This window comes from Hakea prostrata, chromosome 3 (genome assembly GCF_041222555.1).
Source record: "Hakea prostrata isolate BN-2017 chromosome 3, UWA_Hpros_2, whole genome shotgun sequence".
In the NCBI taxonomy this organism is placed as follows: domain Eukaryota; kingdom Viridiplantae; phylum Streptophyta; class Magnoliopsida; order Proteales; family Proteaceae; genus Hakea; species Hakea prostrata.
The window spans coordinates 64,331,810-64,403,898 of NC_142602.1; the positions used below are offsets into that span (position 1 = coordinate 64,331,810).

The 72,089-nt window shown below is 39.8% G+C and overlaps 2 protein-coding genes and 1 non-coding gene across 3 annotated transcripts; 2 read left to right on the plus strand and 1 right to left on the minus strand.

Moving 5' to 3' along the window:
* Positions 1-6,916: 6,916 nt before the first annotated feature.
* On the minus strand, positions 6,917-7,898 carry LOC149022751 (uncharacterized). The gene is made up of 2 exons (XM_089147693.1): positions 7,628-7,898; positions 6,917-7,545 (listed from the first exon to the last, which is right to left on the minus strand). Exons 1-2 carry the CDS (start codon positions 7,896-7,898, stop codon positions 6,917-6,919), a joined length of 900 nt encoding a protein of 299 aa, XP_089003819.1.
* Positions 7,899-29,691: 21,793 nt separating this feature from the next.
* LOC149022752 (small nucleolar RNA R71) lies at positions 29,692-29,795 on the plus strand. The gene has a single exon (XR_016172652.1). It is a non-coding gene; the product is annotated as a small nucleolar RNA R71 (small nucleolar RNA).
* Positions 29,796-38,146: 8,351 nt separating this feature from the next.
* Positions 38,147-40,836, plus strand: LOC149022753 (MDIS1-interacting receptor like kinase 2-like). The gene is given in 3 exon segments (XM_089147695.1): positions 38,147-39,097; positions 39,100-39,994; positions 40,517-40,836. Coding segments are annotated over 3 exon segments (2,166 nt in total).
* The last annotated feature ends 31,253 nt before the right edge of the window (positions 40,837-72,089 follow it).

The following is a 72,089-nucleotide window of genomic DNA, read 5'->3' on the forward strand; positions in this document are numbered from 1 at the left end:
GAAATTATATGGTTGAATGGCTTATTGTGTGAATTGGGTTTTTTTTTTTTTTAAAGATTAAGCCTGTTGTCTTTGTTGATAATCAAATTGCTATATTCTTGTGTAAAAAACCCTGTTTATCATGATAGGACCAAGCATATAGACATTAAATACTTCTTTCTCAGGGATAAGATAACTGATGGTTCACTTTTGATTGAAAAGGTAAGTATTGAGCATAATCCTCAGACTGTGGTACTAAATCATTGCCTCTTTCTAAATTTCTACATTGTCTTGATTTGTTGGGAATTGGTGATATTGTCTCTTAGTATATATGTTTATGTAGTTTTGAGTTGTATATTACTTGTTTTAGATTGTGGTGTGTGTCTTGTTGTTGTCTTGTCTGTTTATCAGGTTTGCATATGTTGCAGTTTTAGGGGAGATGCTGCCCAAATTTTTATGACTCTTGTTCTGTTTGTCTCTGTTATGAGATATATGCCTGGTGTGTGCATGTGTGCTCTTCATGATTATATGAGTGAGTTGTGAATCATGAGTTATTGATTAGGGTTTCTCTACCTGGTGCAGTTTGTTGCATGGTGTATCTGCATGGAGTCCTTAGTGTTGCATAGTTAGTGCATGTCTAGGTACTTTGCATATTTGTTATTTGCTTTGTACTGTGGTCTCTTTGTTTTATGTGTGCAGGTACACTTGGATGATGATGGTCGTAATCCAGTTCACTATAGTCATTTTGGATGTACGGATTAAGGGGGAGATTGTTGGGGGTTAATCTAGACTTTTCGCTGTTTAAGTGAAATTGAACCGGTTGGTTCAATTGATGGTTCATTGCTATGTATAGCTTTATCCTTGGTTCACTCTCATTCTGATATATGCAAATACGATTTGGGGATTTTTCCTCTGTTCTGCGATTTTGAGGTTTCTGGAGCTTTCATGGCTGCGTTCATCTTCAAGCTCCTGCGGTAATGGCTTCTTGGTGGTTCTTGATGGTTCTTTGTTGGGGCTTTTGATCATTGAGGCTAGGAGAGCACTCAATGGAAGTATTGGCTTCATTGATGAACAGTATCAGGTGTTATCTGTAAACTCTCTCTTTCTTCTCCTTCTCTGTAATTTCCAGATTATAGTGGATTTGGATTCGAACTTGAATCCTGGAGACGTAGGGAGTCATTGCCGAACTCCGTCATCATCTCTCTCTCTCATTTGATAATACCCTTGCATGATTCGGTCCATAGTAGTTAGGGCATGAGTTAATTTGATCAAAGTTTGCCAATGATATCATAGCTCCATTTTGTCTTCACTAAATCCATGAAACTTGAAGTAAATCCCATCAAATCCAATCTTCCTGAGAGCCCAGAACCTTGAAATGCTAGATACCACTTCATAAATTTGCCATTGTTGTCAAATATAATATTATTCTTTGCACAATAATCTATTTTCATAAGACTATATGAGAAATCTAAATTTGGGTTTGTCCCTTTGATTCTCCTTTTTCTGGATGCGACAGAAAAGTATGATCTTTACAGCTTTAGGATATTAGCTATAGAGACAATTATAAGAAAATGTCAATGGAGGGTTAGTAGAATGGTTAAGAACCTGACTCTTCGATGGAGTGGTCGTGGGTTCAACCGTTCCCCACATAACAACTCTACAAATGTCATGTTGAGAAGAATGAGTCTTGTCACTTAATTTTTTTTTTGGTTTCAATGGATTGGTTGGCTCCCGTTTCATTTTGATTTCTTCACTTTAATTGTCCAATTTAAGGAAATCGAATCCAAACCATAATAAAGGATTATTATTATGGATTATTCTGTTTTAGTGTCCATTTTAAATGTTTACTCGGTTTGGATTTGGTTCCAGTTGGATTGATTGGGTTTTAGTTTGGTTTCGGCTGGTGTGTATTAGTTTTTAATGGTTTGGGTTCAATTTCTTATTTCTTATTTCTTATTTGATTTTGGTTTGTGATTGTATTCTCTAATTGTACATTTCTTATTGTAGAGTAAAATCACAGTAAAATAACCCTTGAAACCATAGTAGCAAATCTAGTTTGCATGGATCAGTTTTAATTTTTTTTTCTTCACAAATTAAAGATTCCATTAATCAAAAGCACTTTAAAGAGCATTTCCTCAACTGAAAAAGAAAGGCGAGGATCAACAATAAAATGCTGTGATTTGATCCACCAAGTCCGGCTAATCTGGAATGCAATGTTTATAGCGTTAGAGTGACGTAGAGGTAATTACAGGAAGACATTCACGACTGCAAAAGTAATATACTAAAATTACTGGATGTTTCACTCCTTGCTTCTTTGTTACTATTTTTTATCCTCTTTAACTTCCTATAGATTCATGGAGCTCAAGATCTAACTTTCTAAATAATGCTCAAAATTTTATGTTTGTAAACAAATCCAAATTCTCATCCATACATATCTTTATAATTAGAAAGTATTGTGGATGTTGTAACTATTCCACAAAAAATTCCTTGTGGCAATTAGGGATTTCAAAATAAAATTAAATTCATATAGTTTTGTGGAAAATCATAGATTGACAAATTTTCACAAAATATCGTACTTGGTGCACGTGACTCCTACTGTTTAATATGATACAATAATTTCACATTGTATTTTAATTATTATCAAGTCCTTTCTTAAATCGAACGCGCTTTTTTTTTCTTTTTTTTTTTTTGTTCCAACTTTGAAACCTTAAGTACATTGCTTTTTGAATTTATTAATACCAAAAATTTTTTTAAAAAAAATAGAGCTTATTGTTATAAAATAAAGAAAATATATCAAAGATAAAAAAGAAAACTAGAACAAGATCAATCAGAAATGATTCATTCAGTTGAGTGCATTACATATTTATAGTAGAAGGAGCATCTACTCTGATATGGAAATACAATATATGATTCTTGCACACAATAAGATATTCTTGATATGGAAAGATAGATTGCCGTCCAAGATAGAAGATGCATAGAATGGAAATATTGACTGCCAATATTGCGTGTTGAGATCATTGTAATCTTCAATTAAGATGGAAATGTGAATCACCAAGATTATATGCTGAGGTGGTTGACATCTTCAATTAGAAGTATTGTCTATTGGGGGTGATGGATATCCACAATCAATATTATTTATAACACTCCCCCTTGGATGTCCATCAATAGATAATGTACCTCGTTAAGACCTTACTAAGAAAAAACCCAGTGAAAAAAAATCTTAGTGAAGGAAAAATAGTATACATATCTAAAAAATATATATCACTAGCTGCCTCATTAAAAACCTTACCAGGAAAACCTAGTGGGATAAAACCTTGATAAAGGGAAAAAGAGTGCAGCACGTATTTTACTCCCCCTGATGATAAGATCATTGAATATCTTTGAGTCTACGCATCCCAATTTTATGTACCAGTTTTTCAAAACTTGAAGTAGGCAATGCCTTAGTAAATAAATCTGCCAAATTATCACTTGAACGAATTTGTTGAACATCGATTTCACAATTTCTTTGAAGATCATAAGTGAAGAAGAATTTTGGTGAAATATGTTTCGTTCTATCTCCTTTGATGTATTCGCCCTTCAGTTGAACTACACATGCAATATTATCTTAATATAATAATGTTGAAATTCCTTTATCCAATGGAAGATCACATGTTTCCTGGATGTGTTGAGTCATAGATCTTAACCAAACACATTCTCGGCTTGCTTCATGAATCGCTATTATCTTTGCATAATTTGAAGAAGTGGCAGCTATAGTTTGTTTTGTTGAACGCCAAGAAATAGCTGTACTTTCACTAGTGAATAAATAACCTGTTTGAGATCTAGCTTTGTGTGGATCAAATAAATATCCTGCATCTGCATAATCAATAAGCTGATGTCCACATTCATTTGAACAAAATAATCACAAATCAATAGTTCTTCGAAGGTACCGAAATATATGTTTAATACCATTCCAGTGTCTTCGTGTTGGAGAAAACTAAATCTTGCTAATAAACTTACAGAAAATGATATATCCAGTCTTGTACTATTAGCAAGATACATTAATGCCCCAATTGCACTGAGATATGGTACTTCAGGACCAAAAAGTTCTTCATTATTTTCATGGAGTCGAAATGGATCTTTCTTTATGTCAAGCGATCTTACAACCATTGGGGTTCTCAATGGATGTGCTTTATCCATATAAAATCGCTTTAAAATCTTCAATGTATAAGTTGATTGATGAACAAATATTTCATTTGTCAAATGCTCAATTTGTAAGCCAAGACAATATTTTGTTTCTCCAAGATCTTTCATTTCAAATTCTTTCTTCAAATAGTCAACTGCTTTTGAAAGCTGTTCAGGAGTTCTAATGATATTTAAGTCATCAACATATACATTTATTATAACAAAGTTAGATCCATATCTTTTAATAAAAACACAAGGGCAGATTGGGTCATTTTTGTACCCTTCTTTTAATAAATATTCACTAAGGCGATTATATCACATACGCCCTAATTGCTTTAATCCATATAATGATCTTTGAAATCTTATTGAACAAATTTCCAGGGAATTTTTATATGTTTCAGGCATTTTGAATCCTTCAGGAATTCTTATATAAATTTCACTATCGAGTGAGCCATATAAATAGGCTGTAACAACATCCATTAGACGCATGTCAAGTTTCTTATGCACTGCCAAACTAATAAGATATCTGAAGAGTGATTGCATCCACCACAGGAGAATACGTTTTCATATAATCAATGCCAGGCCTTTGAGAAGATTCTTGTGCCACAAGTCGTGCTTTATATCTTACGACTTCATTTTTTTGGTTTATCTTTCGCACAAAAACTCATTTGTACCCCACTGGCTTTACACCTTCAAGTGTTTGGACTACATATCCAAAAACTTTACGTTTTTCAAGTGAATTCAATTCCGCTTCAATTGTGTCTTTCCATTTTGGCCAATTATTTCTTCGTTTATATTCATCTATGGATTTAGGTTCAAGATCTTCATCTTGTTTCATTATTTCAACCGAAGCATTATACGCAAAAATGTTGTCGACAACTATATCTTTTCGGTTCCATCTTTTTCCTGTAGTGACATAACTAATTAAGATCTCTTCATTATTTTCAGGTACCTAAACCTCTTCTAAGGTTTTATGAAAAGTTATGCCTTCAGAATTTTCATGATCAATTGTCTCCATATCATTTGCTCCCTTTCTTTTTATAGGAAATTTATCCTTGGAACCGATTGGTCTTTCACGTTTTAAACGTGGTTTAGTCTCATTTGCACTAATAGATTGTCCTGCAGAGACATCAATTCGAATTGGAGCATTCATAGCTGAAATATGAGATTTAGTAATTCTTGACAAGTTAGTAAAAGCATCTGGCAGCTGATTTGCAATATTTTTTGAATGAATTATCTTTTGAACTTCAAGTTCACATTGCTTAGTACGAGGATCTAAATGAGATAAAGATAATGCATTCCAATCAATCTTTTTTTCCAACTATTTATCTCTCTCCCTAATGTTGGAAAAATTGATTCATCAAAATGACAATCAGCAAATCTTGCTTTAAATGAATCTCCAGTCATTGGTTCTAGATATTGAATTTTAGAGGGAGATTTATATCCAACATATATTCCCAACTTTCTTTGGGGACCCATCTTTGTGCGTTGTGGTGGAGCAATTGGAACATAAATAGCACAACCAAATATTCTAAGATGGGAAATATTTGGCTCCTGACCATAAGCCAATTATAATGGAGAGAATTTCTTATAATTTGTTGGCCTGATGCGTACAAGTGATGCTGCATGTAAAATAGCATATCCCCATGCCGACATAGGGAGCTTTTTCTCATAAACAATGGTCTAGCTATTAATTGGAGATGTTTAATAAATGATTCTGGTAGACCATTTTGGGTATGAACATGAGCAACAGGCTGTTCAACTGCGATTCCAATTGATATACAATAATCATTAAAAGCCTGAAATGTAAACTCACCAGCATTATCAAGACGAATTGTCTTTATTGTATAATCTGGAAATTGTACTCTTAATCGAATTATGTGAGCAAGCAATCTTGCAAATGCCAAATTGCGACTTGATAATAAGCATACATGTGACCATCTTGTAGATGCATCAAATAAAACCATATAATATCTAAATGGTCCACATGATGGTTGGATGGGTCCACGTATATCACCCTGTATACGTTCCAAAAATGCAATACAAGAAAATTTATCGAATTGAAGAATCTTTTGGTTCTTCAATGGTATGACCATGTGAATTTTCAATAATTTTTCGCATCATATTCGACCCGGGATGGCCCAACCAGTCATGCCAAATAATAAAACTATTGGAATCAAAATTCTTTTGATTCACCAAAGCATGTATTTCAACCATGCGAATATTTGTGTAGTACAAACCGAAAGAAAAAGCAGGTAAGTTTTCCAAAATATATTTTCTACCTGTCACTTTTGTAGTAATACAAAGATATTCGGTTTTACCATCATATGTAGTCTCAATATGATAGCCATTTTGACGGATGTCTTTGAAACTTGATAAGTTTCTTTGAAATTTACTAACAAATAATGCATTATTGATTACCAACTTGGTTCCTTTAGTTAATAATAAATTAGCTCTTTCAGAGCCTTCAATTAATTTTGTACTACCACATATTGTATGAACTTTGACTTCCTCCATCTTCAAATAAGAGAAATATTTTCTATCTCTTAGTAGAGTATGCGTCGTAGCACTATCTGCGAGGCATATATCTTCTTCACAAATCTTGGATCCAATTAAAAATTGAGGGACATCCATATTCTTCATTAAAATGAAAAAGGAATACATAAAAAAATGTAGAAAATCATGAAGAAATGAATAAAATAAAATGATTGAAAACATAACATAAATTTTATTCGAACTCAAAAAAAAAAAAAAAAAAAAAAAAAAAAAAACCAAATCATCTAATATTGTCTTCAAAGAAGTCTGCAGCATCTAGATGTGTAATGTCTGTGAGACCACCAAAATTTGCTTCCATATCATTATTTTGGAAAGTCAAATTCGTCTCCACATTATTTTCCTTCTGTTTTATTGAAGCTTGATAAAGCTTGACAAAATATTCTGGAGTACGACAAACACGCGACCAATGGCCTTTCATTCTACATCGGTGACAAACATTATCTTTACTCTTTGAAGAGTTACTTTGAGAATCATTGCATTTCTCTTGCTTATTTCCATCATAAGGACGATAATTATTCTGTCTTTTTCCTCGTCCATGTCCACGTTCACGGCCACGGCCACGATTATAATTTTGTCTTCTTTCATGCTTATCATGAATTGCTGCATTCACTTTAGGGAATGGAGCAGAACCAGTAGGACGAGCTTCATGATTTTTCATTAATAATTCATCATTCTGCTCAGCCACAAGGAGGCATGAGATCAATTCAGAATACTTCTTAAAACCCTTTTCACGATATTGCTGTTGTAACAACACATTTGAAGCATGAAAAGTTGAAAAGGTATTTTCTAATAAGTCTTCATCAGTAATAATTTCTCCACATAATTTCAACTGAGAACTAATTTTAAAAACTGTACAATTGTACTCGCTTACAGTTTTAAAATCTTGCAACCTCAAGTGCATCCATTCATAGCAAGCTTAAGGTAGGATTACCGTCTTTTGGATTGTACATTTCTTTTAAATTGATCCACAATTCTAGTGGATCTTTCACAGTCAGATATTTTGCTTTCAATCCTTCATGGAGATGATGGCGAAGAAAAATCATGGCCTTCGCCTTATCTTGATTGGATGCATCATTTTCTTTCATAATTGCATTTCCAAGACCTTTGGTGTCAAGGTGGATCTTAGCATCAAGGACCCATGACAAGTAATTCTTGTCCGTTATATCGAGGACCGCAAACTCCAATTTCGTAAGATTTGACATGATGTAAGCTAATATAAATAAAAGATCAAATTAAATTTTATGTAAACATTAAATAATAAGTGCATCTTCTAATATTTGAAGTAATGAAGATTAAATAGAATATTCGAACATAAAAACTAATATGAAAATTTACACCTTGAAGTTAGGACACCCTATCTGTTTTGCGTAAAGAAAGGTTAGTTAAATGTTACACCTTGAAGTTGGACCTTGATTTCAGTGTTCTATCTCTTTCTTCTCTCTTTTCTTCTTCTTACTATTCTATCTTGATGTTTTGATTGTGGAGAAGGTGTTACACTATTGTAACTACCTATTCTCTAATCTCCTTATGTCTTAGAGTGAACCCCCAATCACTCTATGCATTCCTTGAAACCACATGGTGAATCTCCTCAATTTTTCACTGATTTTGATTGAATTTTGGACAGCATGACCATTCTACTGTAGCTTCTTTTCTAATTAATGTTTTAACATGTTTGATCTTAGCCTTTACTATTGTTCTAATGTATTTCATCTATTCGAATCAATTCCCCTTTCTTTCTAGCCATTTTAGCCTTCTATGTTGACCATTGATATAAGCATTCTAGTAAGTTTCTATTTTTGATTCCTCTCATTCTAGGATTAGTATTCTTTAGATTTTCTATTTAGTTATTCTTGCCTCTGATATGTTTTTGATATTCCATTAGAGTGAAGCCTTGTTCTCTCTAATTCTTCCCTTGAATCCGTGGTGAGTTTGCTATGAGAACCATGTTGTTTCCAATTTAGAAATTCATGTTCCCAATTTATAAAGTACTGATTTTTGGACCATGGATGATGTCAAATTCATGCTAGATAATCTTAGTATGTTTGTGTGAAGTTCCCTTTTGAATTTCGAATCAATCGGACGTCAAACAAAGAAGTATGTCCAAAACAGTGCATTTCTGTACCTTGCTATCTCCATTGGTCGCTTGATTGGTCGATTGGGGCCAGTAAACCAATCAATCGACCAATGAGATCTGTTTTGCGGATTTAGGTCTTTTCTTGCTCTATTTAAGCCTAATCTTGAGTCTACTTCATATTTTCTGTTTCCTAAGCCTCTGGAACGAGTCAGAGCTCCATTCCAATCAATTTCCTTGCATCCTTGGTTGATTTCTCGCAATAACTCAAATAATCTTCTTCCTCTTGCATCAAAGGTATGTCTACACTCTCTTCTTGTTCTTCTCCATCTATGATTTTCTTTCCTTTTTAGGCTGAGACAGTAGAGAAGATGTTGCATTCTTTGTTGCAAGCATCCCTCTACTCGTCTCTCATGATTTCCTAAGGATTAATGGCTAATGCAATGATCTTAATCATGATCATTGCAGGCTTTTGAAGGAATCATGATCTAAATCATGATCTTGTCTTTCGTTCATCTTTTGATTCAAATTTTGATCTTCTTAGATCTATTTTATTGATCATATTAGTAGTCAATCGCTGTGTTTTCTTTACAAGAGTTGTAACCTATCAATCTCTAGTTCTTTCTTCTTGATCATACCATGCTTTCTTCGAAAACCATGATTGATACATTTATGGTAAGTTTTGTTTCCTTATTTATGTCTTTAGATCTTTGATCAATGATAGTGTTGGGTTTGTTCCTTAGCACTAGAATACTATCATGATGATTCCTTTCTTGTTTGGTGGCGATTCGAATCACAAAATTCGGATTTCGGACCAAAAATCCCTGTTTTTGTTTGTCACTGACCCTGTTGGTCGACTGGGTCAGTAGACCAATCAATCGACCAATGAGGACAGCAACCTCATATTTGGTCTGTTTTGGATGATTTGATCTCTTACCTTCTAGGTTTCTTTCCTAATATGATATATATACTTGTTTAGGACCTTCTTGCCAAGTTTGGGAAGATTCTCCTTGATCCTTGGAGATTCTCTTCAAGTTATATAAGGTAAGGATGGTTACTTCTATAATAGCATAGATTGTGTGATTTTAGTTTCTATATTAGAATCTTTCGGATTTGTTACCGTAATTAGATTCTTTTATATTACTGTTGTATTTACTTCAATTATAGTAGTATTATTTACTTGCTTTCTTTAGTTTATGAATGTCTTTATTTGTCAGGTGTAAATGAGATGGATCTTATTATGATATATTTTCTATATACTGTAAATGTGTATGATATGATTGATTTGTGATTGTGATTGATTAAGTATGGTTCGGGAAGGAGAGGTGTCCTTTTGACACTTCTGTCCTTCGACATCGGAGGGAATAGTATGGGATGTTCTCCGAAGATGCCCATTGGCACCTTCCTGAATTGTTGGTTGTCATACTTAGGATTGTCTAGCAATTTGGCTAGGAATACCCCGTTATATCAAACCCGATTTGGAAGGGTATTGAGATTGAACGACCCGTGGCAGCAATGTGGATTCATGGTCACTCAAGACCGGTAACCAACCCGTGAGAGGACGTGAATCACATTGTGGGGGCCATTTATTGGTAGGGTTGCATATGGATAGACTTGGGCTCACGGGCACTCAAGACCGGTAACCAACCCATGAGAGGACGTGAGAGCTTCCTGTTTACCATATATGGATGACCTATAGGGTTGGTGAGTCCGTAGTTAGGGACTATGAGGACTCTAGTGTGAAGGATACCGGAAAGAATCGCCAGGGGCGAGGAATGGACGTATCTGGAACTGAGTTGATATTAATAAGTAGAAGACTTGCATTTGGCTAGGCTTAACCCTGACATGCGCCAATACTTATACCAAATGGTGATGTGAGAGGGCGGTGACTTAAACCCCAGCCAAGGTTGTCCGGAAAGTGTTCCTACCCACTACCAAACGGCGTTGTGTGATGAGACCTACCTAAAGAAGCATGGTGCTATGACTTAAAGCATGTCTGCCAATAGCGACCAACATACCTAGAGTTAGATTCATACATTCATTGTTTGTCTCATACCATATTGCATTCATGTTTTGCTTTGAAATCTTATTATTTATGTTAATATGGATTTAACTGCCTTACTGGGTTTCTTTCGAAACTCACTCCTTTTGTACCATATATGTTGTTAGACTTCTCTGCAGGTTTGGAATACGATGACGGTCCATATAAGGAAGCGCAAGGTGAAGAAGATGAAGACTGAAGAAGAAGAAGAGCCGACTGACGATGTGGATTAGATTTCTCTTGTTTTTTCTAGACTTATCTTTTACTTACTTGTATTAGCTTAGAGCTTTACTTAGATTTTGATCTACCTTCTGCCTATGTTGTGGAGTATATTTCCGCTATACTCTACAGTTGTCTTTGTTTGGTATCTTTTTATTTTGCACTCTGATATTCTTAGTGATTCTTCTGAGATCCTTTCTTGAATTTTATTATTAACTTATAATACAATGATTTGTTTTTGCTTTTGATTATGTTATTGTGCTAAATGGATATGATCGTTCCTAAACTTGATTCTTTGGGTTGTGGATCACTCCCCTGGGTAACCCAGATAGGGTATAGGCTGGGTGTATTTGGGCGGGATGTGACATCTTCAATTGGAAGTATTGTCTATTTGGGGGTAATGGATATCCACAATCAATATTATTTATAACACTTATTATCTTTTTTAGAATCCATGGAACTTGTTCCTGGATTATGGCAACAAGCTTATTATAACTTTTCTTGGGAACTATAACTTGAATATATGGCGGAAGAGGTAACTTACGTATAGGGGTGAGCCCTGTCCCAAGGGAGTTTGAATCCATGGTCTTTTACTTATGATGTGCTCATAAGAATTTTTCCTAATTAAATGCATCCCCTTATGTGCATACCCTTACACTTTGCTTACGGTCATCTATAACTTTAGAGATAAGGGTATAGTCGAACTCTACGAAGAAAACGGAAGGCCTCAAATCCCTCATTAGGAATTATTGCTACCCACTGCTACTGTTTATGCTGAAGTTTTCCCACTAGTTTTTAAACAAAAACTTAAAACGGTTATGAGAATTCTGATATCTTGGGGTCAATCACTATAGGTCCTAAATTGTGTGTTGATGAATCCAAGAAGGCCTTGGCATGATGATTGAAGATTTTAACGAGTAAAGCTCAATTGATGATTTATACTCTATAATCACAAAGAAAGTGTTGTCAATGATACACCAAAATAATTGGTTTACAATTTATGGGATGGACTTGGCTACACTAATCAAAATTTGCCTTATGGAAGGGACAATAGACTTATTGACTTTGACTTGATAATGATTGAGAGTATAAATGGAATTCGTATGTTTGAGTCGGCTAATACTAATCTAATATAGATCGAATCAAGATCAGCTTGGTTTTGCTCCAAAGTTGAGGCTTTTGAGTCTACATTAATTTGTTATTCTAGACATTTCTTGTGCATTTTTAGAATATGATAATTGACAGTTTTGAGATCCAACTGTGATTACAAGGGTTGAGATATCAAAACCATTAAGTCTTGAAAATCCTATGTATTGCTTTCCAAGAATCACATCGAAGATATCACATATGCTACGACAAATAAAAAATTAGTGCTTTTATGTTCCATTAATCAAGATTCTAGCCCTAGTCTCCTTCGTATGGAGATCATAGATGAAACATTATTGGTCTTGACTAGTTCTAAATTAAGAAATGCCGATTGGACTCTAATTCTTGGAATCAAACTTTGGGATCCCAAGTGTTGTTACAGAATTCGGTCTCCCCTGGTTGAACGCTCAAACTTGCAAAAACGTGCTGGATCGGTTTAGTCGAGTTTTGTCTCCTACGAACAAGTTAGTTCAAACGAACAAAGGAATCAAGCTCAATCTCTCAGTGAATTCAATAACTTAAGAGTGCATACCTTATGATGATAACAATACCTTTTTATATAGTTCCCTTTAATCGATTACTAAGAGGAGTTCTTGTTGTAGAGTTATATCAAGAACCAACCTTCGTTTTGTTAGTTGAATTCCACTTGGAGAGTAATAATAGAATCTGATACAGACTCAAGGTGTTACTATGATCGTGTGACCGGATCACACATTAGGTCAAATACCAATCTAATTCCGGCTTAACTGGTTCGACCATGATATCCAAGTTTGACCATATCATTTGGGTTCGACCATAACATAAGCCCCCCAGTGTCGTCTACTCGAATATTTGAATGTTTGGCGTATGAGACTTGGTCCGTATTCCTAGGTCGAGCCCAGGTCCTTAATGTTCGGGAGTCCAGATCAGCGACTGGTACGGGGAGCACAAAGTGCTCCCCCACGCTTCTTGACCACAAACATCAGTGGGGCCCACGATGAAAAATACTTTTTGGAAAAAATAAAAAAAAGTTTTTTTTTCACCAGTGAGACCCACTGATGTTTGTGGTCAGAAAGCCATGGGGGAGCACTCTGTGCTCTTCCGACGGGGAGAAGATCCGGATTCAATGTTCGGTATGTGAGACTTTTAATCTTCTGTCATTCTGTCAACAAAAGAAAATCTTGTATTTATCATCAAAAATTTTTCTCGGGAAAGACAAATTGAGGGCGTGAATATGATAGTTAAGTTCACATAATGGGGCAGCGCGTTTCCCCAAAATCTTTTGTCATGGTGCCACGTGTTAATGAAATCACGTCACCCTTTTTTGAATTGATGATGGCTCTTCCACGTGGCCTTATATATAGGCGTTAATCTCATTTGTCTTCAGAACCGTTGATGAAAATTTAGTATGATTCATTTGATCAGAATCTTTTAAGATCCTAAAGGTCTCGTTTTGTGAACCATTTGATTTGTCTTCCTTTTGGCCCTTCAAATTAGAATCTAAAAGGGATATATAAGAATCTTCTTCTTGTCTTCATCTTCTTCACTTTTGATTCTACTGAACTTTCGAATCGTCTTTTGCTTCCTGCTTCAACCCTTGTACTGTGTTGAGAGTTGCACCTTTTTGCCTTCCATTCCTTCCCTCAACCTTGTCTTAAGTTCCTTCGTGGTTGAAGTTTGGGATTTACGGAAGTTTTAGAAGGGTTTTATTGTCTATTCGTGACCTTCTTCACTTGATCAGTAAGTTTATATAACTTTGCCCTCCATTTCCATAGTTATTCTTTCTCTTTGGCTTTATTCTGTCCTTTGTGTTATATTCTATCCTTTATTTTCTTTGGTATTCTTCCTATTCTATGGTTGGGAGGAAAACAGTATCTAGGAGACCCCGTGCTCATCCTGCTTTCACGGGTACTTCTGACTCTTCTTGATATGAAGAAAATTACACTGAATCCATCGAACCGGGTTCACATTCTTTGTCTCGGTTAGACCACAATCATGACCCACTTTAACCTAATCCACAATCGTATGAAGGTGCTGCATTATGGTTACAAGCCATGAACGACCTCCTGAATCCTTAGGGAAGCGGAACTGACTTATAGGAAGTAAATACTGTTAAGGCGGAGGGGGAATCGTGCCAGGATGGGAAACCAACCACACCCCCGAACATCTAGGGAAAAACCCTACAATCGGACGGTCATCCGCAAAGATCATGAACTATTGGAGGTAAAGTCTATATAAACAAGTGACTTACTCACTCCAGAGGTATCTGAATCGTTTCCCTAATACTCGTATTCATATTTATGCTCTGCATCTAGCCAAACGCGGATTCGGTTTTCTACTAGCACACTGGCAGAGATATTCTGGGTGCCCGCTGCTACTACCCTCATGAGTGCGTATGAATACCTGCAGGAGCAGAGATAGATTCCTTCCTTCTACCTCACGAGCTGCACGAGATTTGCATCAGTCTTTGGAGAGATGAGCGCGCTACGCTCCACGGACTAGTGCATAGATGACTGATTTAGATAGGGTCATCGGTCGCATTGTGGGCCGTACATCATTCCGAAGGTTGGGCATCACGAGAGAGTATCAGTGATGGAGGCTCTAGTTATCTACCGCATCTACTTGGGATTTGAGGTTGATCTATCCTTCATCATCCAGAATGTCATGCTAGAGGTTGTGGAGCATTTGGGCGTACGGAACCTTTGCTTCGGACGTCTACTTACACTCATCTTCGGGCATTTCGGGGTGAGACTGGAGTATACCGAGCTACAAACACGAGATCTAGGGTATGACATTGAGACGAAGACTATCCCTCAGATGCAACTTAGCTAGGCCGAGAGGTCAGAGGGTGAGGATGATGATGACTCAGATGAGGAGGATGACGAGTCCGATGGTGGTGACCAGGGTGCTGGTCCGGATACAGATGACCAAGCAGGAGATGACACCAAGATGTATGAGGCATATCCAAGCCATCATGAGATCCCCACATCATCACATTTTGAGATCGGAGGTCCATCACTCACAGTTCTAGAGTCTTCGGAGCTATGTGCACAGATGCGCTCTATGGCTTCCATCATAGAGAGGATAGAGTCAAGGTAGGAGAGGATGGAGTCACAGTTGACTCAGGTTGTAGAGGATGTTAGAGCATTGAGAGAGCAGAGACAGTAGTCTAGATAGATTGTACTACGATTTCCTTTTATGTTTTTATCAGATGTACTCATTGTAGAACTTTCCTAGAATTAATGAAGTTCACTTTTGTTTCATTGTCTTATTGTGTATTATGCATTTTCTTTTGTTGCATTATATGATGTTTGTTAGATCTAATTATTGTGTATTATTTGAAGATACATTATGCTTCACTTATTAGATTTCTAATTCAAATGATTTGTTATTCACTTCTAAGAATACTTGAGTCACTTCTGGATTTATGACTCAAGAATGTTCTATCATTGTTTCTGTGGTTAGGATTTTCCTTGAACTGTGGGCTCTAATACCACTCTGTCACATCCACCCAGCCGGTACCCTAACTGGCATACCCGAGTGTGTGATCTACAGCCCCAAAGATCAGTATCGAGGAAATCAACCTCCCATATTCACAATAATATAATAAAAAATAATATTAAATCAAGATTATCAATATTATTTAGAAGTTCAATCAATGTAACGAAAAAACATCAGAGTGTGGAAATGATACCAATATATATAATCAAAAGGGTAGAGTGAGGCAGAATCTCACTCCATAGTTACAGTGGAAATCCAGCTCAAAAGTCAAGAAGAAGATTACAACCGATTCCAAAAGAAAGGAAAGAAAGAAGTAATCAAACTAAGCTAGAGTCTATTCCACTTTATAAAGAACATCTTCATAAACATAAACTTCAGAAATTAAGCATGGCCGCTTCCACTCCACAGTAGGGCTAATCATGGTACGTAGCATGATCACACGAGGGATCATCACCCAGATCTTCGTAACTGCCAACACCTTGTGTGAACTATGCTTCTTTAGCTTGCGCTTCCTCGTACTGGCCGTCATAGTCATCAACACCTATAAAATAATATAACAAAAGATATTTGCACGAAAGGAGTGAGTTCAAGAGAACTTAGCAAGACAAGTTATTCCATAACAACATAAATAACATGATAGCAGAAACATAGCATGATGCCAAATGATATGAGACAGATAATGCATGTATGAGTCTAACTCTATGTATGCTGGTCTATATAGGTGGACATGCTTTAAGTCATAGCACCATACTTCTTTGGGTAGGTATCAAATCACTCTCCCTCAACCATTTCGGTATCTTGGGTTCTCCGGTGGTAATTGGGTCTTGCATTCCTCTCGGTCATTCCTTGGCTGGGGTTTAGGTCACCGCTCTCTTACATCTCCATTGGTCTAAGTATTGGCGCATCTCAAGGTAAAGCCTAGCCAAATGCAAGTCATCTACTTGGTTATATCAACTCAGATCCAGATACGTCCATTCCTTGCCCTGGGCGATCCTTCCTTCACACTAGAGTCGGCGTATCCTATGACTACAACCAACTTGAACTAAGGACTCATTAACCCTATTGGTCATCCTCAAATAATAGACGAGAAGCTCTAATGTCCTCTCACGGGTTGGCTACCAGTCTTGAACACCCATGATCCCAAGTCTATTAAATGCAACCCTACCAATGAATGATCTCTCACAAGTATCCACAATGTGATTTATGTCCTCTCACGGATATGACTCACTGGTCTTTAACGCTCATAAATCCCCATTGCTACCACAGGTTACTCAGTCTCAATACCCTTCTGAATCGGGTTTGATATAACAGGGAATCCTAGCCAAACACTGCTAGACAAGTCCTAGGTATGACAACCAATAATTCGAGAAAGCGTCAAAGGGCACCATCGAAAATATCCCATACTATTCCCACTGATGTCCAAGGATAGAAATGTCAAAAGGACATTCTCCAATCCCAAATCATACCTAATTAATCACATTCCCAATTCAATCACAACGTACATTACTGATATCTCATCATATGAAAGAGTACATAAAGACAAGATCAATTGAATATGCAACATATATGAGTAAGAGTCCATACATGATCAAGTACATAAGGCTATGTTTGTTTGCTGGAATAAAGGTGGGGTGGGAAAATTTTTGAAAAGAGTGTAGATTTCTTACTTTTCCCTTAAATCCCAAGATGGTAGATTGTTTGGTTGCTTGAGGTGGGAAAGTGAGAGACAAGTTTCCTTGAATCAAGGAAACTTGTCTGCTGATGTGGCAGCCCAACTTTCCCACCCCAAGCCATTTTAAAATCCCACATATTTGGTGGGACTTTGTGGGAAAGTTGAGAAAAGTAAAAAGTGGGACCCACCACTATCATTTTTCCACAAAACCCTTTCCTTTCCTTCTCTTCTCCCTCACCCCACTACACATGGGACCCACATGTTTTTTTTCCCACCCCACATTTGCAAACAAACACAGCCTAAAGGAAATGTAAAAGTAAGATCCTACTATACTTACAACAGTCATATCATAATTAGAAACTACAATATCAGTAACAAATCTAGGTGTTTCCCAATTTAGAAACTAGGATTCACGCAATCTATGTTAATATGGAAACAACTATCCTTACCTTAAATAGATTCAAAGATATTCTGGACGGACAAGAGAATGAATCCAAAGTAAGCAAACAAACCCTAATCAAGCTTTAAAGAATCATTAGGAAGCAGTAAAAGAATAGACATCAAATGGATTAAGATAGAAGAAATCCCTTCCTGTCATGTTGGGAAGACTGGCTGGGTCGATTGGTTCAGTCGACCCAGTGTACAATACGCATCCAAAAACTGATTTTTGATCCGAAACCTATTCTACAAGATTCTGAACACTATGAAACTTTGAGGGAATCTCTAACACAGTAATCTATGACTAACTAGCATAGATTAGACATCAATACTTACTAATTTAGAATCATACTTTCTAATTTAATAAAATCATAGTTTTCAATGAAAACAAACTATGAACTCAAGAGAAGAACTAGAGATGATAAGATCTCATTCTAGTAGGTTAACACAGTAAATCAAGGATATGAATAATCATGAAGATGCATCTATAATGCTAGAGACATCTAGAGTATGATCATAGTTTCATGAAGAAATCATAAGAATCATGGTTATGATTGATTATGAAGATCATAGCATGAAAGAATGAACGGAGATTGTAGAAGAGATGATTGCAAGGATGCAACATCTTCCTCATAATCTCAGTACAGAGAACAAATCATAGTAAGAGTAGATCAATACCATACAAGAGCAATTACTAACCTTTGATAGAAGAACAAGAGAGGAAACTTGAGAGTTTCAAGAGTTGATCTTCTTTCACACTAATGGAGGCTTTAAGAGGAGTTCCCTTCGTTCTCTAGGTGTTTTGGAAGCAAGGGAAACTAAAAAACGAAGTCCTATATAAATATAGCAACATAAACCCTATTAGAGGATCTTAAACAGATTCTGTCTCTGTGGGTCGATTGGCCCATTCGACCTAGGCAGTCAACCCAGGCTGTCAGCAAAGCCTAAAACAGGGAAATGAAGGTCTAACTCTTATCAAAATCAAATGGGCTTCTCACAACATAAACTATAACTCACCTAGCATGGAGGAATGCCTTCAAATCATGTCCAACCAAGCTCTAAGGTCATCAACCAAACTTCTCTTCATCAAGGTGTAGTCTCTTTTCTAATTCCATCAAGGTCTCCAAGTATGGGGCATCATCGTCAATCTCCATGGGTTCGGAGTTGAACACCATGTCTTTTACTAATATGGCCCATAACTGACATCCACTTCTACTTCGGGTCTTCGGACCTACAAATAATAGAGTTTCTGGGTTAAGGTTAGGGTCGGGTTTCAAAGTTTTGGTGCTATAAGGGGTTGAGGTTATATTCCGGCTCCATACCATGGTATTGAGAGTCCCAATCTATTTGACACACAGGATGCAAAGTGCCTTGTCCACACTTTCTTTGAGGACTCCCTGATCGTGTCGCTAACCAATCAAAAATAAAATCCTATACTAATCTAGCTAGCATAAAGTATGGGGTCGAACTATGGGGAACTAAAAGGCTAAGTTACTAAGATTGAATTCAACAAAACTAAATTTAAGTTAAATCTATTAATTAATGCAAAACTTTAACTATAGGATCTTTGGGATTTCGAATCTCCAATGCTTTTCACTAACAGATATAACTCTAAGCTTCAAAACAAATGATGGTTTTCCTAGATATGCCCTATCTTCGCAAGACTATTGTCCTTTGCCAAAGCTTAGCACGCTTAGTTTTCTTAGCTATAGAACATCTTTGGCTAGACTCAAACACAATCAACTAGAAGATATAGAACAATCAACTTAATTAAATAAACAATGGTTCATCTACATCCCAAAGAAAAGGAACTAGCTACACAATATAACAAATATCATAAAACAAATAAAGAAGAAATTTAGAGATGTGGTCTTCTTCTTGAGCAATGAGAGAGACGAGAGGCAAGATCCGTGATCGCCGTCTTCCTCTCTACTCTGTGGCTGGCTTCTCTTTTATGTATCCCGCACACAATGAATTCGTCATCTTTACCATCAATTCGACCTTTATTCGTTAGGACTCTAGGAAAACTCAAAACTAGAAAGTTGTAGATGTTTTCGTTATCTTTCCATAACATCTTGAATAACTGCAATCTGAGTTCATGCGAGAGAGATATGCCCCAAATACTCAAGGTGGGCCTGTTTACTAGATTTTCAGATCTTATTACCAATTTTGTTGCTTGGACCTCCATCTATTTCCAATTTGGCTAATATTCATGCTCTCTTTGTATTAATTAAGTTGGATCTCACGATTCATGATTTCTTGGGTAGAAAGATTGAATCCCATGATTTTATTTAAAAAATCCTCTAATATATTTGCCAACTTTACTCCACATTATCTATAATAACCAATTACCTTATTCTTGAAAAAAGACACAGAATTACCCAATTAACTCTCTTTTAATTAACTATGGGAAATTAAATCAAATAAATAATGATAAATGCATGCTTATCGAATACCCCCACATTTAAGTGTTTGCTAGTCCTCGAGCAAAATGAAACAATACAAGCAATACTAAAAATAAATAAATAAAAAAACCTAACTCACTTTCGTAGGAATCACGGTTGCACTTAGCGTATGCAACAAGCCTTTATACCCCCAGGTTACCCTAGTGGATGAGTTGTGTCTCGTGAGTGTTTGCAGAGAATATACACACAAAAGTCTTAAGTGCTTTTCTAATCATTCTGGCAATAGCAAGTGTAAAAATATAGATTCCAAGACAAAGACACTGCATTTAAGATTGAAGGGAATATATGCACCCCCACACTTAAGCTCTTTACATCCTCTCTTGAGTCTAGCTTTAGGTAAACAATTCAATCGAGCAGTCTCCTCTTATCTTCAGCCACCAGTTCACCCTCAAATAAGACTAATCTAGGTACCAAATAATACCAAGAACTTAGGATCTAAGCAATATTGACCTTCTTAAACATTTCACATTTATAAGCACATTAATTAACTTATTTCTTTAACACTCACAATTCTAGTTCATACAATGTCTCGCCTCTTAAGCTTTCTATATGGCCTATATAACGAGTGTTGGGATAGCTGCTCTCAAGCCAAATGGCCTTAAGGGACTAGGTGTAGAATACTTCTCGAACTTACTTACTCAAGCCAACTAGGCTATAGGCCTAGACTCGACCAAAGACACCCCAACTATTTGTCGTGAGGCACGATGTTGGTGACATAGAGACCCGGTTACTAAGAAGGAGGTCTAAAATTTTAACTTCAGCAGATTTTTTTCTTCTTCTTTTTTTTCCACATTATACTTCAATTCAATTCACATTTAAACAGTCTAAAATCCGTCTCAACTTGTCACCATAAGCACAAGGCAATACAAGACCACTAAATGGTCAAACCTTTCGGACTACCTGGAGTTCCTATTTTCCTATTCAACCTCAGTCTCAAAATGTAAAACTCATTACTATCTCTCAAGAGGGTGCTCGTCACATTAGATGGAATCTCTAGAATCCTTAAACTCTCATCTTGTATCTAAGCAAGAAATTATAACGTAATTCTTACCAAAGCCAAAAAAAATTATTTAGGCACTTTTAAACTTTGTGACAATGCTCTACCAACTATCAACGAGTCCTACTAGAGTTGACACCCCCCCCCCTCCACACACTTAAATTATGCAGTGACCTAAGTGCATGCAAGATATAAAGGAAAAGAAGAACAAAATAGAAGCAAATAGAGGAAAGAGTGTACCTGATGCTTGAAATTGTGATAGAGCACCCAATAGTAAAACCTAACAAACAAACAAAGAAAAGAACAAGAAATAATATCTAAACAAATGGGCTGCCTCCCATAAAGCACTAAGTTTAAAGTCTTCAACCAGACTCAGTGAGAGACTCATAAAGAGTCTTGAGGTAAGTCTTCTAGGTCTAACTCTTGAATATGTTGGCCATCAACAATGCCATCTACATAAAGCTTCAGTCGTTGATCAGTAACCTCTAAAATATGTCCAATCTGTGGGTTCCAAATTTGGTCAAAAAATGGCAAGGGAAAGTGATCATTCTTGGCAACTTTGTTCAACTTTCGATAATTAAGGCAGACATGCCAACCCATAGCGGTACAAGTTGGAACAAGATCATTGTTGTCATTTGGAACCACAATGATGCCGGATTGCTTATGGACAATCTGGGTAGGATTAACCCCTTCATTATCAGAGATTTAGAAGATAAGTCCGGTATCTAACCACTTAATCACCTCATTGGTCACTACTACTCTCATGTTAGGATTCAAACGACGCTGAGGATCCCTACAGGGTTTCACTCCATCCTCACAATTTCTCCTATGCATACATATAGAAGGGTCTATGCCCTTAATATTAGCTAAGGACCAGCCAATGGCTATCTTGAATTCAGAAAGCACTCCTAAAAGTTGGTTTTCTTGCCTAGGTGATAGATTAGAAGAAATAATGACAGGCAAGGATTCAGTTTGTCCTAAGAATGCATACTTTATATTGGAAGGGGGATGTTTAAGATCCAACTTAAGGGAATATATGAGGGATGAGGGTTGGGGAGATGCAGCCACTGGAGGTGGAGGCTTGAATCTAAATGTGAATGGTGACTGCTCCAAAGAAGTGGGAGAGCCCAATAATGTGTTGACTTCCTCAATATCCAGGTCAAATTCCCCAATGTCAAGTAAGGGATCATCAATAAGCATGTTTCAAGTATAATCAACCACTACCTCATCAATAAAGTTAATTGCAAAGCACTCTTCAACCCTATTTGGTCTTAAGGATGCTTTGAAGATATTGACTCTAAATTTCTTATTGCCAAATGATATGTCCATGGCACCCGATCTACAATTGATGCAAGCATTTGCAGTGGCTAAAAAGGGCCTTCTAAGAATGACTGGTGGTAACTTATTGGTAGTTGTATTGTCCATATCTAGTATCAGAAAATCTACAGGAAAATATAGATCCTCAACCTTTACCAAAACGTTTTCAAGTAGCCCACGTGGTTGTTTGATTGAGCGGTCTGCTAATTGTAGATCACATCAGTGGGTTTCAAATCTCCTAGACCAAACGTATCATAAACTGAATTGGGTAAAAAAATCACACTGGCTCCCAAATCAAGCAATGCTTTACTTATGAATTGATCTCCAGTGACATGACATTAAAGGTGTACCTGGATATTTAAGTTTAGGGGGGTATTTGGAGTGTAAGACTCAAGAGTAGGACCCTCCACAATCGGAATGTGCAACCCCTTATGAGGAATTGATGGAGAATACTCACAGGTGGTGTCTCTTTACTATGCTTATGTGCATCATCACCATTCTCATGAGTCAAATCGACATCTTCTCAACTCTCAAGATCAATAGGCAATGGCTTAGGAGTAAACAAAGGTGCATAATATTCCTTCCCACTACGTGTCACAACAAATACTGCTTGTTGGACTTGTTCTTTCCTAAACCCAATTTGAGGATTAGGTTTACCTATTGGTTGACTAGGCAACTGGCCAGCCTCCCTCATGGCATCAGCTAGTTGACCAAGTTGGGTTTCTAATTTGTTAATGGACTAAGAATGAGAATGTAACAATTGAGTGTTTTGCTCTAGCCCACTAAGCGCGTGTAGTACTTTATCCTCAAATGATGAATTTTGTGAGGGGTGGGTGTAACAACCCCCGTATTTCTAACCCGAGATCCGTATTGCAGGTCCGAGAACCCGAAGGTCTAGTCGGGTAAATTTGTGGAGTGTCCGGAAGAAGTCCATGATCCATACCCTGAACCCATGGATCTGGATTCTCTTGATGAAGAGCCTGCCTTACTTGGTAGTGGGATTTCTGGAAGGCAAGTGATGTTTGGAGATGTCCAGAATGAAGGTAAGACCTCCCCCATGTCTCCATTAGGGCTAGGTTGTACTTAGACATCAACCCCCCTAGCAAAGCACCCTTGTATAGCAAAATACATGGGGGCGGTTACTAGTGGCGGTCGATTGAACCAAGCGACCGCCTGGTTCTGGTTGCGGGATTTTGCCCCTGACTCCTATAAATAGTAACCCTCGCCTAATTTACGAATATTTTATTCATGGTTACCGTTTTTGGAGGTTAGACGGCTGTGGAGAAGTGCTAAAAGCAGATCCGAAGTGCTATTAGAGTCCCAAAAGGTTCTACTGTCATTCATAGTTGATTTGGTTGAGGTAAGTGATTCCCTGTTCACTCATGCTTCACCGCTTGCTATGATAAAAGTAGATTAGTGTTTCCCTTTGGTTGTTCTTGATCCTTCTATTGCACCGCTTACCTTTTTGTTAATCTTGGTGAGATCAGATCCGAAAAAGAAACCCTGCTTTCGTGAAAAGGGTTGATCTAATCAAGAGGGAGGTTTTTGGATAACCAATTTGATGTCTTTGTTTAGGTTTAGTATTACCTGTGGTTATGGGAGTAATAGATTTGAGATTCGGACTATGATCATTCAAAATTCGAATTGAAAACGGATGATCAGAAGCCTGAGTTTCAATCTAGAAGCTTGAGTTTCAGATTGAAACTCTCTGTTTTTGGGGCGGTCACTAATGGCGGTCGCTCAACCTAAGCTACCAGCCCAAGTGACCGGCTAGTTTCCAGTGACCAATTGACTTCCGGTTTTGATCCGATTTGATTCATTTGACTTATACCTTATTGTAACCTTGTATATAAGTGTTCGCTATTTGAAGAGAAAGTTTTATAATTGTTTAAGGATTTCTTTTTACGGACGAATTACTTATATGCAGGTAAGGGCATACAATCCTATCTTTATGAATTGACTTGAACATGCTAGTCCAGTGTCTGTTAGTATTAATCTTTCATTTTATATGCTGATGTAACCATGTTTCACCTACTGATCTTGTTATATGACTGTTGTTTGTATTGTTTATACATGCACTTTGTCGATTATGAATGTGATATGATGTTGCTTGATAGTACATGGTTCTGATGGAATAGATATTCTATTTGGATATCTTAGCTTGGGATATCAGAAGGCTGTGGTATGCGACACATACCTGCTGATGTCTCCAGCACTGTCATAACTACTGGATGGCATACCTAGGTAGAGTCTAGAGTTGCATGGCTAGGTACCCCACATGCTACTACCCTTTTGGTAGGGAAATTGAAACCGGATGACCCATGATGATATTGATGTGATGATGGTCCACTGTTAGTCATATAAATGGTAGGGTTGCATATGATAGGTTTGGGCTCATGGACGTCCAAGGAATGGACCGGGTGTCGTGAGGAGTCATGAGAGCTTTCTGCCCCCAACAATATGTGGATGACCATAGGGTTATGGAATGGAGTCCAATAGCGGTAGCCAGTCTGTGAGGGTTTTCATTCCTAGGTTGCGAAGGATACTGAACCGAGTTGGTTGGTGCCATAGGGGATGTATCTGGACTTCATGTAGTATGTTACCTGTATGACATTGCATTGGATTAGAAACCCCAACATGCGCCAGTACTCATGCCAATGGTAGTGGTGAGAGAGTATTGACTTAACCCCAGCCATGGTTTGAGAGCCAGGTGTGGACTTTCCATTTTACCCAGGATCCCTACAGAGGTAACCAGTCCTTGCCGGATCAGAGTTACTAGACCTACCTAGAGGAGAGCTGGTGTATATCTTAAAGCATGTCAACTGTTAGAGACTTGCATAGTTAGATCTTAGCGGTATTCATATTTTGCATTCATACATATCATTTATGCATTGCTGATTGGTTTGACCTATGGATGGGAATTGTTATTGTTTTTATCGAGTTCTCCATACTCATTCCTTTATTTGTATATGTTTTATTAGCTGGCGCAGATGGAGGAAATGTGTCGGAAGATGGATTGGTTTCCTATGAAGGAACCTTCCCATATGAAGAAGATGTGGCACTTACAATGGGAAATGGAGATAGCCTGTGCGGGAGCTCCTGCGAGTGCATGGAATGGGCTTATAGCACCCATTGATGGGCGGAGGAGACAGGTTGCGAGACAATTTGCTCACTGTATGGAGGAAAATTGGAGGACCCTTCGTCTTGATAAACTTGAGTCTATGTTTTTAGCTTTACAAAAAGAAACCGGAAAGAAACTTATTTAAACCTTTTGAATTGCTTCCGCTGAACTCATATTCTCTTAATTTATTATTCTTTCATTTATTATTTTATTGGAGTATTTGGACTCCTGTAATCCTTTAATTCATTAATTGAACTATTCTTGCTCTTGATTGTTTTTATTTGTATTTATTATTGTTGATAGACTAAAACCGTGGATCCTATGACGAATCACTCCCATGGGTTGTCGGGCGGGTAACCGAGACTGACTGGTGGGGTGTGATAGTGGGTGAGTTGATGGTTGCCCACTTCTATAGGCATTAGGTTGCGCATTAAATCGAGGTGGCCTATAAGGTAGTTAATTAGAGGGATTGGGCATTGGGTTTCGCCATGAAAAATTAGGGTGGTTTCTCCATCCTGGGTAGTAGGTATTGGAAAATGGGTCATTGCTTAGTTTAAAAACTCCTTGGGGCCAAATGTGCATGCTTTTGAACGAACTTAAGGTATTGAGTAGCCAAATAGCAATTAGTGACATTGTGGGAAAGGCTAGAACATAAAGCACATGCTTCAGTTTGATGAGGTGGAGATTGACTTATAGGAAACGGATATGGAGTTTGTTGTCCTAATGACAAGAGATAGTCCAATTTTTTTGATAGTAAGTCAACCTTAGTGCTTATCTCAATGGTAGGATTGATTTCATAGAGACTGCTCCTCTTTGGTTACCCAATGGATGGAATCTTAGTCCTAGTTGCTTGTCACATCCCCCAAGCTGGTACCCTAACTGGCATACCCGGGAGTGTGATCCACAGCCCAGAAGATCAAGTATCGAGGAAATCATCCTCCCACATATACAATAACATAATCATAACCAGGAGATAATCATGGTTTAAATATTATGAACAAAAGATTCAAACCAGGAAATGAATAATCAATATAATCAGAGTGCGGAAAATGATACTAGATGTAATCACATCAAAAGAAGTAGAGTGAGGCGGAAACTCACTCCACAGCTACAGCGGAAGAGTAGTGCATAAGTCTAAAAGAATTACAACTGTTTCAAAAGAAAAGTAAGGAAAAAAGATCAAACAAAACTACGAATTTTCTATCCTATAGATGACATCATAAAAAATAGTGGACTTCGTCAGTCCAACATAGATGTTCCAATTCCACATTGTCTCTAATCGTAATACGAAATGTGATCGCTTGCGGGATCATCAGTGTAATCTTGATTGTTGCCAACACCTTGCGTGTAGTATGCTTCATCGGCTTGCACTTCATCGTACTGTCCTTCATAGTAGTCAGTACCTATAGAATACTCTAACAAAACATTGTACAAAAAGGAATGAGTTTCGAAAGAAACTCAGTAAGGCAAGTTAACTCATAACAGCATAAATAACATATATCAAAACATAACAAGATGCAATGCAGTATGAAACAGATAATGTATGTATGCATCTAAACTCTATGTATGCTGGTCTCTATTGGCAGACATGCTTTAAGTCATAGCACCATACTTCTTTGGGAAGGTCTCAGTTCACTCGGCTCCGGTTGGTAGTGGGTCCTTCATCCCTCGAGACAATCCATGGCTGGGGGTTAAGTCATCGCTCTCTCACATCACCATTGGTCTAAGTACTGGCACATGTCAGGGTTAAGCCTAGCCCAATGCGAGTCATCTACTTAGTTACATCAACTCAGTTCCAGATACTTCCATTCTCATCCCTGACGATCCTTTCTGGTATCCTTCGCACTAGAGTCCTAATAGTCCCAGACTACGGACTCATCAACCCTATTGGTTATCCACATATGGTAAACGGGAAGCTCTCATGTCCTCTCACGAGTTGGTTACCGGTCTTGAGCACCCATGAGCCCAAGTCTAGCCATATGCAACCCTCCAATAAATGGCCCCCATAATATGATTCTCGTCCTCTCACGGGTTGGTTACCAGTCTTGAGCGCCCGTGAATCACACTGCTACCACGAGTAGTTCGGTCTCAATACCCTTCCGATTTGGGTCTGATATAACGGGGACATCCTATCCAAACACTGCTAGACATCCCTAGGTATGACAACCAATGTTTCGGGAAAGCATCAATGGGCATCTTTGGAGAACATCCCATACTATTCCCTCCGATGTCCAAGGACAAAAGCGTCAAAAATACACTTCCCAATCCCAAACCATATTTAATCAAACACATTCTCAGATCAGTCATGACATACACAGTCAGCACTTCATCATATAAAAGAGAACATAAAATAATGATCTAATCATTAAACAATATAGTAATAAGCAATTCATATAAACTTGAATAATGAAAAAGAAAACATAAGTGAAGTGCTACTGTACTTACAGTAGTACATCAGAAGTATAAAATATAAGAACAGTAAACAAACTCATAGTTTCATAAAGTAGAAACCAGAGAGTATGCAATCTATGTTATTATGAAATAACTGTCCTTACCTTGATTATCGCCGAAGATAATCCAAAGATCAAAGAGAGACTCCAAACTTAGCAAATAAACTCCTAACAATCATAGATACAACATTAGGAAAGATACCTAAAAGATCAGAGAGAAAACGAATCAAATCAGGCGAAAAACGAAGCTACTGACATCATTGGTCGAGTGCTTGGTAGACTGGCCTAGTCGACCAAGCAAGTCAGTACGGGAAAGTAAAGACTGATCTGGTCATAACTTCTTTGTTTGAAGTCGGATTGATCCGAAATTTGAAGGGGAACTTCCTAGAATGTATTAGAATCATATGGGAAGATAAAATCATCAAGTCATGGTCAAAATATGGGTTCTTGATTTGACCCAAGAAACTAGGGTTTCAACCTTTATGGTTCCCAAGGAAAGGTTATGATCACAGAATGAAAGGGAACGATTGCTATCAAGAAAATCATAGAAAATCTAGTTTAGATTAATAGAAACATTGCCCACGAGGTTTCCCTCGCATGGGAGGTTACAAAAGGTTTCCAGAAAGATCATACAAGGGTCATGGTTTCAAGAAAATATTCAGGCTAGGGTTAAGATCATGACGATGATCATAGATCTCAAAAGAATGAAGGAGATCACAAAGGGATGGTTGCAAGAATGCAGCATCTTCTTCCTGATCTCAATCAAGAACAAGATCGAAGAAAAGAAATTCGTAATGTCGAAGTGATTACTAACCTTGAATTGTTAGATCAGAGATGAGAGGCTTCAGATCTGCAGAGGAGTCTTCGAAATCACCAGAAAGAGTTTCGGAGAGGTCTTCTCACGTTCACAAAGTGTTTAGGAGGCAGCCATAGCTAAGAAACATGAAGTAGGGTTTAAATAAAAGTGAAAAACTCTAAAATTACAATTTCTCGGATTTAACAATCCTTTGGTCGAGTGCTTGGTCGACTGGCCCAGTCGACCAATCAATCGACCAAGTAGGGCAGCAAGGTTCAAACAGGGAATTGGAGGATCAAATGGACTCTAAACCTCATGGGCTTTTGCACACACAACAAGTGACATACCTAGTGTGTAGAAATTTCATCAAACCAAGTCAGATAATACTCCAAGTCCTTCAACTAATCTCATCTTCTTCAAGCTGCAGCTTCCTTTCCAAATCTGCATAGACTTCCAAGTATGGAACTCCATCATCAACATCCATGGGTTCAGAGTTAAACACCATGTCTTCTACTGAGATGGCCCATAGTTGGCTTCTTCCTCTACTCCGGGTCTTCGGACCTAAAAACAACCGGATTACCGGGTCAAGGTCAGGGTTAGGCTAGGGCTGGGTTTCACACTGCTGAAGCATGGTGTTGGGAATTTTCACAAAGGGTCTCAAAAAGTTCCCATGCCTCATCTCATTCTTGTGCATGAAAGTCCCACCACATGAAGAATCAACCATTTGCTTATGTTGGTCTCTAAGGCCATCATAAAAGCACTGAACTAATTGCCATTTAGGAACAGTATGGTGGGGGCACTTTCTAAGTAATTCTTTTAGTCTTTCCCATGCCACATGAAATTGTTCTCCTTGTTGGGAGAAACTTGTTATCACTCTCCTAATACTATTGGTACGGCCAGTGGTGAAGAACTTTGTAAGGAACTCCAGCCGCATTTCTGCCCAAGTGAAAATTCTAACATTGTCCAAGAAATGAAGCCAATGCTTAGCTTTATCTTTAAGGGAGAATGGGAAAATAAGTAAGCTTAAAGCATCGAATGAGAGGTTTTGAATTTCAACCGTGGAAGACACCTCTAAAAAATCATCTAAGTGCTTATAAGGCTCTTCATTCGCAAGTCCATAAAAAGATGGTAGCCTATGAATCACACTAGATTTGATCTCATATTGAGCCACCTCTATGTCAGGAAACTTAATACAAGAAACCGGAGTATATGTTGTAGGAATGAAATGCTCACTTAAGGGCCTCATTGGAGGCTCATTGTTTGCCATGGTTCTTTGCCTTCTAAGGGTGGCTAAGGTCTGGTCTAACTCTAAGTGAAGCGAGGTCAACTCAAGATTTAGGGATCGACGACCATGCATACACAGAAAAAAGAAAGAAAGAAAAAAAAAAAAAGATAAATAAATAAAATGAAAAGAAAATAATTGCAGCAAAAGAGAGAGTTTAGGATTTACCTGAAGCATAATCCATGTGATCTTTCGAATAAAAATTACACATATGGGATTGGAGGGATGGAGATTTTTAAAAATTAACCTAAACCCATTTTAATGCAAATATTACAATTGAAATGTCTTATATACAATTATATCTAAGAAATAAAAGATAACAACCTAAACTAATTATCAAATCGCTACTCTTGCAGTTACCTACAAAACAAAATAAAAATAAAAAAGTTAAATAATCAAAGAAAAAAATTAGCAATTAAAAACACTAAAGTTACTCTAAAAATTATGTCTAATTGACAAAAATCAATCCTAGCAACTGTGCTTTGGTACCCCGGCAACAGCGCCAAAATTTGATCGTGTCGTTAACCAATAAAAAATAAAATCCTATATTAATCTAGTTAGAAGAAAGTATAGGGTCGAACTATAGGGAACTAAAGGCTAAGTTACTAAGATTGAATTCAACAAAACTAAATTTAAATTAAGTATATTAATTGATGCAAAAACTTTAACTATGAATACTTAAGGATCTTTGGGATTTCGAATCCCCAATGCTTTTCACTAATCGATATAACTCTACGCTTCAAAACAAAGGATGGTCTTTCCTAGATATGCCCTATCTTCACAAAACTATTGCCCTTTGCCGAAACTTGGCATTCACTTAGCTATAGAACATCTTTGGCCAGACTCAAACACAATCAATTAGAAGATATAGAACAATCAACTTAATGGAATAAGCAATGGTTCATCTACATCCCAAAGAAATGGCACTAGCTACTCACTATAACATATATCATAAAACACCGAGCGAAGAAATTTAGAGAGAGAGAGAGAGAGAGAGAGAGAGAGATGTGGTCTTCTTCTTGAGCAATGAGAGAGATTAGAGCCAAGATCCGTGTTCGCCGTCTTCCTCTCTACTCTTTTGCTGGCTTCTCTTTTATGTATCTTGTACACAATGAATTCGTCTTTTTTACCCATCAATTTGACCTTTATTCATTTGGATTCTGGGAAAACTCAAAACTAGAAATTGTAGATATTTTCATTCTCTTTCCATAAAATCTTGAATCACTACAATCCGAGTTCATATGAGAGTGATATGCCCAAAATACTCAAGGTGAGTTTGTTTACCCAATTTTCAGATCTTATTACCAATTTTGTTCCTTGGACCTCCACCTATTTCCAATTTGGCTAACATTCATGCTCTCTGTGCATTAATTAAGTTCGATCTCACTATTCATGATTTCTTGGGTAGCAAGATTGAATCCCATGATTTAATTTTAATTAAAATTCTCTAACATATTTGCCAACTTTGCTCCACATTATCTGTACTAATCAATCATCTTATTCTTGAAAAAGACAAAAAATTACCCAATTAACTCTCTTTTAATTAACTAAGTATGGGAAATTAAGTCAAATAAATAATGATAAATGCATGCTTATCACTCTCCTATTGAATATTGAGTACGGTCGACTTGTCATTGTGGACGAGATGAGAGCCTTCCGTATTCAGAAGTGGTTCCGAGCTTTAGAGTGGGATCACCTTCTCTTTGACGATTAACCTGTCCACCCTTAGCTTGTCAGGTACTTCTATAGTAACCTGACTCACTGGACAGAGGATGAAAGTAGAGGCGGGTCTAGACTAGTGATCTCCATGAGAGTTCATGAGACACCTATTTGGTTCTCTATCAAAGTCTTGGCTCGCATACTGGGCGTACCTCATATTTGGACCAGTGCTAGTGGATTCCACAGAGTACAAAGGATGGCGATTACTTGCTTCCTTGCGAGCTCAGCCATATATGTTCCGTTCTATGGAAGGACAAGAGTTGTGTCCATCTCCACTATGCCACAGAGATGCTTCCATTAGATAAGGTTCTTGCTCACATCATCGGCAGGAACATTGTGCCAAAGGGAGGGCACCACAGTAGGATTACAACGATGCAAGCTTTTGTGATAGACTCTAGTATCTTGGGGTCAGGAATCTCACATTGGACCAGCTTCATACTTGTCTCTTTCACTACTTCAAGGTCAGCTTGGAGGATACCATGGTGCTTCACCGAGGCATAGGTGAGGTCATGGTGACTCATCTGATTTCCATGATGGGTCTCCCAGAAACTCCAGGGACATGAACACTGTGCCAAAGGGAGGTCACCACAGGACAAGGTTCATGCTTGCACTGATCGACACAATATCGGATCTCAGAGGCGGTCACCTAGATAGATCATTAGCTCTAGGATTTTGATTTATGCTGACTTCAGATGTATTTATTTAGCTTTATCTTGTAAAACTTTTCTAATCAATTAATTAAGTTCAAAAGGTTTCACTTTTTTATTGTGCTTGTTGGATTGTTTATTTATTTATTTATAATGTATGTTTGTTCCACTATAGTTATTGTGTATTACTCATACTTGATGTATTAAGATTCTTTAATTCAAGTATCTAGTTTGTTGTTATCTATTATTCACTCTAAGAGAGTTGGGTCACTTTTGGATCTATGACCTGAAAGTGCTCTATTATTAAGTTTTTCATGGTTAGAATTGTGTGAAACCTTGGGCTACAATACCACTCTATCACATCCCCCCAGCTGGTACCCGATTATCTAGAGGTGTGATCCATAGCCCCAAAGATGAAGTCTCAGACAATTATCCAACCATTCCAACACAATAGTCCAATCAAAAGCAAGAATATATCAATGTAATAATATTATTGAAGAAATAAATCAAATGTTAAGGATCTCAAAACAAAAATGAGAGTGTAGAAGTGATGTCATATAATAGGGAGCAGAAGTAATGTCAAATCTAAAGTATACGACTGGAACGAATAAAGGAAAGTCAAAAATTATCCTAAGTATTCTAGTGTTTCGCTTTGTTCATGTTTTGTTGCCTTCTCTGATGGCATGCACTCTTGCAACTTAGGATTGATTTCGAGCTCAGAGTCCCACCAGCATATTAGGCATTTTCTATCGTTGTTAATCAGAACTGTAATAGTGCTCCATATCGGTACACAGATTGTTCCACGAGCTACCATCAACTCCCATTACTTCCTCAGCTATATGATTTATGGGAAGGATCTCTGAACCGGAGTTCAGGATCTCTTATTCACCTGCAACGTCATCTAAAATAACATTGTCCCTGAAGGGTGAGCTCAAAAGAACTCAGTGAGTAGTACACAAAAAAATGACCAATATTACAGTCCAAATCAATACATTACATGATGCAATATGATATAAGATAAATGCAAGTATGCAACTATACTCTAACAAATTCTAGTCTCTAATGGCAGACATACATTAAGATAGAACACTAGCCTCCTCAGGGTAGGTCTTGTCACTCTGATTTCTCACGAGTTGGTTACCGTTCTTGAGATCCTGCGTAAGGGGTCAAGGCATCCTTCTCAAACTATCACCATGGCTGGGGTTTAGGTAACCACTCTCTCACCACACCATTGGCATGTGAACTGGCGCTTGTCAGGGATAAGCCTAACCCAATGCAAGTCATCAACTTAGTCACATCATATTAGGTCCCGATACCTCCTGTCATGCTTCTCACATTCTTGGTTCAGTATCCTTTCCTATCTAGAGTCCACGTCTCCTTCTCAGACTATGCCTTCCCTTGACCCTATTGGTCATCCACACATAATAAGCAGGAAGCTCTCATGTCTCTCATGCTTCTCGCATTCTTAGGCACCCACCAACCAAATATCACTGCCATGGGTCACTCAGCATCAATACCCCGCCAATAGGGTGATGATATGATGGGGTTTCTAACCAAACTCAACTAGACTTCCTAGTTATGGCATCTAGTAATTGTGAAAAGCTTCGAGGGGGCATCATAGGATTTGTATCCCATACCTCCTCCAATGATGTCCCAAGACAAAAATACCCGAATGATATTCCCCAATTCACAATCACAACCTACATTCACATTACAAGATGGATTCAATCACATTCTCAAGTCACAAGTCATTCTAAGTCCATACAGTCGCATGTTGATCATAAATCAATAACATCATTAATCATCTATATTCTGAAATTTCAAAGTCATATTAATCATGCCTAAACCCTAAAACAAGAATATGTAATTATATAATCAAGTTCTATAACAAACAATGTAAATATGGTTAGCTGTAAGTGAACGTCCTCACTTTGTTATCGATTTGCAACCTTTAAAAATTAGGTCAAAGAGTGAGTACACGCTTCCCAAAAAGTCCTAATAACATGTTGGTTCAAAGTTAGAAACAACCCTAGAGGTATGGTGTTGAAAAGAAAACAAACAACCAACTTAGAAGTGGGTGGGATGCTTGGGTGGGTTTCCTAGGGCAACTAGAGCAATCAACCCAACCAAGAATTTGGCAAACCTTGGTTGGGTCGCTCGAGGCAACCAGAGCCCTATGTACGGACAAAGTTGGCTCCGATTGATAGGAAACTTCTCATTTAGGTTCTAAACTACTCCAAAATTATTTAGAAAATTCTGAAATCATTAAAGGACATTATCTAACATAGTTTAGAGATCAATCATAATAAAAAGAATGAAAACCTAACAAATCCTTTATTAGGTCTTCTCCGAAATCTTACCACAAGATTTATGGATGAGCTAGAGTGAATGGAGATTCACTATAGAGCAAAGAGGATAGAAGAATTAGGTCTAAAATCATACTAGAACATGGTCTAACATAGTTTAGAGATCAAACGAAGCAAAAAACATTGAAAACCTAAAGAAACCTATATTAGGTATTCTCCAAAAGCTTATTGCGAGATTCACGGATGTGTTAGAGTGAATGGAGATTCACTTTAGAGAAAAAAGGATAGAAGGATTAGGTCATTACAGCAAGTAGAAACATTTTTCTAGTTCTTTGCAATAGGTGAATTCAATCAAAAGAAGAAAACTAGAATGAAGAAGATGAATACTAAGCTTTTAAAAAGAGAAATAGTGATCAAAAACCTTGATGGATACTTTCCAAACCTTCCTTCATCTTGGGGAGGGTTCTCTTGAGAAGCTTTGACGTTCTCTGATGGTTTTAGAACATAATGACACATTTAAAAATGAAAAATCATTAAATAGGGCTTCAAAAACATCAAATACCCAAAATACCCTTTTTGCACCAAAGCTGGGTGAGTCGCCTAGGGCGACAAGAGCAGTCAACCCACCGTGGTACTTTTGCTCTAGGAGTGGAATTGAGGCTTTGAATGCCCTAGCTCAGTCTTAGTCCTTTTCTATGTTGTAGAAGAGTCTACCTAATTTTTTGGGACCTTCCACACATGTCATCATTGTACTCTTGATCCATCTACCAAGTCTGTCAACGATTTAGATCTTCTTCCATATTCTAACATAACTCACAATTTGGCATTATCTCCATTTACTTCCATTGGTTCAAAGTTTAATCCAATAGTCTCAACTTGGATGGCCCACAGTTGTCTTATACCCGCACTCCGGGTTTTTAGACCTACAACATGGATTTCTGGGTTAAAGTTTTGCGGGATTCCACATAATGCCTATGACCAATGTCCCAAGTCCCGAGACATATAGAAATATTAAAATTAATTAATATATATCTATATAACCTTGGTTGGGTCACACCATGGTTAATGCTTGGTTCATGTTGCACATGGGTTTGCATTGTATTGTGTGAGTGCAAACTTTAACCCCAAAGGTATATTACACAAGCATTTACTGTATATAACCAAATAACCAGCTCCTTTCTGTCCAATGTGGGATTAAAATTTCTATTATAGAAATCATAAGTTAAAATGATGTAAATAAAATATATATATTTAAATTAAAATAATATACTTAAGTTTTCAACATTTTTCAACATCATCTCCTATCGAAATACAACACAACAACCAAATAATGTGCCCTATAAAATTCAAAGAGGAAGAAGGATGACTTTTGGCCCTTACCGTTGCACTTAACACATTAGACTGAGAAGATTCTCACGTAGCCACCATGTTGGTTTGTTCAACTGTGCCACTGAGGATGAGGTGTATAGCATGCGTGAGGCAAGGGAGTCAAAATTGTACCAAATTGAGGCAATCATTTGGGATCAAACGGCATCACACGTGGAGCAATGATTCCTTGTAAATCATAGTTGTATAAGTGTTTTTCTTTATAAAATTTAGTGTGTGATTTTTGGTCTATCCATTGGCTACTTGAATTTCTCTTTGGATCAGATAGCTACTTGCAATCCAACCTGAAATTCTAGTCAAGTCATTTTTTAGTTGTAACTGAGATTTCAAGGGATTTTCCTTTTTATTATCAATATTTGTTAGTGTACTGACCTAGGGTTCATGGAGTCAGGATCCTTCTTGGTTAGGGTAGAGGATTATGCTCCCTTCACTAAGAAAAAGAAACCCAAAAGGACATAGGGCTACTTTTGTCATACAATTTACTAAATTAACTGTTTCTGTTAACCAACTAACTGAGTGTCCTTATTTGATCATTTCTTGAAACCACTAGGGAGCTAGATGCAAAAGGAATTTTTTTGGGGACTACAAGTGACCTAGACCAAACCTCAGGGGTCTAGATGAAATTTAGTTGTATTCTTGAAGTTTCATGGAACCATAGACTGATAAGATATTTTCATAAAATGTCCTACTTAGGTACATGAGAAATTTTCTAATTAAATGAACCCCACTTACAATTTGTGCAATGTCACAATAATTCCAGTCTTATAACTTTTATAATTAGTTTCTAAAATAAATTTTCAAATGGTGATGGAAAATTGGAACTTTTTGGGAATGAGTGAGGAATTTTCTGAGGTCCTAAATGAGGGTCATGCTTTCGTGTTGCGCAATTAATGCACAACATTACGCTGCCTATTGTCAGGATTCAAATTGGTGGTCGAGGTATCTCAACTACCGTTTTGCTTTCTTTTCTTTTCCTTTCTTCTTCTTCTTCTTCTTTTTTTTTTTTTTTTTTTGGTTGAAGTGTGTAGTTCAATTAAAAAGGAAAATGAGTGGTCGGGATCAAATCTTGACCACAACTTTTAATCCTCACCATTCGTAGCTCAGTGTTGTGCAATTGGTGCACAACACTAAACCAAACGACCTAAATTATGTGGTTGATGATTCAAAAAGGCCTCGATATGATGACCCAAGAATTTAAGGAGTGCAACTTTATTGGTGATTTATACTCTACAATGACAAAGAGAGTCTTGTGTGGATCACACCAAAATAATTGAATGAAAAAAGAATGATTTTTGTGGAGACCTTGTTGACTTTTATTACAACTTGCCTCGTGGGAAAGGTAAAAGACCTTAAGGACTTTTTAATTAAATGAACAACGAAGGTTTTTTGTGGAGACCTTGTTGATTTTGAATTAAAACTTGCCCTGAACCTTAAGGATTTTTACTCTATAATGATTGAGATTTTAAATGGAACTAGTATAATTGAATTGATCAAGAGAATAAGTGATTGGATCAAAACTGGTTTAGTTTCACTCCAGAGTTGATCTTTGGTGTTCCATCTAGATTCCTGCCTTAGTTTTCTTCATGTAGAGAGACCAGATGAAACATTATCTGATTATCCATCTTGACCAGTTCTGAATCCAGTCTATTGATCCAATTCTGATTTTTGGAATCAAATTTCGAGTCCCAAATTTTATCTGTGAGATCGCTGAGAAGCCAGAAATGATTGGTAATCAAATCTGACTCGATTAATAACAATACCAATAAACAACCTGGATTTAATTTAGTGGATCTCATTCGGAAACAGCTTGAAATGATTGCTTGGCAAGAAAGTAAAGTATATATAAATAAAGAGTGAAAGCAAACTGATTATGAGAATCCAATTGTTAATTGTTCCCATGGCATTCTTCCTTACATTTGTCAGAGAAATGGTTTTTGTGTGGGCTTCTTTCACCATTGTTGCATTCCCTGCAACAATAAATGCAGCTTTATCGACTGAATCATCACCACCAGAAGCAAAGGCTCTACTCGACTGGGCGGCTAGTGGTAGCAACTTTCCTGACTCTTGGACTGCAAATGATACAAGTCCATGCACCAGCTGGGACGGAATAACTTGTAACGCAGGAGGAAGAGTTACAGTGCTGAACTTATCAAGTTTCTTCTATGTAAGTGCAGAGCTTGATAAATTGAATTTCTCCTCTTTTCAATATCTAAAGTACCTGGATTTTAGTTCGAATGAAATTTGGGGAACCATCCCGGGCAACATTGGTATGCTTTCCGACCTCAACGAGCTCTCCCTCTCAAGTAATAGGATCAATGGGTCAATACCTCCAGAGTTGGAAAATCTCAAAAATCTCACTAAGTTAAACCTCTCACTCAATAGAATCAGTGGCCTGATACCTCTAGAGATAGGAAACCTCAAAAATCTCGAATGGTTGGACCTTTCTTTCAATGAGATCAATGGTAAAATATCTCAAGAGATAGGAAACCTCAAAAATCTCGAATGGTTGGACCTTTCAGTCAATGAGATCAATGGTAAACTACCTCAAGAGATAGGAAACCTCAAAAGTCTCACCCTGTTAGACCTCTCTAGAAATTGGATCGATGGCTCAATACCACCGGAGATAGGTGACCTCAAAAATCTCACTTTGTTTAACCTAAGAGATAACAAGCTTTCTGGTTCGATACCTATACAAATTGGGAATTTGATAAAACTAGTTGGGATAGACCTAAGTAACAATGAGTTTGCTGGTTTGATCCCTATCAAAATTGGTGATTTGGCTCTGTTGCAGTTACTTAATCTTTCGTGCAACAAACTGAGTGGTCAAATACCTAAACAAATAGCGGAAGTTGTCATACTTTAAATTACATGGATATTGATATTGATTTATCCAACAATGATTTGGAGGGTCCTGTTCCGGATGAAGTAGCTCAGAGGATTCCACCAAAGTCATGCAAGAACAATAATGGTTTGTGTAGTTACTATTGGAATCTCCCATGTAAAACTAGTCAGAAAACGCTTGAAGTCAAGATCCCCATTATTATATCTTTTATTGGCATCATGCTTGTTGCTTTTGTAATTGTAATCCTCCGTTTCATCATCAACCAGAGGTCAATAATTTCCGTCACTGATACAACAAGAACACAACAAAATGGAGATATATTTTCTATATGGAACTATGATGGAACAATTGCATACAGTGATATCATGGAAGCAACAGAGGAATTTGATATCAAATATTGCATTGGCACCGGAGGGTATGGGAGTGTTTACATAGCAAAGCTACCTACAAAGAAAGTAGTTGCTGTGAAAAAACTACATCGCCTAGAAGCTGAAGTGGAAGCTCATGAGGAGAGCTTTGCTAATGAGATATACACATTAACAAGAATAAGGCATCGCAATATTGTGAAGCTTTATGGGTTTTGTTGCCATCCAATGTGTAACTTTTTAGTTTATGAATACATAGAAAGGGGAAGCTTAGCTTATATTCTTGGAAATGAAGCAGAAGTTGTAGACTTGGATTGGAAAAAAAGTGTGAATGTCATCAAAGGGGTTGCCTATGCTTTATCTTACATGCATCATGATTGCGCACCGCCACTAATTCATCAGGACATATCCAGCAACAATATCTTGTTGGATGCAGATTTCGAACCTCATGTTGCAGACTTTGGAACTTCTAGATTTCTAGATCCTGGTTCATCCAACCGCACTATACTTGCAGGAACATATGGATATATTGCTCCAGGTAAGTTACCAACTATTCCTCCTTTTTCCATACTTAGGATTCTTAGAAGGTTGATAGTGTTTTAACCATTCAATAATTTTCACCCCAAAAGTTCAAGAGTAAATTATATATTACCTGATTATAATAGACTTAAGTGCACCTCCCTTGCATTTCTAAAAATACCAATCCCATCCCTACTTTAGAAGTAACATTGCTCTTAACTGTTACTAGCTTTTGTCAATATTTTAAAACTAGTTAAGTGATGTTTATTTGATTGTAAAGTCATATGGAATATGTCCAAGTAATGTTCTCAAAATCCAATTATTTAACAAATAAACCTATATAGAAATGAAGTTTAGTCTGATAGCATTTTTTGACATAAAAATCATTTGGGTTATTAGGAAATAGATTAGTCAAATTGAGGTATCCACAATGTCTTATGACTTAAAATCTTGCATATGAGTTGAATTAATAATATGATTGTTTCTATATGATTATATGAAAACTCTAAATCTGTATTCCATTTTCCCCTCCCACTTTCAGAGCTTGCTTTTACAATGGTTATAACGGAGAAGTGTGATGTTTATAGATTTGGGGTATTGACACTGGAGGCAATTATGGGAAAGCATCCAAGAGAACTCATCTCTTCATTGCCGTTGCTAAACAAAAAAGATATTGTACCCAACGATGTATTAGACCCACGTCTGCCACCACCAACACAATTGGTAGCAAAAGACCTGAGGGTGTTAATGATGCTTGGAATTGCATGCTTGCACAACAATCCAAAATCTCGTCCAACCATGCAATTCGTGTCTCTTAAACTTGCAAGTCTTACAAACTGTGATTGCAACCCTCCTACATGAGTTCATGGAAATTAGACACCTTGTAATATATTCATATCCATAAATACTTATGGAAGTGGATTGTAGATGGCTAAGGTGTTTTCTTGCTGAATTTGAAATATTGTTAGTTTGTTTCTTCAATTGAACTTTGTCTCTGATGCGGATCAATTATACTTCTGGATCCGACTAAGCCTCCTCTCGTATCCGGGAAGATGAGTCTTGCAAGAAAGGTTAGATGCGGGCCGGCTTGTGTGTCGGGCAGCCGCCTCCGATGGCAAAGTCAGATAATGAACAGAGTGAGGTCTCGTGCAAAAGCTACACACGATTATACTCAGAGTGTATTGGTTTGCTTACCAAGGAGATGCGTCCCCTATCTTATAATGATTAACTTACCTTATACGTATTTGGAAAGTTAGCCCGACAAGGGCTATTGTTTCTCCTAGGATCATGCTTCCTTGTCGTTGGTCCCATTCAATCAGCTGCTAAGTTGACCTTCTATATCAAGGATGATTGCTATATATGTGGCGTATGTTACGCTTTTGGTCATGGGTGATCGGCATCTTTCCCGATTAACTAGCATGTGGAGCCCCATCCGAGTCAGACCCGGTCGGGTAGAAATCTTCCGTATCATAAGCCCCCTATCCCGGACGTTGTTTACACCGTGCGGGATAGCAAGGAAGATAAAAAAGTGCAAGTCCTTATGGAAGGTGCAAGTTGACCGGGATGAACCCGATTCAAATTATTACCTTTTAAAAAAGGTGTTACCTTAAAAAAAGGTGCAAGTCCTTATGGAAGGTGCAAGATGAATGTGATTGACCCGATTCAAATTATTACCTTAAAAAATGTGTTACCTTAAAAAAGGTGCAAGTCCTTATGGAAGGGGCAAGATGAATGGGATTGACCTGATTCAAATTATTACCTTAAAAAAGGTGTAAGTCCTTATGGAAGGCGCAAGATGAATGGGATTGACCCGTATCAATCTCCATATTCATATATAGTCCTTTAAACTAAAAATAAAAATAAAAGAAAGAAAGAAAGAGGTGCAGATGGCTCTATTCCTTATTGAAACTTTATGCATATTATGTCTCGCATTGAAAAAAACAAAAAAACATAGAATTTGATTTTTAGAGTGGTTAATAGTTTATAGATTTTGAGCCATAAGTTTCAAACTTAGAGTGCAAATGATTACATAGGAATGAATTGGGAGTCGCACCAATTCGAGACAATTCAAGGAGAGTTCATGAGACAATACAGGTATACTCAACATGACCCACTGATAGTAAAAAAAAGATGGACTATATTCAGCTTGTTGGAAGTAAAGAAGAAGAGGTATGCTTAAATTAACTATTTCAGAGAATGCACGTAAATATATACATCTGATGGGACTTGATTTTTGTTAAGGTTATAAATATAGTTTTTTCAAAAACAAGGTTCCACACCTTGGATCCGTTTTAGGGGGATGTTCCTAGAATGTTGCTTTGATTACAAAATTTTTAGATCCTTGTAGCAAATGCAATTTAATTAGCTCACAATGTAAACTTCTCAATGATGCTCAAAAAAATTATATACTTGCATAGAAATCTTAATTCTTGTCCAACTACAATAAATGTCTAGGGAATACGAAGTACTATGAATGTCAATTGCAGCTACTCTACCCAAACTCCTTGTAGCAATTAGGGACCTTGAAATGAAGCCATATTCATAAAGTTTCATGGAATCATAGATTGATGAGATATTTTCATAAAATGTCCAACTTCATGCATGGGAAAATTCCCTAATTAAATGCAACCCCTTCACTATTTGTGCAAGGTCACAAATAACTCTAGTCTCTCAACTTATATGATTAGTTTCTTAACCAAAAATTCTAAATAGTCATGGAAATTTCTATTTCTTGGGGCAGGTCTGAAATTTTCTGAGGTCCTAAATTATGGCGTTAATGATCCAAAAATGCGTTGAGATGATGACTCAAGATTTTAATGAGTAAAGCTCTATTGATAATTGATAATTTAGACTCTACGATGACAAAGAAAGTCTTGTCCTAAACATACTAAAATAATTGAATGAAAATGAATATTTTTTGTGGGATATGTTGTTGACTCTGATTCCAAATTACCTCGTGGGAAGGGCAAATTAAAATCCTTAATGATTTTCACTTCATACTGACTGAGGTTTTAAATGGAATTAGTATAATTGACATGGTTAAGACAATGAGTAATTGGATCAAAATCAGTACGAACTTTTGCTCCAAAGTTGGTGCGTTTGTGTTCCATCAACCTAGATTCTGTTGTAAATATGTTTAAAACTTTATATAAATATTTTATTTATTTTAATTGTGTCTTTTATCCATGGTTTTATTTAATCCCACATCGGGTGGAGAGGATCTGATTATATGGTTTTTATATAGTAAGAGCCCAGGTATTATTAATTTACTTGAACCCTATAGTGACCCTCCCATGATTATATATATATATATATATATATATATATATATATATATATATATATATATATATATATATATATATATATAATATATATATATATATATATATATATATAATGACTTGGGACTTGGGACTTGGGCCGTGAGTTTATATAGATAGAATAAACTCGTGGGCTTGATCCGGAAGGCCCAGTTTGTCATGGGCCGTATTCTGGAAAGCCCACTACTGGGTGAATACGTGGAGATGCCATTTGAGTGGCACTCTCCTGTAGGGAGGTCAGCTGGAGGTACTTTGCTGAAGAGAGTTGAGCTGAAAGGTACCCTTACAGCCTTATCCTTTCACCCAACACCTTTGGGGCTCTATATAAACTCAATTTGGTGCTAATTCTTGACACACAGAATTCCTCCTCCTCTTTCTCTCTCTCTCTCTCCCTGTTATTCTGTTAAGCAGGAACATAACCTGATTATACCTTGAGTAAACCTTCAAGGTATAAATCTTTCTAGGATGCAACCTTAAAGGTTTGAGCTGACTGATCTTGGGGCGAAGACACTTTTAGAACCCGTATTGCACAATTCGGGGTGTCTTTAAAGAAAGTACTTCATGAACTGTGATTACAACAATAGTTCTGGTGTGCGGTGCAGATCCCTCAATCATCAACAACAGATTCTAAAAAATTTACCCAAAAAAAAAAAAATGGGACAAAGAAGTAAAAAAGGGCATCTAAATGGGCTCCATCGCCAGATGTATTTCTTATTGTGGTAGAAAAGCTGTGATATTTATTTTCTTTTTGGTCGGTTTTTTTCTTTAGGTGAAAAGCTGTGATATCATTTATACACAAAGAGCAAAGAGTGAAACCATGCTAATTCTCAGAATCCAATTATTAATTGTTCCCATGCCATGGCATCCTTCCTTATATTTGTCATGGAAATGGTTGTTCAGTGAACTTCTTTCACCGTTGTTGATTGTGTGTCAATGGCAACGCTATCATCTGAATCACCACCACCACCAGCACCACAAGTAGTAGAAATGAAGGCTCTAATCGATTCAAAGGCTAGTGGTTATGACTTTCCCAATTCATGGAGTGCAGATGGTACAAGCCATTGCATGTGGGATGGGATAGCTTGTAATGCTGTTGGAAGAGTGACAGTGATAAATTTACCAAGCTTCTTCCTTGTAAGTGCAAAGCTCAAGAAATTGAAAACTCTAAATTAGCTTTCCCCCTCCACCCTCCTTGCAGGAACTTGCTTATTCAGAAAGTGAATCACTACATTCATCCTTCTCTTGTTGTATTTTGAAGTATTGTTAGAATGGTGTTGCAGGTAAAAATTGTAAGCTCATTTCATACACCAGCAACATATTCCTCACATGAGTTCCAATTTCTGAAATTTGTTTTCCAAAAACTTGCTTTCCTCATAATCTCTAAGGAAATAGAACCTTTTCATTCCCTTTCTGAATGAAATTGTATACCAGGTCGAAAGAAAGCTGATGGGTTTTCATTGAAATGTTGAGGGCTGGAGTTCTCAATCATTTACCGATTTTTTTTTTTTTTTTTTTTTTTTTTTTTTCTCTCTCTCGCTCAACAGAACATCAAATTCGGGATGCCATTGTTTCCCATTTCAAACTAAAGCAAACTAAGTCAAAGTCAGTTCAAAATTTTGTTTTCACTTACAAATACTTAAATCCATGCTAAGCAAACATCTCTTCCTACTGAGCTTCAAAGGGAACAAATGAATGTGTCCGGCGATTGTTTGATGAAATGCCGCAAAAGAATTTGGTTTCATGGAATGCCATGGTTGAAACTGGTTTCACTTTGGCTAATTTCCATGTTTTTTAGGAAATCAAAGGGTTGGAAACATATAATATTCAAAAACTTTAAGTGGTAATATGAAGAAAGAAAATTGATAAGGTATAAGGACAATTTAGTCATAAAATTTACAATATCATTAATTTTTTTTTTAGGGAGGCAAATGCAAACAACATTTTTTTTGGGGGTTAAAAGTAGCCTAGTTCAAACCTGAGGGGTCAAAATGTAAATTATGCAAAAATAAATGAATAAATAATAAAAAGGTAAATATCACTTACCACCCTTCTTAAAACAAATAGCACTTGGACCCCCTCTTAGTTAGATATTGTCACTTACCTCCCCTCTTACCTAACAAATATATCAAATACCTCCCCTCTATTAATTTTTACAATCAAATTTATCTTTTACCATTAAATATTTTTCTAAATTCTCAAATTACCCTTGGCTGAAACATTTTTTTAATTTAAACCCTATACTACCGTAATCACCCTAGCAGTTAAAATACTAAATTACTCCTGTAATATGACATAGTGTTTGGCTTAAATTTAGAAGAAGAAGAAGGTATATTATAGTGAGAACCAAATTTACTAAAAAAAAACATTCTAAAAGAGAGAGAGGTGATTTAAGGACGGGGTATCGGTACTTTTTTATTTCTCTTTTTTTTTTTTTTGTCCTGAAAGAGGGAAGAAAAAAAAAAAAAGCCCAAGCCCCCGGCCCTACACCAGACCAAAGAGGGGGGGAGCGGGGCCCCACCCCCCCCCCCCCACCTCCCTCCCTTCCCCATCCCCCCCCCTCCCCCCCATTTTTTTTTTTTTTTGAACCCCTACCCCCCCCCCCCCCCCCTTTCCCCCCCCCCCTTCTTCACCCCCCCCCAAAAAACCCAAACCCCCCGAGGGTATTTTTCCCAAGTGGTCCCCCCCAAACCCCCCCCCCCTTGGATCTCCACGTAATGTCCTCGCAAAACAAAAGCGTCAGATGTGGCCCGACCGCCGGGGTCGGGAGTCCACCTCCGAAGGCTAAGTCGCTTGATGAACTTAATCACAAACGGCTCGCTAGAAGTACAGAGCTAATGAAAAAAAAAAAAAAAGGAAGGTGTTATAAAAAACCGCCCCCCCATTATTGGGGCCCCCCCCCTGTTTCTCCCCCCCGAGTCTCGTAAGGGAAAAGGGAGGTCTAGAAGGGGGGGCGCCGGATTTGGGCCCCCCGGTTTTCCCCCCGGTTTGTAGTATTCTCCTTGATCAATTGATCCGTCCCTCACCTTGTATAGTAGTGAGGTTTATATAGAGTGTACCTTCGAATCTCCTTCGTTGGATGCACTCGAGCCTTCTTCGGGTAGTCGTTGGATCTCATCAATAAGATCCGTTGAGCGATAGACTTCTACTAGTTTGGGCTAGTAGAGGACTCCCGAGATAACCGTTAGGTTATGCGATAGTTATCCCTTTGATGATGATTATCCGCAGCCGTCGCTTGAGTCTCGTCATCATCGTGGTGATTACCCTAATCCATAAGTAAGATTAGGGCACGCTTGCAGCAGAATAATCTTTCTTCTCCAAGCAAGCCATCTTCTCGGATCCGGTTCGCTCGAGAGCGATTCGGTTTTCCTCCGTCTCGACCGGGGTCGAGGGTTGGACCAGGTGTGAACCCGGTCCGATCATAAACTCTCCATATCACGAGCCCCCTGCACTAAGCGTTCGGTTGATCCCGAGGGTTTGGTTTTTAACCGGGTTCGCTGTCGAGTGATGATCTCTCGCGTGCTTCATTAAATGTCATATCACATTTAATGCGGTGGTCACTTTTCCTCGAGCGTTGTGAGTGTAAGGCCACATGTCTCCGTTGCAGCTTGATCCGTCGTGGCTCACGTCATCCAAGCGACGGTTTCCGAACGCCTATTTCGGATTCGTGAGTTCAAACTTTCAAAACGCCTTGCAATCTTGATCGTCAATTTTGAATCAATCTCGATCGTTCAGATTCCCGAACACTCGTGCGGGAGTTTTAAAAGCGGTTCGTTGTCTTCGTAGGTTTCATTCTTCCCGTCTGGAATTTGAACCTTTGTCGTCGCTTCGCGCCTTCCTCGCTCTCAAGCTTCCGTCTCACCGAATCAGTAAGTTTACCGATCTTTTCTTTTTGTAGTTTATCGAAACGAGTAATGGCGGACGATAGGGCTTCTTTAGTACCCCATGCTGGTGATAGCAAAGATGCTTTTGCTTCTCCCCGCCCCGAACAACTGGATAGTGATAACAAAACCCTAACCGTCCTCTCCCGCAGAGTTCGCTGAAGTTTCTCAAAAAGGTTTTGAAAGAAAAACCGAAACTTCTCCCCGTCCTTTGTCGAGTCCGGATCTTCCAAGATCGTTGATTCCTCTAGGCAACCTCAAACCTCCGGGTCCAATAGTGGGCCTCGCTCGTTCCCTCCATTTATAATGGAGAAACTCTTCTTTCCGCTGTTCAAGATTTTGACCTTCCTTCCTCATATCAAAGTTAGGGCTCCCCACCCCGATGAGAGGGTTGATTCATCCCTTTCGGGTGAATTTTCTCTCGTACATAGATACACCGGAAAGCGGGGTTCGCTTTCCCTTTTTAATCCTTTATTTTCCGCAGCTTTGAATCACTGGAACATTTGTCCCGGAATGCTCCTCCCCAATAGCCGGCGTCTCATCGTCGGCTTCTTGGGTTTGTGTTTTGAGCTTGGCATCACGCCATCTCTTTCTCTTTTTGTACATTTTCATGTTCTTTCTATCTCCCATCCTCCCGGATGGGTCTTTCTTTCCAAACGCAATAGGGCTGAACTTGATTGGAGGGGCAGCATCCTCGCCAAAGGAACTTGCCCTTCTAACCACAAAAGATGGCGCGAACGATATTTTTTCTCGTCGAGCGCCTCCATCAGATCTTAACTTCCCGACCACCCGGAGGAGGTTTACTTCTTCGTCCGAAAGTAACCGGGGCCTTCCCTTATCCAAAGAAGACGAGGCGGCCATCTTGAAGATCAAATCCATTCCGTGGTATCAAGAGATACATGGATATGAAATGGAGTATAACTCCATCCTTCAAGATCGGGGCTTGGCTCATTGTGAGCTTCTAACCATCATCCTTTGATTTGACTCAAGTGAAATGTCTTGAATTCTCGATTCTTGTCCTTCTTCTTTGCAAAGGCCTCCCGTAACGAACCCCGAAAGCCTCATGGGTGAAGGCCGCTAGAGCCGTTGTGACAGCCGAACAACGATCGCCTGTGGTCTTGATCGCAGATCAAGAGGCTTCTCTTCCTCTCCCGACCCCTCTTACAGGGGTATCGTGAATATCGTGCATGTAGCCGATGCTTCGGGTAAAGGGAAGAAACCAATGGTGGAGAGGGCCACCGTCTCCTCCTCCGTCCGAACCAAGAGGAGGCATGACACAATTGATGCTCCCTCCAACAAAAAATCCAAAGCTTCGACGGATAGTGAGGAAGTCTTCCTCCCCAGCTGGACCCCGAAGATGACCGACAGGGTCACTCGGGATCCCGAGAAAGCCGCCGAGTGGAGCTCTCTCGCCTTGCTCCTTCCGATCGCCAGGAGTTTGAAGCCCCGGATGACACTTCCCTTGTGAGTCAATCTACAAGGTAACGGCCTTCTCGCTTATTTATGTTCTCATAATTTCTTATGACTTCTTCTGATATCTTCTCGTCTTCCCAGAATGCCGTGTTGAGCTTTTATCAACACATGGAAGCTTTGAGCCGTGTTGGTCGCACCAGCTCCTTGCCGCAAACTTGTGAAGAGAAATTGGCCAAGGCCAATTCCGAAATAGACCAGCCGACCGCAGCCATCGTAGAGTTGCAGAAAAAGCATGAGGAAGAAGTGACTTCCCTCAAGGAAGCCCTTGAAGCTTCAAGAATTCGCGTCTCGCCGCCGAGCGGAGGCCAGAAGCAAAAGGCAGCTGCCACGTTGTTTGGTGACCGCCTTGAAGTTAAGAGTAGGGATCTCGAAGATCATCCGAGTTGGCAATCCCTAGCAAGCCCGAGCATATCAAGCCAAACCTTCGGAAGGAGTGCATCCGGAAATACCTGAACAGCGTACCTTTCTCCGAATTGCTAGGTTTCTACAACATTCAAGCTTACCGCATGGGGCAGAACGACGTTTGGGAGCAGATCCTTGGAACGATCCCCGACTTCGACACTCGCTCCTTTTCGTGAGGTATGCCACCCCGAGGTCTTCGGGAAAGTTGGTATGGATCTCCCAGACCGGGCCCGTGGAGTAGAAGATCCTTTTCCAGCCTGACCCTCAATATGAGGCATATCTAGATGACGAGCCGGCACTTCCAGAGGAGAAATCACAAGCCGAGTCTCAAGTTGTTGCTGTAGAGGATTCAGCCGATGACATTCTTGAGGAAGGCTCTTCTCAGGATCCTGAGAAAAGTCATCCCGACCGGGGTCCTTCGGGCAACAATGAAGAAAAGGCTTAGGGTGTTGTTCCTTTGTAAAGATGTACCCTCATTTTAATGAATAGACATTTCTTTATTCATGTTGACCTCAAAATTTCCCCATCTCTTGTCGAAGTATTGCCTTGAATATCAAAGTATTAATGATAAAACTTATCACTTAACTCTTCATTCCTCGCCGAATAATGATCTTGTAGAAATATTGTGAAGATGCGTTTCGGGAAGATGCGTTAATCTTCCCCACTTCTTCATTTATTGCAAAGTCCGCACGTTTCCCTTCCGCGAAGTTCAAACGTCTTCCCGCTTTTGTGTACCATTCATCGTTTCCAATGAATCGGAAATACCTCCATTATTTTAATGGCAAGTGCGACGATTGGAGGTTTCTCTCGCATCAGTGCTCGCTTCCACATGTTTCCATGTGGCATCCCTTCGACCGTTGATCTTGCTTTTTACGGATTTCGAAGCGTCGTTTCGATCCGGGTCGTCGGTTGTCCTTAGCCTTCAACCGTCGTCTTATACCCGAGGCTATTTAAAGCCTTCGTGGGTACCCTCCATCTATCCCGACTTCCGCAAGATAGATTTGCTAAAGTGCCAAAGCAACCTTTCGTCCTTCGGCCCGCCTCCGTATTCCTCGTACTTCAACGACAGCTCTATCCATTTCTCGAACAAGTGAGTTTTTTGATTTCTCATCTCTTTCCCTCTTCCCCCCCCCGAAGTAAACCGCACAGTAGTTATACTTGGGGTTTAGTTTGTTGGTCTCTGTCGAAGCTTTAGAAAACTAGGGTTTCCCCATTGTTGCCGCTGCTTTATTTCTCGTAGACCGATACGGCTGTTTGTTTTTTGTATAGTGGCTCCCAAAATCAACCCAGACTTTATCGTAGCAAAATCTCGCAAGAATATCGTTCCGTCGGTGGTGATTGGGGCCAAGCGGTGGTTTCAGCTAGTGAATCCTCCAAGCGTAAGGCGATCGCCGGCGGTGAATCTTCAAGTCGATTCCCGCAGCCTTCGTTGATGCCGTCCCCGCGCCTCCTTTGCCCGAAGTGACCGCTTGTCTTTCCCAGGAAGATCTTGATCACCCGCTGCCGATGGTGCCGGCGGCAATCCCGCCGGGTGAGCTCACAGGTGAGCCTGTTGGTGCACCCCCGAAGGAGACTCTTCGGGCATCCGAGGCAACTATGTTGGCGTCTCGATGAAGGTGTGGCCCAGCAGGTGCTGCTCCTATTTCCAACTCTAGTGCTTGTTTGGCATCCTCCTCCTCTCCTTCCGAGTTGGAGGATTTTGCCACCAGGAAGCGCCGTCGGATGACAAGTGATGCAGCTCATCCTTCTCTTGGTGTAGTTCGTCCTTCTCTTGATGTAGCTCATCCTTCTCATCCTTCGCTCAATTAGTGTCAAACGAGTTTGACAAAGCGTTGGAATGGTGTACCGCTGCTCGAATGACTTCCGAGAGCGCAGCTTCTTTCCAAACTTCCGATGAAGTCTTTACGAAGTCACCGGTGATGTAAGTCTTTCTTCATTTTTCTCTCGATTTGGAAAAATTACTTTTCTCGCTCCTTGCTAACTCGAAAGTTGTTTGCAGGAGTCTTGTCGGTAACTTCCACAACCAAGTGGAAGCAAGCACTAGACTCAAGGAGGTTGAGCAATGAAGTTTCTAGGCTTCAGGAATCTCTCGAAGCTAAAGATGTTGAGATTGCTCGCCTTCGGAATCTAGCTTGGGAGGTGGCAGGAGAAAAGAATTCGATGATTGGTCGTCTTCGGTCGGATTTGGATGATGCCAGGGAGAAGATCCGGCGATCGGAACGGACAGTTGGAAAGTCAGAGCTAAAGGATCTCAAACATTACCCGAAAGGCAAGCCGTCGTTCCTTTGCCCGAATCCCTTCCAACCGATGTTCGCAGAGCCTCGTGTCTTCAAGTATTTACACAAGAAGCCTTTTGTTGATATGTTGAATGCTTACAACTTGCAAAGCGCATCGGGATGGTGAGAACGAAGTATGGGAATCAATACTAAGGAAAGATCCTCATTTTGATACGACTCCCTACAAAGGTCGTTTGCCATCCCGAAGTATTTACCAACCCGGGTATTCCTCCTCCCGACCGGACCAAGGATAAGATTGATCCTCCACCTTCCGATCCAGATATTATGCAATATCTGGAAGATTCTCCCCGTTTATTCTCCGCTGGAAGAAGTCAATTATGACGAGCTTGTGCCGAATGCGAGTTTGGTCGAGGACCATTCTTCTCCCGGACAAGCCGGGCAAAGAGTATGAAATTGCAGAGGATTTTCTGAATATTGGAATATTTTTGTAATCCTCATTGCTTCTCTTCTTTTCCTTGACTCTTCTCAATGGTTGACTCATATGTTTGTTCTAGCAAAGTCGCATCGATCTTGTATAACTTGTTAACAACACCCGTAATGACCTTCTTCTTTGATCGTAGATTGTATCCACCTCTTGTAATTGTTTTGATACTGGCCTCTTTGGATCTTCTCAAGAAATAAGAAATTACTTTATCTTGAACTTTGCTAGCCACTTGAATCGTCGTTGTATTAGGTCTTAGTTGTCCGAAACAATGCCTACACTTAAGGATTTCCGGAGAAATACAATAAGTCCGAGAAGGAACTCACTGGTTTTAAACCGATGCCTTATACTTAAGGATTTCCGGAGAAATACAATAAGTCTGAGAAGGAACTCACTCGGGTTTTAAACCGATGCCTTATACTTAAGGATTTCCGGAGAAATACAATAAGTCTGAGAAGGAACTCACTCGGGTTTTAAACCGATGCCTTATACTTAAGGATTTCCGGAGAAATACAATAAGTCTGAGAAGGAACTCACTCGGGTTTTAAACCGATGCCTTATACTTAAGGATAATTCAAAAATTCAATAAGTCTCGAAGGAACTTACTCGGGTATTAAACCGACGCCTTGCAAAAGGAACTCACTCGGATTTTCATCCGATGCCCCGACTTAAGAAAGTTTGAAAGATTTTCCATAAGTGTTGAAGTGTTGAAGGACCCACACGAATTTTCATCCGATGCCTTATAGTTGGATCTTGTTCTTGAATGTGGTGTATGATGCCCCCCAATCAAAAGATAGTTTGTTGAAAACCAAAAATTGCATTGATTGAGTTGAAAATGATTACATCGCGAACAAAATTGAAATCATCTTCAAGGATAAAACTTTTTGAGATGCCTAGCATTCCACGTAACGATCCAATTCTTTCTCGGGAATCAATGTTCTTCAGCTTGTAAGCTCCTGAACCGACCGGTTTCACAACCATATAAGGTCCTTCCCAGGAAGGGTCCAACTTTCTTTGGTGACGCGGGTCGGAAGCTAGGGTGTTTCTCAACACCAAATCTCCGGCTAAGTACCGACGATTCTTCACTCGAGTATTATAATGAGACGCTATCCTTCTTTGATAATGTTGAGTTCGTGCTATTGCCTTTGCTCGAACTTCATCCAACAAATCAAGACTATCAAGCAGTCCTTGTTCATTTGCTTTTTCCTCGAACTCACGATCCCTTAACGTCCCTCGCCATTATCTCCACCGGTGCCAATGCTTCGGATCCATATGCCAACCTGAATGGAGTTTCTCCCGTAGGTGTTCGAACCGTAGTTCTATAAGCCCACAAGACATTATATAGTTCTTCGACCCAAGAAGCTTTGTCAGCCTTCGAGTCTTCTCTTTATTCCTTCCAAAGAGCGTTCGGTTAGTAACCTCTACCTGGCCATTGCTTTGGGGGTATGCCACCGAGGACATACGATGCTCGATCATATATGTTCCACGGAATTGCTCAAATTGTGGACAATGAACCGAGTACCATGGTCAAGGACAATTATCTTTGGAATCCCAAAGCGATATATGATTGATTCAAGCACAAATTTCTCCACTTTTTCCTCAAGAATTGTCGCCAAGCACCGGCTTCTACCCATTTGGTGAAGTAATCAATTGCTACTATCGATATTCTCGTCCGCCCGATGCCTTGGTGAATTTGCCCATGATATCAATTCCCCACATTGCAAAGGGAATGGGATTTAGAATTGAAGTCATAATCTCCGCCGGGCGCTTCGACATCGTAGCATGAATTTGACAAGCTACTACATCGACGAACGTAGTCCATAGCAGCTTCTTGGATCTTAGGCCAATATAACCCCAATCTTAGAATTTTGTGGGCCAGGGCTCGCCACCCATGTGAGCGCCACAAATTCCTTCATGAACCTCAACCCAAAGCCGAGTTTGCTCCTTCGGGGCCTATACATCTCATAAGGGGTCCAAGATAAGATCTTTTATATAGTCTCCCATTCTCAATGACAAATCTAGCCGATCGAATCTTGATCAACCTTGCTTCTACCGGATCCTCCGGTAACTTGTCATCTCTTAGATATTCAATTATTGGATCCATCCAAAGAACGTTCGCTTCAATATAAGAAATTTCTTTCTCATGATAACTTGGAAAAGTTACCTCTTCAATATAGACCGAAGGGTCTAGATTCTTTTCCTTGGCATTGGCTAGTCGGGATAGCTCATCTCGCCACCGAATTTTCATTCCTCGAGATCCGAGATATCTTCAAATTCCGGAATTGGTTCTGAAATGCCCGCACTATCTCCCGATATTTTTGCAAGCGTGGTTCCTTAATGCCATACTCCCCTTGGACTTGGTTGACTATAAGCCGAGAGTCACTATAAATAGTAACATCTGCAATAGCTAATGCCTTTGACAACCGAAGTCCCGCTATTAGGGCCTCGTACTCCGCTTCGTTATTACTCGCATCAAATGCGAATCTCAAAGCATATCGAATAATGAATCCCGCCGGACTTTTTAATAGAATTCCAGCGCCCGCTCCATCTTTATTACTCGAACCATCGACATATACCTCCCAAGTGGTTGGTATAATGGGATCTTCAATAGTGGGTTCCATTGGTGCAGTAGTTTCTACTACAAAGTCGGCTAATGCTTGAGCCTTGATTGCAGTCCCGGGCTTAAAGCTCACTTGGAACTCACTTAGCTCAACCGACCAGGATACCATCCTTCCGCATAAATCAGGTTTGTTAAGAACTTTACTAAGAGGAAAAGTTGTAAATACCTCAATTGGATGAGCCTGAAAATATGGCCTTAGCTTCCCGGCGGCCATCATCGAGAGCCGAGCTCGCTTCTCAATCTGCGAATATCTCGTCTCCGCATCCAAAGAACACGTGGCTTACATAGTAAATCGGCCACTCGTTTCTTATCTTTCTCCCGAACAAGTACCGCACCGACCACGGAAAGGGATGTCGCTAGATATAGCTGTAATATTTCCCCTTCTCTCGGCCTCGGACAAGATCGGTGGTTGTCCAAGTGCTTCTTTTAATTCCTCAAAAGCTTTCTCGGCACTCTTCACCCACTTTGCTTCCTTACTGCCCTTCAGTCTTTAAGTGCCTTGAAGAAAGGCAAACATTTCTCTCCGCACTTGGAGATAAATCGATTTAAGGCAAGCAACTCTCCCCGTCAAACATTGTACATCCCGAACGGTTTTGGGAGCCTCCATATCAATCGAGCTTGTATTTTGGCTGGATTTGCCTCAATTCCCTCTCGTGATACCATGAAACCCAAGAATTTGCCCGAGGAGACTCCAAAGGCACATTTTTCGGGGTTCAACTTCATTTGATGTTTCCTTAGTACCGAGAAAACCTCACCAAATCTGCAATGTGATTTGCTTTTGTAAAGCTTTTCACCAAAGATGTCGTCAACATATGCTTCAACGTTCTTTCCTATCAGCTCTTTGAAAATCTTGTTGACGGCCCTCTCGATATGTTGCTCCCGCATTCTTCAGGCCAAAAGGCATGACCTTGTAATAATAGCTTTCACGATCAGTCATAAAAGCCGTATACTTCTCATCTTCCTTATTCATAAGGATCCGATTATACCCCGAGTAGGCATCCATGAAACTTAAAGTTTCATACCCCGCAGTAGCATCTATCAAGAGGTCAATCCGAGGCAACGGGTAGCAATCTTTTGGGCAAGCTTTGTTTAGATCCGTGTAGTCCGTACACATCCTCCACTTCCCATTCGCCTTTTTCACCATCACCACGTTGGCCAACCAAGTTGGGCACTCGATTGGTTCTATGAAACCAGAATTCTTAAGTTTTTCAACTTCATTCCGAACGGCTTCATACTTTTCAATAGAGAAATTTCTTCTTTCTCAGTATCACCGGTTTCGCCTTAGGGTCTATCCAGAGTTTGTGCTCCGCAATGGCACGATCGATCCTGGCATGTCCTCAGCAGACCACGCGAATACATCTTTATTCTCGTTGAAGAAATAACTTCAATTCATCTTTAAACTCTTCCAAATGCTCAGCACCCGACATAAGTAATCTTTTTCGCATCTTCGGTACACAGCCTGAATTTGCTCCAGCTTTCTCCACCGGTTCGGGCCTTTGCATCTCTCGTCTCTTCCCGATCATCTCGAATTTCTATGGGGAGGGCAAGAACCTTCTTCGGACCCTCCTTGTCTTTTAAATAGGCAACATAACACCGCCGAGAGATCTTCTCGGTCGAGGAGACTTGACCGATTCCCATATCAGTCGGGAATTTTATCTTCAGTGCTTTGTCGAAACAATAGCACCTATCTTGGATAAAGATGGTCGCCCAAGAATCATATTATAAGCTGGTAGTTCTCGAACCACCGGAAAGTTGATTCGGACAGCTTGTTTCTTTGGGAAAACTTCCAATGGAAAGATCCAACTCGAACCGATCCTTCCGCCACCGCAGATGACCCCGCAAAGCCATATAGGTGTGTTGATGAAGGTTTCATCAAATCTTGATCCACCTTCAATTTTTGATACACTTCGTAAGAAATTAGGTCAGCTGCAGACCCGGATCAATCAATACTCTATGCACTTCCCGCCGTGCAATCTCTACCTTGATGACTATAGCATCATCGTGAGGTAAACAAACATCTCTCTCGCTCTTCTCGCTAAAGGTGATAGAATCTTCACCATTCAGCTTCTTCCGCTTCTCGCGCCTCTCCGGCTCCAACAAATTTGGATTTGGATTTTAAACTCCGGAATGATTCAGTGCTCTGGACCCCCGAAGATGGTAAGGATCGGTGACCGAGTAGCAGCTTCAATCACCTCCTTACCTTTTTTGGACTTCGGGGCCTCCCTTGATCGTTCGAACCGACCGAACGATTCCTTTTAGGGGCAGCCGCACGTGGCCCACGTGGCTCCTCCCTTCTCCTCGCTAACAAAACGGACAGATGTCCCCGAGATATCGCTCTCAATATCCGCTTCAGTGACGACAACTCATTAGTGTAATGACCATAGTCCTTGTGGAATCGGCAATACTTTTCCCGATCCCGCTGCTCTCCGGGTTTCAAAAGAATTTTAGGCGGCCACTTCAAAATATTTTTTCTTTTGAGGATATTCGGAATATTGGCCCGAGGAGCATTCAATGGAGTGTACTCACTTCTGGGGGGATCTTTGGCGCCAAGGTTGGGATCTTCCAACCCGATCACGAACATTCTTCTTTGGCTTCGCTTCGCTCAGGAGCCTTTTGTTCCTTATTGGAGACTTTATTATCTCCTTGGCGCGCATCTAGAATCTCCATGACTTCAGCCTCGCTTCCGGCATCTCTCGTACCAACTCAAGCATAAGTCGTGGGTATATCATGTAGTAATAACTCCAAGAGTTTCCGATTTGTGAGTCCCGTGAATAGAGCGGTTCTCGCCACTGCTCATCCAAGTTTTCTATCTCCATCGTCACCTTGTTGAATCTTTTCAAAACTCTCCGATCGATTCGTCCTTTCCCCGTCCGACAAGAAACAAGGTTTCTTCCGTTTTCTTGACTCGTCCCTATCCCACTCCCGAATCGCCCTATGAATTGGCGTGCCAATTCACAAAGTTTACGATCCTTCCGGAGGGGAGGTTAGAAAACCACTTTTGTGCCGCTCCAGCTAGAGATGATCCGAAACCCCGCATAAAATTTCATCGAATTACTCGAAACCGCCATGGTCTCGTTGGTAATAGCCAATGTGAGCTATTGGATCTCCGGAGCCATCGAATGTTGAGAAGGTAGGCAAACGGAAGTTATGGGGAAACCGATATCCCGCGATTGGCTCAAAGAAAAGGAGTCTTCCGAATGACCGAGTATATATCCTCGCTATCCTTCCCTTAGCCAATTGCCCTAACTTCTCATTGATGTTGGCCAATTCTTGACCAATCTGGGTCGGGTGATCTTCAGCAATACGATCACGACCTCGATTAACACGATCATCACGTGCTACTCGATCATCACGAACAGCCCGTCCTTCACGAACGTTTCTCTCGTCACGAACTCGCTCGATCATCACGAACGGTTCTTCCGACAATGGGTGAGTGAGTTCTTACCCTGCAATCCAACCTTGTATTTGAATCAGTTTGTACTCTCTTGCGGTCTATCAAACCGATCGCCTCGCCTTGGTTGATCATCAGTCCTCCGAAGTCCTCGATCTCCTTCATGAAAATTCTGATCAACATTCCGGTCTTCAGCCATTCTTTGGTCACGTGGTAATGCGCGTCTTCCCGAATCGTGTTGATCGTGTTCTTGTGGCAAAACCACTGCCTGGTGAGCAAGCGAAGTGCTTGGCTCACCTCCAAGAGTTGAATCTTTAACTGATCCAATTGATCTTGGATTGTATTAGGAGGATTACGTCCTCCCCGGCCTTTATCCACTTCGATAGGATTTTGGCTTTCCGGGAATATCTGGATTATTCACCCCGTATCCGAACACCGGAATTGCGTTGTGCAGCAGCTGCTGCGGCTGATCTAGTCACCATGGCTTTTTCAAGTCTTTCCCACAGACGGCGCCAAATGATGCGTCCAAAAATCTGCTCAGCCCTTGGATCTCCACGTAATGTCCTCGCAAAACAAAAGCGTCAAATGTGGCCCGACCGCCGGGTCGGGAGTCCACCTCCGAAGGCTAAGTCGGCTTGATGAACTTAATCACAAACGGCTCTGCTAGAAGTACAGAGCTAATGAATGAAGAAACGGGAAAGGTGATCTAGATAGCAGGACGCTGATAATTGAGGTCTATCAGTATGTATCTGAACCTGAGTTTCAGATAGTATTCTCCTTGATCAATTGATCCGTCCCTCACCTTGTATAGTAGTGAGGTTTATATAGAGTGTACCTTCGAATCTCCTTCGTTGGATGCACTCGAGCCTTCTTCGGGTAGTCGTTGGATCTCATCAATAAGATCCGTTGAGCGATAGACTTCTACTAGTTTGGGCTAGTAGAGAACTCCCGAGATAACCGTTAGGTTATGCGATAGTTATCCCTTTGATGATGATTATCCGCAGCCGTCGCTTGAGTCTCTCATCATCATGTGGTGATTACCCTAATCCATAAGTAAGATTAGGCACGCTTGCAGCAGAATAATCTTTCTTCTCCAAAGCAAGCCATCTTCTCGGATCCGGCCCCACCGCCCGCCCGCCCCCCCCCCCCCGCCGGACGGGGACCCCAGCGGCACCCCCCAACAAAACACAAAAAAAAAACAAACAGGCACCCGCGCCACCCAAAAAAAACCCCGAGAAGTTTTTTTAAAAAAAAAAAAAAAAAATCAAAAAAAAAAAAAAAAAATAAAAAAAAAAAAAAAAAAAAAAAATAAATAAACAAACCACCAAAAAAAAAAAAAAGAAGGGGAGAAAATGTAAAAAAAAAAAAAAAAAAAAAAAAAAAAAAAAAAAAAAAGAAAAACAACAATTAACAAAGGGGAAGAGGGGGAAATATAAACCGAAGAGAAAACAAAAACCCACCAAAAAATATAGAGAATACCTGGGATTCTCTTTTGGGGTTTTTTTTTTTTTTTGGTTTAAATTAAGAATCATGTTAATTAAGGGTGTTTTGGGTACTAAAAATAACATCAATTGAGGGTGATTTAGGGTTTACACTAAAAATATGTTTTCAGCCAGGGGTATTTTGGGGTTTTAGGAAGATATTTGACAGTAAAATTTAAATTTAACCAAGAAAGTTAATAGGAGGGAGGTGTACAATATATTTGCCAAGGGGAGGTAAGTGACATTATCTAACTAAGAAGGGTCTAAGTGCTATTTATTCAGAAGATGAGAAGATGAAGCGTCGATTCTCTCTTTCTTTCTTTTTTAACGTTTAAATTAAAAAATTGAAGTTAATGAAGGGTGTTTTAGGTCTTAAAAATAACATCAATTGAGGGTGTTTTGGGCCAAGATGTCTCAATTTAAATTGAGGGTGTTTTCTTAGTTGTTTGATAAAAAATTTTAAAAAAAGTACATTGGAATTTTAATAATTAAAGATAATTTGGGTTTTAACTACCGTTTTTAACAATTATTTTAATTGAGGATAATATAATATTTTAACTACTAGGGTGATTATAGTAATTTAGGGTTTATACTGAGAAAGTTAACAGAGGGAAGGTGTTTGATATATTTGCTAGGTAAGAGGGGAGAGGTAAGTGACATTATCTAATTAAGAGGGGGTCTAAGTGCAATTTGTTCAGTTAAGAGGGGTGATAAGTGATATTTACCCATTAAAAAATTAAAAGAAAAATAGAATTATTATGTTTCCCATCACAAAAATAGGGGATAAAAAAAGGAGTTTCACACTAAATTTCCCATGGTTAACTAAGGGTAGTATTGTAATTAGATAAAAAGATAAATAAATAAAGAGAAAAGTTCAAGGTTATTTTAGTGTTCTTGTAAAATATAAAACATCACTTAAACAACCAAGCTTAATAGCAAGAGGGCATTAATAATTGCTGACAAAGTTAAAAGTTGGATTGGTAATACCAAAAAGTACAGAGGCTAAAACATTAAATTAAATAAAATAAAAAAAAAAAAACAATAATAATATCAATTATAAATTTATTTTATTAAATTTTTATTTTGAAACAAACAAAAATTTTCTCTCCCCAAACTATATAACCGTTTTCCCCCCCCCCCCCCCCCACCCCCTTCCCCCCAACCCGAGAGTGTGATCCACAGCCCGAAGATCAGGTATCGAGTGATCAACCTCCCACATAAACAATAACATAATCATGAACAATCATAACAAGAGTGCGGAAGATAAATCATAGATCCAATAAAGAAAGAATGAAGCATAAATGAATCAGAATAATAGATATAATCAGAGTATCAAACAGATAAGTAAAGTGAGGCAAAAATCCCACTTTACATCCAGCGGAAAAGTAGCTCTAAAGAATAAACTAGACAAAATCTAATCCCAATAACAAGTACATTGGGTAACTAAATTGTTCTCCACTTTATAGACAACATCCTTGTAAGTGTAAATCTCATAAATAGCACAAGGACGCTTCCACTCAATGGTCGGACTAAGCATCGTACGGAGCATAACCACTCACGGAATCTTCAGAGTAATTGTGGTAACCGCAATCACCTTCCTGGAGATATGCCTCTTCGCCTTGCGCTTCTTCATAGGGACCGTCATAACACTCAAGACTGCAGGATAGTCTAACAACATTGTACAATAAAGGAATGAGTTTCAAAGAAACTCAAGAAGGCGCTTAAAAATCCATAATAACATAAATGGCAGGATTCCAGAACAATCATGAATGCAATATGATATGTGACAAACAATGAATGAATGAATCTAACTCTATGCATGCTGGTCTCTATTGGTGGACATGCTTTAAGTCATAGCACCGTACTTCTTTAGGAAAGTCCACTCACATCCTCAACCATTTAAGATATCTTGGATTCTCTCACGGATCATTTCACCGGTCTTGAGCAGCCGATTGGTAATGGGTCCTTCATCCCTCAGGACAAACCTTGGCAGGGGGTTAAGTCAACACACTCTCTCACAACCATTTGGTATAAGTACTGGCGCATGTCAGGGTAAAACCTAGCCAAATGCAAGTCTTCTACTTAGTTACATCAAGTCAGATCCAGATACTTCCATTCCTCGTCCCTGACGATCCTTTCCGGTATCCTTCACACTAGAGTCAGCAGATCCTATGGCACCGACCAACTCGGACTACGGACTCATCAACCCTATTGATCATCCACATATGGTAAACGGGAAGCTCTCACGTCCTCTCACGGGTTGGTTACCGGTCTTAAGCTCCCGTGAGCCCAAGTCTAACCATATGCAACCCTACCAATAAATGGCCCCCACAATGTGATTCCTGTCCTCTCACGGGTTGGTTACCGGTCTTGAGCGCCCATGAATCCCCATTGCTACCACGGGTCGTTCGGTCTCAATACCCCTCCGATTAGGGTCCGACATAACAGACATCCTAGCCAAACACTACTAGACAATCCTAGATATGTCATCCAACAGTTTAGGAAGGTGTCCAGAGGGCATCTCCGGAAACATCCCATAATATTCCCGTAGTAGTCCAAGGACAGAAGTGTCGAAAGGACACCTCTCCTTTCCAAACCATACTTAAGCATACACATGCATCAATTCATATCATCACATATATGGTAACTTCATATATGGAAAGAAATCAGTAATTACAATCACTTGTATATAATTGGTAAGTAAATCATACATGAATCAATTTATTATGAATAAGTAATGCTACTGTAATCAAAGTTATGCAACAGTAGTATATCATTGTAAGAATCTAATTTAGGAAACATATTAATGATATTCAAATATAGAAACTAGATTCATGCTATCTATGTAATTAAGGAAATAACCATCCTTACCTTTTATAACTCGCAAGGAATCCTAAGAAATCAAGTAAGATCTTGACAAACTTGAGAAGAAGGTCCTAAACAAGTATATACAACATATTAGGAAAGATCCCTAACAGAAAAGATACCAAAACATCCAAAAGCGGGAGCCAATCTGAGTTGCTGAACTCATTGGTCGAGTGGATTGGTCGAGTGGTCCAACGACCAATCAATCGACCAATGCATGACAGAAAGCCTATAAAATCGGAGTTTTAAGATATGAAATCCGAATTTGGTGGTTCAAAAGGGTACTAATCAAGGGGTAGACTACATCAGTAGTATTCTAACAAATAGGGGACCTCAAAACACCAATCAAATCAAGATATCAAGATCCAAATTAGGAAACAAAAATTTACCATAATTAACTCAACCATGGATCTTGATGAATTTGAAATAGAAAACAAAGACAAGAACAATAGGAGGATGGATCATTGCTTTCAGTAATGAAAACATGAAAACATACATAGATCTTCATGGAATAAGGCTTAGAAGCATAAATCTAAATAAGGAAATAAAACCTACCATATATGTAACTATCATGCATCATGAAGAACACATAGTATGGTAGAAGAGAACAACTAGAAATCTATAGATTATGGATCATGGAAAGAAAACACAATAATTAACTACTAACATGATCAACATAGAAGATCCAAAGAGATCGGAATTCAGATTAGAAGTTTAACAGAGATTAAATCATGGTTTGATCATGATTCCTTCAAAAGCTTGCAATGATCATGGTTAAGATCATTGTTCTAGCCTCAAATCCTTAGGATGATCATGAGAACATGTTCAGAGATGTTTGCAACAGAGAATGCAGCATCTCTTCTACTGTCTCAACTCAAAAAGGAAAGAAAAACAAAGATGGAGGAGAAGAAGAGAGAGTAGACATACCTTTTGATGCAAAAAGAAGAGTTTCGACGAAGATCCGTCAAGAAAACACCAAGGATGCAAGAGAGATGACTTGCAGAGGTCTTTGGTTCGTTCCAGAGGGTTTGGAGGCAGCAAATACGAAGTGGACTCGAGATTGGACTTAAATAGAGCAAGAACAACCTAATTGCCAAAGACAAGACTCATTGGTCGAGTGGATTGGTCGATCGGCCCAACGACCAATCAATCGCACCAATGCTTGACAAAGAAGACCAAAACAGGGAATTGAAGGTCCAGATCAAATCCAATCCTAAAGGGGTTTTGCACACAAGTCAAGTGACTTACCTAATAGGTAGAAATGCCTTCAAACCCAGATAGAGAGCACTCCAAATCCATCAACTAATTAGATCTTCATCAGGATTCAGTTTCCATAAATAGAACCTCATCATCAACTTTCATGGATTCAAAGCCAGACACCAAGTCCTCTACTGGGATGGCCCAAAGCTGACTTCTTACTTTACTTCGGGTCATCGGACCTACAAATAACAAGGTTTCCGGGTCAAGGTTAGGGCTGGGTTTTACAGCATATCTCGGGCATTAGGAAGTAGTATGATTGCAACTATTCTACACAAACTCCTAGTGGCAATGACCTAGAAATAAAATCATATTCTTAAAGCTTCATGGAACCACAGATTGATGAGATGTTTTTATAAGATGTCATACTTGGTGCATGACGAATTTTCCTAATTAAATACACTCTTTACAATTTGCTCAAGTTCATGAATAACTCTTAAGTCTCTTAACTTTTTTCTTAATTAGTTAGTTAAATATATTTTCAAATGACATTGGGAATTTTATATTTCTTAGGGGTGGGTTTGGAAACTTCTGAGGTCCTAACTTATGGTGTTGATGATCAAAAAGAGCCTTGACATGATAACTCAAGACTTTAACAAGTGAAGCTTTATTGATGATTTACAATGATAAAGAGAGTCTTGTGTGGGACACACCAAAATGATTGAATGAAGAAATAATATTTTTAGTGGGAGACTTTGTTGATTCCAATTACAACTTGCCTTGTGGGAAGGACAAAAGGACTTAAGAATTTACACTTGATATTGACTGAGATTTTAAACGCGTCAAAGAAGAATTTATAAGGGACAGCCAAATGGGTCCCATCTTGATTTGCAATTTTTATTGTGAAATACGAGGTTAACGGAGTTTAACAGCTAGCAGGCGTTAGTAATTACTGACAAAGTTAAAGGTTGGATTGATAATGCCAAAAAGTAAATGGGATAAATCAATAATTAAGCTATACTATAGGGGGACAATATTAATTATCCCAATTTTTAATTAAGTTTAAAAAATTAATTTGTATGCTTGTACACAATTCAAAATTTTCGTCCAACTATAAAATACATATCTCAGGCATTAGGAAGTACTATGATTGCAATTATTCTACACATTTTTAGTGGCAATTACGGAAATAAAATCATATTCTTAAAGTTTCATCGAGCCAGAGATTGATGAGTTGTTTTTATAAAATGATGTACTCGGTGCATGAAGAATTTTCCTAATTAAATACACCTCTTACAAAGTTCACAAATAACTCTATTCTCTTAACTTTTTTTTTAATTAGTTTCCTAAATAAATTTTCAAATGGCCTTGGAAATTTTTTTATTTCTTAGGGGTGGGCTTGTAAATTTTTTAGGTCTTAACTTCTGGTGTTGATGGTCATAAAAAGACCTTGACATGATGACTCAAGACTTTAACAAGTGAAGCTTTATCTATGATTTATTTTTTTCCCCCCCCCCCGGCCCGGCGCCCCGGCGGGGCCCCGCGCGGCTCGCTAGAAGCGCAGAGCTTAAGGAATGAAAAAACCGGAAGGGGGTGATCTAGATAGCAGATCGCCGATAGTTTAGGTCTATCAGATGTATCCGAACCTGAGTCTCAGATAGTATTCTTTTTCCGATCCTTTCACCTTGTATGGTAGTGAGGTTTATATAGAGTGTACCTTCGAATCTCCTTCGTTGGATGCACTTGAGCCTTCTTCGGGTAGTCGTTGGATCTTATCGCTTAGATCCGTTGAGCAATAGACTTCTACTAGTTTGGGCTAGTAGAGGACTCTCGAGATAACCTTTAGGTTATGCGATGATTATCCCTTCGATAATGATTATCCGCAGCCGTCAATTCGAGTCGGCCATCATTAGGGTGATTACCCTAATCCATAAGTAGAATTAGGGCACACTTGCAGCCGAATAAGCTTTCTTCTTCAGCAAGCCATCTTCCGGATCCGGTTCGCTCGGGAGCGAGTCGGATCTCTCCGTCTCGACCGGGTCGAGGGTCGGACCAGGTATGAACCCGGTCCGATCATAATCTCTCCATATCACGAGCCCCCCGCACCAGCGCCTGGTCGATCCCGAGGGCTTGGTTTTTAACCGGTTCGTCGCTGCCAGTGATAATCTCGCGTGCTTCATTAAATGTCATATCACATTTAATGCGGTGGTCACTTTTCCTCGAGCGTTGTGAGTGTAAGGCCACATATCTCCTTGCAGTTGATCTCGTCGTGGCTCACGTCATCCAAGCGACGGTTTCCGAACGCCTATTTCGGATTCGTGAGTTCAAACTTTCAAAACGTCTTTCAATCTTGATCGCTGATTTTGAATCAATCTCGATCGTTCGATTCCCGAACACTCGTGCGGGAGTTTTAAAAGCGGTTCGTTGTCTTCGTAGGTTTCATTCTTCCCATCTGGAATTTGAACCTTTGTTGTTCCGCTTCGCGCCTTCCTCGCTCTCAAGCTTCCGCCTCACCGAATCAGTAAGTTTACTGGTCTTTTTCTTTTGTAGTTTATCGAAACAAGTAATGGCGGACGATAGGGCTTCTCTCCGGTACCCAATGTTGGTAATAGTAGTGAGGCTTTAGCTTCTCCCCGCTCCCCGAACAATCGGATAGTGATAACAAAACCCTAACTCGTCCTCTCGCGCGAGTTCGCTGAAGTTTCTCAAAAAGGTTTTGAAAGAAAAACCGAAACTTCTCCCGTCCTTCTCGAGTCCGGATCTTCCAAGATTGTCGAGTCTTCTAGGCAGCCTCAAACTTCCGGGTCCGATGGTGGACCCGGCTCTGCTCCCTCCATTTACGATGAGGAAACCCTTCTTTCAGCTTTGTCCAAGATTTTGATTTTCCTTCCTCATATCAGGTTAGGGCTCCCCACCCCGATGAGAGGGTTGATTCCTCCCTTTCGGGTGAATTTTCTCCCGTATATAGATGCACCGGAAAGCGGGGTTCGCTTTCCCTTTTTTAATCCTTTGTTCTCCGCAGCTTCGAATCATTGGAACATTTGTCCCGAATGCTCCTCCCCAATAGCCGGCGCCTTATCGTCGGCTTCTTGGGTTTGTGTTTTGAACTTGGCATTACGCCATCTCTTTCTCTCTTTGTACATTTTCATGTTCTTTCTATCTCCCATCCTCCCGGATGGGTTTTTCTCGTCCAAACGCAATAAGGCTGAACTTGATTGGAGGGGCAGCATCCTTGTCAAAGGAACTTGCCCTTCTAACCACAAAAGATGGCGCGAACGATACTTTTCTGTCGAGCGCCTCCATCAGATCTTAACTTCCCAACCACCTGGAGGAGGTGTACTTCTTCTTCCGAGAATAACCGAGGCCTTCCCTTATCCAGAGAAGACGAGGCGGCCATCAAGAAGATCAAATCCATTCCGTGGTATCAAGAGATACATGGACTTGAAGTGGAGTATAACTCCATCCTTCAAGATCGGGGCTTGGCTCATTGTGAGCTTCTAACCACCATCCTTTAATTTGACTGAAGTGATATGTTTTTAATTCTGACTCTTGTCCTTCTTCTTTGCAGTGCCTCCAAGAATGAACCCTGAAAGCCTACGGGTGAAGGCCGCTAGGGCCGTTGTGACAGCCGAGCAACGATCGCCCAGAGCCTTGACCGTAGATCAAGAGGCTTCTATTCCCTCTCCTGACCCCTCTTATAGGGGTATCAGGAATATCAGGCCCGTGGCTGATGCTTCGGGTAAAGGGAAGAAACCGATGGTGGAGAGGTCTAATGTCTCTTCCTCCGCCCGAACCAAGAGGAGGCATGACACAATTGATGCTCCCTCCAATAAAAAATCCAAAGCTTCAACGGATGGTGAGGAGGTCTTCACCCCCAAAGTGGACCCCGAAGCCGACCGACAGGTGACTCGGGATCCCGAGAAAGCCGCAGAATGGAGCTCCCCGCCTTGCTCCTTCCGATCGCCAGAATTTGAAGCCCCGGATGACACCTCCCTTGTTAGTCAATCTACAAGGTACCGGTCTTCTTGCTTAGTTATTTTTTCATAATTCCTTATGACTTCTTCTCGATATTTTCCGCCTTCCCAGGAATGCCGTGTTGAGCTTTTATCAACACATGGAAGCATTGAGCCGGGTTGGTCGCACCAGCTCCTTGCCGCAAACTCCGTGAAGAGAATTTGGCGAAAGCCAATTCCGAAATAGACCAGCTGACCGCAGCTGCCGTGGAGCTGCAGAAAAAGCATGAGGAAGAAGTGATCTCCTCAAGGAGGCCCTCGAAGCGCCGAAGATTCGTGCCGCCGCCGCCGAGCGCGAGGCCAGAAGCAAAAAGCAGCTGCCACGTTGTTTGGTGACAGTCTTGAATTCAAAAGTAGGGAGCTCGAAGAACATCCGAAGTTGGCGATCCCTAGCAAGCCCGAGCATATAAAGCCGTAGCTTCGGAAGGAGTGTGTTCGGAAATACCCGAACAGCGACCTTTCTCCGAGCTGCTAGGTATCTACAACCTTCAAGCTTATCGCTTGGGGGGCAGAAACGACGTTTGGGAGCGAATCCTCGGATCAATCCCCGCCTTCGACACTCGCTCCTTTTCGTGAGGTGTGCCACAAAGAGGTCTTCGGGAAAGTTGGTATGGATCTCCCGGACCGGGCTCGTGAAGAAGATGATCCTTTTCCAGCTGACCCTCAATATGAGGCATACCCGGCCGACGAGCCGGCACTTCCAGAGGAGAAATCACAAGCCGAGTCTCAAGTTGCTGCTGTAGAGGACTCAGCCGATGCCATTCTTGAGGAAGGCTCTTCTCATGATCCCGAGAAAAGTCCTCCCGACCGGGTCCCTCGGGCAACAATGAAGAAAAGGCTTAGGGAGTTATCTTTTTGTACAGATTTACCCTCTATTTAATGAATAGACATTTCTTTCTCATGTTGGCCTTTATATTTCCCCCGTCTCCCCGCCGAAATCTTGCCTTGAATATCAAAGTATTAATGATAAAACTCATCACTTAACTTTACATTCCTCGCCGAATAATAATCTTGTAGAAATATTGTGAAGATGCGTTTCGGGAAGATGCATTAATCTTCTCCACTACTTCATTTATTGCAAAGTCCGCACGTTTCCCTTCTCGCGAAGTTCAAACGTTTTCTTGCCTTTGTATACCATTCACTGTTTCCAATGAATCGGAAATACATCCATTATTTTAATGGCGGTGCGACGATTGGAGGTATCTCTCGCATCAGTGCTCGCTTCCACATGTTTCCATGTGGCATCCCTCCGACCGTTGATCTTGCTTTCTCACGGATTTCGAAGCGTCATTTCGATCTAGGTCGTCGGTTGTCCTTAGCCTTCAACCGTCGTCTTAATACCCGAGGCTATTTAAAGCCTTCGTGGGTACTCTCCATCTATCCCGTCTTCTCGCAAGTTAGATTTGCTAAAGTGTTAAAGCGACCTTTCGTCCTTCGGCCTCGCTTCCGTATTCCTCGTACTCCAACAATAGCTCTATCAACTTCCGAACAAGTGAGTTTCTTGATTACTCATCTCTTTCCCCCACTTCCCCCCGAGTAAACCGCACAGTAGTTATACTTGGGGTTTAGTTATTTGGGTTTGTTGGAAGTAATAAAAAACTAGGGTTTTCCCTCTTGTTGTTGTCGTTATTTCTCAGACCGATACGGCTTGTTTGTTTGCATAGTGGCTCCCAAGATCAACCCGAACTTTATCGGAGCAAAATCTTGCAAGAAAATCGTTCCGTCGGTGGTGGTTGGGGCCATGCGGTGGTTTCAGCTAGTGAATCCTCCAAGCGTAAGGCGATCGCTGCCGGTGAATCTTCAAGTCGATTCCCACAGCTTTCTATTGATGTCGTCCCCGCGCCTTTGCCCGAAGTGATCGCTCGTCTTTCCCAGGAAGATCTTGATCACCCGCTTGCCGATGGTGCCGCCGACGCCCCGCTGGTGAGATCATTGGTGCACCCCCGAAAGAGACTCTTCGGGCATCCGAGGCAACTATGTTGGCGTCTGATGAAGGTGTGGTCCCAGCAGGTGCTGCTCCTATTTCCAACTCCAGTGCTTGTTTGGCATCCTCCTCCTCTCCTTCCGAGTTGGAGGATTTTGCCACTAGGAAGCGCCGTCGGGTGACAAGTGATGCAGCTCATCCTTCTCTTGGTGTAGCTCATCCTTCTCATCCTTCGCTTGAATTAGTGTCAAACGAGTTTGACAGAGCGTTGGAATGGTGTACCGCTGCTCGAATGACTTCCCGAGAGCGCAGCTTCTTTCCAAACTTCCAGATGAAGTCTTTACGAAGTCACTGGTGATGTAAGTCTTTCTTCATTATCCTCTGATTCTGAAAAATTACTTTTCTGCTCCTCGTTAACTCGGAAGTTGTTTGCAGGAGTCTTGCTGGTAACTTCCACAACCAAGTGGAAGCAAGCACTAGGCTCGTAGATTGAGCAATGAAGTTTCTAGGCTTCGGGAAATCTCCGAAGCTAAAGATGTTGAGATTGCTCGCCTTCGGAATCTAGCTTGGGAGGTGGCAGGAGAAAAAAATTCGATGATTGGTCGTCTTCGGTCGACTTGGATGATGCCGGGGAGAAGATCCGGCGATCGGAGCGAACAGTTGGAAAGTCGGAGCCAAAGGATCTCAAACGTTACCCGAAAGGCAAGTCGTCGTTCCTTTGCCCGAATCCCTTCCAACCGATGTTCGCAGAGCCTCGTCTTCAAGTATTTACACAAGAAGCCTTTTGTTGATATGCTGAATGCTTATAACTTGCAAAGCGCATCGGGATGGTGAGAACGAAGTATGGGAATCAATATTAAGGAAGGATCCTCATTTTGATACGACTCCCTACAAGGTCGTTTGCCATCCCGAAGTATTTACCGACCCGGGTATTCCTCCTCCCGACCGGACCAAGGATAAGATTGATCCTCCACCTTCCGATCCAGATATTATGCATTATCCCGAAGATTCTCCCGTTTATTCTCCCCTGGAAGAAGTCAATTATGACGAGCTTGTCCCGAATGCGAGTTTGGTCGAGGACCATGCTTCTCCCCGGACAAAGAGTATGAAATTGCGGAGGATTTTATGCATACCGAAATATTTTTGTAATCCTCATTTCTTCTCTTTCTTTTCCTTGAATCCCCACCAATGGTTGACTCATATGTTTGTTCTAGCAAAGTCGCGTTGATCTTGTATAACTTCTCAACAGTCACCTATGATGACTTTCTTTTTTGACCGAAGATTGTATCCAGCTCTTGTAATTGTTTTGATACTGGCCTCTTTGGATCTTTTGAAGAAATAAGAAATCAACTTTATCTTGAACTTTGCTAGCCACTTGAATCGCTGTTGCATTAGGTCTTAGTTGTTTGAAACAATGCCTTTACTTAAGGATTTCCGGAGAAATACAATAAGTCTGAGAAGGAACTCACTCGGGTTTTAAACCGATGCCTTTACTTAAGGATTTCCGGAGAGAAATACAATAAGTCTGAGAAGGAACTCACTCGGGTTTTAAACCGATGCCTTTACTTAAGGATTTCCGGAGAAATACGATAAGTCTGAGAAGGAACTCACTCGGGTTTTAAACCGATGCCTTTACTTAAGGATTTCCGGAGAAATACGATAAGTCTGAGAAGGAACTTACTCGGGTTTTAAACCGACGCCTTGCAAAAGGAACTCACTCGGATTTTCATCCGATGCCTCGACTTAAGAAAGTCCAAAAATTTCCATAAGTGTTGAAGGACCCACACGAATTTTCATCCGATGCCTTATAGTTGGATCTTGTTCTTGAATGTGGTGTATGATGCCCCCCAATCAAAAGATAGTTTGTTGAAAGCCAAAAATTGCATTGATTGAGTTGAAAATGATTACATCGCGAACAAAATTGAAATCATCCTCAAGGATAAAACTTTTTGAGATGCCTAGCATTCCACGAACGATCCAACTCTTTCTGGGTGTTGATGTTCTTCAGCCTCGTAAGCTCCTCGAACCGACCGGTTTCACAACCATATAAGGTCCTTCCCAGGAAGGGTCTAATTTTCTTTGGTGACGCGGGTCGGAAGCTAGGGTGTTTCTCAACACCAAATCTCCGGCTAAGTACCGACGATTCTTCACTCGAGTATTATAATGAGACGCTATCCTTCTTTGATAATGTTGAGTTCGTGCTATTGCCTTTGCCCGAACTTCGTCCAACAAATCAAGACTATCAAGCAGCCCTTGTTCATTTGCTTTTTCCTCGAACTCACGATCCCGTAATGTCCCCGCCATTATCTCCACCGGTGCCAATGCTTCGGATCCATATGCCAACCTGAATGGAGTTTCTCCCCAGGGGTGTTCGAACCGTAGTTCTATAAGCCCACAAGACATTATGAAGTTCTTCGACCCAAGAAGCTTTGTCGCCTTTCGAGTCTTCTCTTTATTCCTTCCAAAGAGTTCGGTTAGTAACCCCCACCCGTCCATTGCTTTGGGGGTATGCCACCGAGGACATACGATGCTCGATCATATATGTTCCACAGAATTGCTCAAATTGTGGACAATCGAACCGAGTACCATGGTCAAGGACAATAATCTTTGGAATCCCAAAGCGATATATGATTGATTCAAGCACAAATTTCTCCACTTTTTTTCTCGCAATTGCCGCCAGCAGGAACTGGCTTCTACCCATTTTGTGAAGTAATCAATTGCTACTATCGATATTCCCGTCCGCCCGATGCCTTGGTGAATTTGCCCATGATATCAATTCCCCACATTGCAAAGGGAATGGGATTTAGAATTGAAGTCATAGTTTCCGCC

Excerpts from the sequence above, each read along its gene's own strand:
- LOC149022751 (XM_089147693.1), bottom strand. The coding sequence starts at position 7,898 with ATGTCAAATCTTACGAAATTGGAGTTTGCGGTCCTCGATATAACGGAC. Across the intron at positions 7,546-7,627 it reads AATGTACAATCCAAAAGACG|TTTTTAAAATTAGTTCTCAG; the intron begins GTAATCCTACCT and ends ACAATTGTACAG.